General features: G+C 44.8%; 1 protein-coding gene across 1 annotated transcript; it reads right to left on the bottom strand.

Moving 5' to 3' along the window:
* Positions 1 to 32,947: 32,947 nt before the first annotated feature.
* On the bottom strand, positions 32,948 to 45,256 carry LOC138350539 (NALCN channel auxiliary factor 1-like). The gene is made up of 2 exons (XM_069301547.1): positions 44,839 to 45,256; positions 32,948 to 33,315 (listed from the first exon to the last, which is right to left on the bottom strand). Exons 1-2 carry the CDS (start codon positions 45,254 to 45,256, stop codon positions 32,948 to 32,950), a joined length of 786 nt encoding a protein of 261 aa, XP_069157648.1.
* Positions 45,257 to 65,745: the final 20,489 nt, after the last annotated feature.

The raw sequence follows: 65,745 nt of genomic DNA, 5'->3' as shown, positions 1-65,745 counted from the left end.
CTCCTCCTCCTCTGCACCACTACCCTCCTCCTCCTCCTCAGCACCACTACCCTCCTCCTCCTCCTCCTCCTCTGCGCCACTACCCTCCTCCTCCTCCTCCTCTGCACTACTACCCTCCTCCTCTGCACCACTATCCCTCCACCTCCTCCTCCTCTGCACCACAACCCTCCTCCTCCTCCTCAGCACCACTACCCTCCTCCTCTGCACAACTCCCCTCCTCCTCCTCCTCCTCTGCACTACGACCCTCCTCCTCCGCACCACTACCCTCCTCCTCCTCTGCACCACTACCCTCCTCCTCCTCTGCACCACTACCCTCCTCCTCTGCACCACTACCCTACTACTCCTCAGCACCACTACCCTCATCCTCCTCTGAACCACTACCCTCCTCCTCCTCCTCTGTACCACTACCCTCTTCCTCCTATGCACCACTACCCTCCTCCTCATCCTCTGCGCCACTACCCTCCTCTTCCTCCTCCTCTGCACTACTACCCTCCTCCTCTGCACCACTACCCTCCTCCTCCTCTGCACCACTACCCTCCTCCTCCTCTCCACCAAGACCCTCCTCCTTTGCACCACTACCCTCCTCCTCCTCTGCATCACTACCCTCCTCCTCCTCAGCACCACTACCCTCCTCTCCCTCTGCACCACTACCCTCCTCCTTCTCCTCCTCCTCTGCACTACTACCCTCATCCTCCATTGCACCACTATCCTCCTCTTCCTCTGCACCACTACCCTCCTTCTTCTCTGCACCACTACCCTTCTCTTCCTCTGCACCACTACCCTCTTCCTCCTCTGCACCACTACCCACCTCCTCCTCTGCACCACTACCCTCCTCCTCTGTACCACTACCCTCATCCTCCCCTGCACCACTACCCTCTTCCTCTTACCACTACCCTCCTCCTCCTCTGCACCTCTACCCTCCTCTTCCTCTGCACCACTACCCTCCTCCTCTGCATCACTATCCTCCTCTTCCTCTGCACTACGACCCTCCTCCTTTGCACCATTACCCTCCTCCTCCTCTGCACCACTACCCTCCTCTGCACCACTACCCTCATCCTCCTCTGCACCACTACCCTCTTCCTCTTCACCACTACCCTCCTACTCCTTTTTTGCAACACTCCCCTCCTCCTAATCTGCACCACTACCCTCGCCATCCTCTGCACCACTACCCTCCCCCTCCTCTGCACCACTCCCCTCCTCCTCTGGACCACTACCCTCCTCCTCCTCCTCTGCACCACAACCCTCCTCCTCTGCACCACTACCCTCCTCCTCCTCTGCGCCACTACCCTCCCCCTCCTCCTCTGCACCACTACCCTCCTCCTCTGCACCACTACCCTTCTCCACCTCTAAACCACTACCCTCCTCCTCTGCACCACTACCCTCCTCCTCTGCACCACTACCCTCCTCCTCCTCTGCACCACTACCCTCCTCCTCCTCTGCACCACTACCCTCCTCCTCCTCTGCACCACTACCCTCCTCCTCCTCTGCACCACTACCCTCCTCCTCTGCACCACTACCCTCCTCCTCTGCACCACTACCCTTCTCCACCTCTAAACCACTACCCTCCTCCTCTGCACCACTACCCTCCTCCTCTGCACCACTACCCTCCTCCTCCTCTGCACCACTACCCTCCTCCTCCTCTGCACCACTACCCTCCTCCTCCTCTGCACCACTACCCTCCTCCTCCTCTGCACCACTACCCTCCTCCTCTGCACCACTACCCTCCTCCTCTGCACCAATACCCTCCTCCTCTGCACCACTACCCTCCTCCTCCTCTGCACCACTACCCTCCTCCTCTGCACCACTACCCTCCTCCTCTGCACCACTACCCTCCTCCTCTGCACCGCTACCCTCCTCCTCAGCACCACTACCCTCCTCCTCTGCACCACTACCCTCCTCCTCCTCTGAACCAATACCCTCCTCCTCCTCCTCTGTACCACTACCCTCTTCCTCCTATGCACCACTACCCTCCTCCTCATCGTTCTCTGCACCACTACCCTCCTCCTCCTCCTCTGCGCCACTACCCTCCTCTTCCTCCTCCTCTGCACTACTACCCTCCTCCTCTGCACCACTACCCCTCCACCTCCTCCTCCTCCCGCACCACTACCCTCCTCCTCCTCCTCTGCACCACTACCCTCCTCCTCTGCACAACTACCCTCCTCCTCCTCCTCCTCCTCCGCACCACTACCCTCCTCCTCTGCATCACTACCCCCCTCCTCCTCTGCCCCTTCTTCCCTCTTCCTCCTCCTCCTCTGCACCACTGCCCTCCTCCTCTGCACCACTACACTCCTCCTCCTCTGCACCACTACCCTCCTCCTCCTCTGCACCATTACCCTCCTCCTCCTCCGCACCACTACCCTCCTCCTCCTCTGCACCACTACCCTCCTCCTCTGCACCAATACCCTCCTCCTCTGCACCACTATCCTCCTCCTCTGCACCACTATCCTCCTCCTCCTCCTCTGCACCACTATCCTCACCCTCTGCACCACTACCCTCCTCCTCCTCTGCACTACTACCCTCCTCCTCCTCTGCACCACTACCCTCCTCCTCTGCACCACTACCCTCCTCCTCCTCTGCACCACTACCCTCCTCCTCCTCTGCACCACTACCCACCTCCTCTGCACCACTACCCTCCTCCTCCTCTGCCCTACTACCCTCCTCCTCCTCTGCACCACTCTCCTCCTCCTCCTCTGCACCACTACCCTCCTCCTCCTCTGCACCACTACCCTCCTCCTCCTCTGCACAACTACCCTCCTCCTCCTCTGCACCACTACCCTCCTCCTCCTTTGCACCACTACCCTCTTCTTCCTCTGCACCACTACCCTCCTCCTCTGCACCACTACCTTCCTCCTGCTCTGCACCACTACCCCTCATCCTCCTCTGCACCACTACCCTCCTCCTGCTCTGCACCACTACCCTCATCCTCCTCTGCACCACTACCCTCCTCCTCCCCTGCACCACTACCCTCCTCCTCCTCTGCACCACTACCCTCCTCCTCTGCACCACTACCCTCCTCCTCCTCTGCACCACTACCCTCGTCCTCCTCTGCATTACTACCCTCCTCCTCTGCACCACTACCCTCCTCCTCCTCTGCACCACTACCCTCCTCCTCTGCACCACTACCCTCCTCCTCCTCTGCACCACTACCCTCCTCCTCCTCTGCACCACTACCCTCCTCCTCCTCTGCACCACTACCCTCCTACTCCTCTGCACCACAACCCTCCTCCTCTGCACCACTACCTTCCTTCTCCTCCTTTGCGCCACTACCCTCACCCTCTGCATCACATTACCCTCCTCCTCCTCCTCTGCGCCACTACCCTCCAACCCCTCTGCACCACTACCCTCCTCCTCCTCTGCACCACAACCCTCCTCCTCTGCACCACTACCCTCCTTCTCCGCCGCAGAACTTCTCTCCTCCTCCTCTGCACCACAACCCTCCTCCTCCTCTGCACCACTACCCTCCTCCTCATATGCACCACTACCCTCCTCCTCTTCCGCACCACTACCCACCTCCTACTCTGCACCACTTCCCTCCCCCTCCTCTGCACCACTACCCTCCTCCTCCTCCTCCTCTGCACCTCTACCCTCAACCTCCTCTACACCACTACCCTCTTCCTCTGCGCCACTACATTGCTCCTCGAACCTCTGCACCACTACTTTCCCCCTACTCTGCATCACTACCCTCCTCCTCCTCCCCAAAACTTCCCTCCTCCTCCTCTTCACTACTACCCTCCTCCTCTTCACTACTACCCTCCTCCTCCTCCTCCTCTGCACCACTACCCTCCTCCTCTGCACCACTACCCTCCTCCTCTGCACCACTACCCTCCTCTTCCTCTGCACCACTACCCTCCTCTGCACCACTACCCTCCTCTGCACCACTAGCCTCCTCCTCCTCTGCACCACTGCCCTCATCCTCCTCCGCACCACTACTCTCCTCCTCCTCTGCACCACTACCTTCCTCCTCCTCTGCACCACTACCCTCCTCTTCCTCTGCACCACTACCTTCCTCTGCACCACTACCCTCCTCCTCCTCTGCACCACTACCCTCCTCTGCACCACTAGCCTCCTCCTCCTCTGCACCACTGCCCTCATCCTCCTCCGCACCACTACTCTCCTCCTCCTCTGCACCACTACCCTCCTCCTCCTCTGTACCACTACCCTCCTCCTCCTCCTCCTTAACAGATTGGTGTGAGGAGTAACCAGGTGTGGGCTTCAGTGTTCCCTCTCATCTGCAGGTGTGGGCTTCAGTTTTCCCTCTCATCTACAGGTTTGGGTGTGGAGAGTTGCCAGGTGTGAGCTTCAATGTTCCCTCTCATCTACAGGTGTGGGTGTGGAGAGTTGCCAGGTGTGAGCTTCAATGTTCCCTCTCATCTACAGGTGTGGGTGGGGAGAGACTCCTGCGAGGACTTCACCGGAGGGGCGTCACTGGCCGTGACCTTGCGATTAGGATCGAGGACAGTGAGGAGAACAAGAAGTACCTCCGAGAGCTCGGTGCGTCGCTTAACAATTTTAATAATGTTCATATATGGCAGATTGATGAGACCAGCTTCTAGAGACCAATAATGTACAAGGACACATCTACGAGGAGCTGGTTGTTGAGACCAGCCTCACGAGACCAATAATGTACAAGGACACATCTACGAGGAGCTGATTGTTGAGACCAGCCTCACGAGACCAATAATGTACAAGGACACATCTACGAGGAGCTGGTTGTTGAGACCAGCCTCACGAGACCAATAATGTACAAGGACACATCTACGAGGAGCTGGTTGTTGCTGAGAGTTTTGGTATGCTGGTGGTATGAATGAGTTTTGGTATGCTGGTGGTATGAATGAGTTTTAGTATGCTGGTGGTATGAATGAGTTTTGGTATGCTGGTGGTATGAATGTGTTTTAGTATGCTGGTGGTATGAATGAGTTTTGGTATGCTGGTGGTATGAATGTGTTTTAGTATGCTGGAGGTATGAATGAGTTTTAGTATGCTGGTGGTATGAATGAGTTTTAGTATGCTGGTAGTATGAATGTGGAAAAATCTGGCTCCAGAATACTAATAATAATGATAATTAAATTTCGAAGGACCACTCCCTTAATGGGAGAAATAAATTAAATATTTAAATTGAATAAATTAGAGAAGCAGTGCCTATGGATCTCCAATAATGAATAATATAGGATGCTCTGAGATGCTGGATAATATAATGTGATTGATCATAAGAATATTAGGGCAATGGACTGTAGAATGATAATTAAAATTATAGAGCCAAATCCCTCTACACACTTTGGGGGCTATTCTCTAATGCTAGTAGGTAATTCACTACAAATTACTACAATATGAATATAAGTTATTAATTATAGTATATATGTGAAATATTTGTTAGTTAATGAAAAGTTGAAATATTAATGCATATCAATAATTAAATCAAGTATATAATTAATATGCAAATAAATGGAAATTCATTGACTCACAATAATGAAAAGACACTATCTATATATTAAGACTGGTAAATTCTGAGCTGTATCAGAGGAACGTAGACTGCGTCCAGCCTCTACAACACGTTGGGACCAGCAATGAGATAGTAATCCTTGGGACACGTGATCATGGAGACAGTCATACGCCTCCTCAGTTGAATTACACAACGCTGAAATAAGTAACTTCTATAATTTCCACTCCACTAGTATTCACTCATTTAAACGCAAGATATGAAATAATTGGAGGGGTAGACACATCACTTACATGGGTGTTTAATATCGCCTACAGCATCACGACATGGCACCTGCTTTAGTGAATATACCTGAGCTCAACAATAAAACGATGAGGTAAAATGCCCGCCGAAATTGGTGTCCGTGAATTGGGTAAGCTGCGCCCTTATTCTGAAGCCTCGAGATGCTTGCAGAATTGGAAGATTTGGTCGGGTTGCTTCGGAACACCTTGCTGCCTGTTGATCGAAAATGGCGAGAGTCCCTTTCCAGCATCTCGTTTTGACGCATGCGCAAAAGCTCCCAGTAGGGGCCCTGAGCATAAATTATATTATTTATTTAATTCTTAATGTGGAAGGAAGTGAGTATGACGAATATTTACATCATAAATAAATGTGTTATGCGTAATATATTTTCTCGTAATGCAAGTAAGTTAATATGAACCGCGCAAAATAAACGAGAAATGTTTAAATGGTAAGTAATTTGTATTATAGTATTATTCACTGAAACACCTATCTAGCTGAATAAATGAATTGCAGTACACTTTAGTATACTAATTAAAGTAAACTTATTAATAAACGATCATCGTTAATAAAGGAAAGTAAATAACTGGACTCTATTGAGTCTACAGATATGTAGAAAATTATTCCCTATGGCGGTCTTTGGAGCACGACGCCATAAATACTAGGAAAGATATGGCAGAATTGGGTCGCAATAGGATATGAATTGATATTAGTACACTACTGGTTAGTACAGTGTTAGTAAATTGTAATTGTTAGTACAAAGATGATTTATCGAAGTACTAAAATGAAAAAAAGTGTTGGATATTTCCAACAATGAATGAGTTTTAGTATGCTGGTGGTATGAATGAGTTTTAGTATGCAGGTAGTATGAATGAGTTTTAGTATGCTGGTGGTATATATGAGTTTTGGAACGCTGGTGGTATGAGTGAGTTTTAGTATACTGGTGGTATGAATTAGTATTAGAATGTTAGTAGGATGAATGAGTTTTGGTATGCTGATGGTATGATTGAGTTTATGTATGCATTGTATGAATGTATTTTAGTATGCTGGAGGTATAAATAAGCATTTGTATGCAGATTTTATAAATACGTTTAGAAATGCATATTGCATGAATAACTGATTTTGATATACTGATTTTATGAATAAGTTTTGGCATGTAATTTATATATTAGCATTTTCGACACTTTTTATCGATATGATTTTCTTTACTATTGTTTATTGGATCAATATTATTAGTTTTAGCTGTTTATTGTTTAAGAGATCTTAGTTATTTTGACATTTTAGGAATTTTAGGCATTGAGAATTTCTGTCTCACTTTTAGTCTGTCTTAACCTTATTATCCTCAAGATCAAGCAGGAGCATATATACACCTGTGTTATTGTAAGTTGCTTAATGTACAACTTAATACAGTAAGTTGCCGACTGTAACTTACTATAATGCATTAAGCAGTTTATTGTATATGTACTTTAATATTATCAGTATCCGATTGTAAACTTGTTCTACTACAGTAGCTAGCCTTTTTAGGAACTTTCTTTATAACAGTAAGTAGCGTACTGTGCAAGTACTTTAATATAGTATGCAGTATACTGTTTAAGTAGTTTAATACAGTAAGTGTCCTTCTGCTCACTTAAATGTACAATTTCTTTAGTAAAGAAACTACCAAGAATCTGCCTTTAAAGGAGAAATTGAGTATAACCTTGGATTGTCAATGAGAAGTCTGAGAGCAATAGTACACCAAGAACTTCAACAAAATCTTGTAGATCTGAATCAAAGTGAAATCGACACCAGTAATTCCATCTATCATCATACTATCATGCAAGAGGAGCCACACATCTATGGTTCATCCCATAAAATCAGCAGACTTCTAGATGTTACTACTGCTCGGCTTAGACTCGGTTATAAGTATCTCTAGGAATTCTCATTATCTGCTCATGTAGACCTGACCAAATGTAAACTGTGTTAACAAAATTATTCGCACACCCTCCGTCACTATGTGATAGAGTGCGAAAAGATACGTGAATTCAGAGACAATTCTATAAAAATGTTCTAAAGATGTGTAAATGTTTCATTCAAAATGATCTGCTACCAGAAATTTTAGCCAAATATCCCCAGTTTGCTAACTGTAGGTAGTAACTAAGAGTGATTGTAACCTATCCACCGCTGCCCACTGGATAGGGGGCGGTGTGCAGGACAAACATATCAATTGTGACACTAGCTCTCCACATATGTCAGTTGCTTAATTTAGAAACTGTATTTGAGGTCGATCTCGAACCCATTGTTGATGTGACGACTAATACTGAATCTTGTAACTAGCTCATCAAGATTGTAACTTGCTTAGCTAAATTAACTGTGGGGTTCAGTCCCCGAGCCCATTATGTGCCTCTGTAACCCTTTCCACTACGGCCCACAAGATGGGTATGGGGTGCATAATAAATGAACTAAACTGTACACCTCCTTTGATACTGTAAGTAGTACTGTACTATGCTTTTTATAGTTCAGTACTGCAAGTATTAAAGTAAATACATGCATTATCTGAAATAAAGCAACATATAAGTTTAAACATTAACACTTATTTTCGCTCATTCTCTGAAGTCTATTGTATTATTGTTTGTAACTTGCTAGTGGTGTATGATATGACTTTTTCAACAGAAACAGAGTAAGACAAATCCGAGTGGTAAACGTTGCCAATGGTCCTCAGGACTCTGGCCTGAGACCTGTCTTGTTTACCGTATATATAAACCATGTAGATACAACACTCAAGTGCAACATTACCATAGTTGTCAATGGTCCTCAGGACTCTGGCCTGAGACCTGTCTTGTTTACCGTATATATAAACCATGTTGATACAACACTCAAGTGCAACATTACCATAGTTGTCAATGGTCCTCAGGACTCTGGCCTGAGACCTGTCTTGTTTACCGTATATATAAACCATGTTGATACAACACTCAAGTGCAACATTACCATAGTTGCCAATGGTCCTCAGGACTCTGGCCTGAGACCTGTCTTGTTTACCGTATATATAAACCATGTTGATACAACACTCAAGTGCAACATTACCATAGTTGCCAATGGTCCTCAGGACTCTGGCCTGAGACCTGTCTTGTTTACCGTATATAAACCATGCACAAAAAAATAATTTAATTTTCCTAATAAATTAAGAAAACTTAAAATCGTTACAAGAAGACTTAGGATTTTAAAATTTAACAAAAGATTTGCATATGCTGGTCAATATTGGCTATACTCAGTTTAATATTATTTTGACTTTCCTTTAAGTGACTGGAGACCAAAGTCTCATTTTGATAATTTTCTCATTGATGATGACCTAACTGGTCACATCTGAGGGTATAAGACTCCGTGATTGTGACAACCTATCCTGACATTTTCCTGTCATAGTCACTTTCACTATACCTCACTGTACTGTGAGGTATAGTGTTGTTGTTGACAGTGTTGGCAACTGTTGCTGCTGACAGTGAGAACAGTAACCAACCTTAAAACACTTAAACTGGGAGAAAGTCACAATTGCTGACCTGGAAAAGCTTAAAGTGTCTGTTTAACAGAAAACTTAATAATATGCATTTATCAATTATTGCAACTGTCAACACAAATCTTCAGTGTAATATCTATCAAAGCAGTTTCAATTACTCATTTTCCATCTGTCATATCATAGTTAGTTAAGGAAGGGGAGAGAGAATCCTTCTAAAAAACAAATAGAAGAAGAATGCTTGGTTGGAATTGTCACGTTAAAGAATTCCAAATTATATCTATCATTGGGATACTCTGTGGCAAGATGCTGGGTGTCCCAGAGATGGCTGGGATACCCTGTGGCAAGATGCTGGGTGCCCAAGATATGGCTGGGATGCTCTGTGGCAAGATGCTGGGTGCCCCAGAGATGGCTGGGATACCCTGTGGCAAGATACTGGGTGTCCCAGAGATGGCTGGGATACTCTATGGCAAGATGCTGGGTGTCCCAGAGATGGCTGGGATACTCTGTGGCAAGATGCTGGGTGTCCCAGAGATGGCTGGGATACCCTGTGGCAAGATGCTGGGTGTCCCAGAGATGGCTGGGATACCCTGTGGCAAGATGCTGGGTGTCCCAGAGATAACTGGGATACTCTGTGGCAAGATGCTGGGTGCCCCAGAGATGGCTGGCATACCCTGTGGCAAGATGATGGGTGTCCCAGAGATGGCTGGGATACTCTGTGGCAAGATGCTGGGTGTCCCAGAGATGGCTGGGATACCCTGTGGCAAGATGCTGGGTGCCCCAGAGATAACTGGGATACTCTGTGGCAAGATGCTGGGTGCCCCAGAGATGGCTGGGATACTCTGTCGCAAGATGCTGGGTGCCCCAGAGATGGCTGCCTGTCCCAAAGGCAAGATGCTGGGTGCCCCAGAGATGGCTGGGATACCCTGAGGCAAGATGCTGGGTGTCCCAGAGATGGCTGCCTGTCCCAGACCAGACCAGGAACTAGTGCTCTAACCATCATACTATTAACAGGATTAAAGACAAAACAAATATTATACAATCAAAGGATTTTTGATTGCCTTTAAAGAAACAAGTTTTATGAGTTTTGGGATGAAATAATAAAGTTACGCGAGAGTAAGGAACGTCATGGAAGATTCCTCTGGGCCTGTATTACATGTAATACTTTCAGAGATAAGTATTCTACACTATACAGCAGAGCTGTATACAGGACACGAGACGGAATCTGACCTTACTACAGTTCTCTGTTAGATCTGTTTACATTTGATCACTAATGTTTTAAAATTGAATTCATTTTATTTCAAAATGTATTTCTTGTTTTGAAATTAAAATAAATTTATTGAGGTATAAATTACACACGTAGAGTTGAAGCAGCTCAAGCTATTCTCACACCGTCCAGTCCAACGTGTTAATATTTAATCGGCGGGTAGGCGGTTCCATGGGTTTATAATAAAAAAATCACCTTTCTTCTGTCCTAAATTGTGTCTTGTTAAGCTTAAAACCGTTGCTACTTGTTTATATTACATCTGACCTTCTAAAGAAGTGGTCTGGATCAACAAATTCTTCAATATTTTAAGTTTCGATGAGATCAGCCTTGTCATGTCTGGTTTGCTGTGTTGTTAACCCTGTAAACCCTCAACTATTCCACGTATGGAAGCCCACTTAGTTCAGGAATGATTTTTCTCGCCCGGTGTTGAACTTTTTCTTAAGCAGATGTGCCTCTCTGAAGCTGAGGTCTCCATGTTTGGACACAATAATACAAGCACCAGAGATTTATACTGTTGAATAGCTACTCTATTTTCCCTGAAATCAAAGTTACGTCTGACTATTCCTCGGATATGGTTGGCTTGTTTTACTGCAGCTTCCACTTGTTGAGCAACTTTTACTGCAGCTTCCACTTGTTGAGCAACTTTTACTGATTTGTGGATTCAGACTGCAAGGTCCTTCTTCATCAACCTCCTGCAAGGTAATATTTTTGATTTGATAGTTGTGCTGTGCAATGTTATGCCCCACATGCAAGATCTTGGCATTTTTCGATATTAAAGAGCATCTGCCAATCTTCTGTCACTTGTGGAGTTCATGAAGATCGCTTTGTAAGGCTTCAATATAATGTTCACTCCCTACTTTACCATAAATCTTAGCGTCATCTACAATTTTACTGATGTGCTTTGTAATATTCTATTTTATGTCAGTGATGTATATGACAAAATTGGTTGGCCCAAAATGGAACCTTGCGGTACTCCACTCATCACATTTCTCCAGTTAGAGTTATTTCCGTTTAGAACGACACTTTGCTTTCTTTGTTTTAATCATTGTGTTATCCATTCTAGTGAGACATACACCAACGGTCGCCTTCTGTGAGACATACACCAACGGTTCCCTTGGGTGAGACATACACCAACGGTCGCCTTCTGTGAGACATACACCAACGGTCACCTTGTGTGAGACATACACCAACGGTCCCCTTGTGTGAGACATACACCAACGGTCACCTTGTGTGAGACATACACCAACGGTCACCTTGTGTGAGACATACACCAACGGTCACCTTGTGTGAGACATACACCAACGGTCACCTTGTGTGAGACATACACCAACGGTCCCCTTGTGTGAGACATACACCAACGGTCACCTTGTGTGAGACATACACCAACGGTCACCTTGTGTGAGACATACACCAACGGTCACCTTGTGTGAGACATACACCAACGGTCACCTTGTGTGAGACATACACCAAAGGTCCCCTTGTGTGAGACATACACCAACGGTCACCTTGTGTGAGACATACACCAACGGTCCCCTTGTGTGAGACATACACCAACGGTCACCTTGTGTGAGACATACACCAACGGTGGCCTTGTGTGAGACATACACCAACGGTCCCCTTGTGTGAGACATACATAAACGGTCACCTTGTGTGAGACATACACCAACGGTCACCTTGTGTGAGACATACACCAACGGTCACCTTGTGTGAGACATACACCAACGGTCACCTTGTGTGAGACATACACCAACGGTCACGTTGTGTGAGACATACACCAACGGTCACCTTGTGTGAGACATACACCAACGGTCACCTTGTGTGAGACATACACCAACGGTCACCTTGTGTGAGACATACACCAACGGTCACCTTGTGTGAGACATACACCACCGGTCACCTTGTGTGAGACATACACCAACGCGGACACCGAGGGAAAGTGCCTCCTTCACTTTTACTGCAACACTTACAACGATAAACTCCCGATACTTAGAAGTAACTTCCATAATAATGCTGAAGCGATTGATAAGAAAGATAATGAAAAAGCTGATGAAAATAATGAGGAGGGAAGTTCTGTGAATAAAGAAGAATCTATTGAAGAGATTGTTGAGGAAATACTCAGTGTGAATAGTGACGCAATAATTAAGGTACAGACTGACGGCCACAAGGCATAGGAAGAGTTGCAGGAGGAACACAAGGTTTTGATATAGCAATTTGTAAATCTTAAACAAACATTATAAAATACACGTACAGGCTCCCCGCAGGTGCTCATGCAGGAGCTCATGGGAGGGATGCAGGTGCTCATGAGAGAGATGCAGGTGCTCATGGGAGGGATGCAGGTGCTCATGAGAAGGATGCTGGTGCTCATGAGAAGGATGCTGGTGCTCATGAGAGGGATGCTGGTGCTCATGAGAAGGATGCTGGTGCTCATGAGAAGGATGCTGGTGCTCATGAGAGGGATGCAGGTGCTCATGAGAGGGATGCAGGTGTTCATGAGAGGGATGCAGGTGCTCATGAGAGGGATGCAGGTGTTCATGAGAGGGATGCAGGTGTTCATGAGAGGGATGCAGGTGTTCATGAGAGGGATGCAGGTGCTCATGAGAGGGATGCAGGTGTTCATGAGAGGGATGCAGGTGTTCATGAGAGGGATGCAGGTGCTCATGAAAGGGATGCAGGTGTTCATGAGAGGGATGCAGGTGTTCATGAGAAGGATGCTGGTGCTCATGAGAGGGATGCAGGTGTTCATGAGAGGGATGCAGGTGCTCATGAGAGGGATGCAGGTGTTCATGAGAGGGATGCAGGTGCTCATGAGAAGGATGCTGGTGCTCATGAGAAGGATGCTGGTGCTCATGAGAAGGATGCTGGTGCTCATGAGAAGGATGCTGGTGCTCATGAGAGGGATGCAGGTGTTCATGTGAGGGATGCAGGTGTTCATGTGAGGGATGCAGGTGTTCATGTGAGGGATGCAGGTGCTCATGTGAGGGATGCAGGTGTTCATGTGAGGGATGCAGGTGTTCATGTGAGGGATGCAGGTGCTCATGTGAGGGATGCAGGTGTTCATGTGAGGGATGCAGGTGTTCATGTGAGGGATGCAGGTGCTCATGTGAGGGATGCAGGTGTTCATGTGAGGGATGCAGGTGTTCATGTGAGGGATGCAGGTGCTCATGTGAGGGATGCAGGTGTTCATGTGAGGGATGCAGGTGTTCATGTGAGGGATGCAGGTGTTCATGTGAGGGATGCAGGTGTTCATGTGAGGGATGCAGGTGTTCATGTGAGGGATGCAGGTGTTCATGTGAGGGATGCAGGTGCTCATGTGAGGGATGCAGGTTCTCATGAGAGTGATGCTGGTGCACATGAGATGGAAGCAGGTGCTCATGTGAGGGATGCAGGTGCTCATGTGAGGGATGCAGGAGCTCATGAGAGGGATGCTGGTGCTCATGAGAGGGATGCAGGAGCTCATGAGAGGAATGCTGGTGCTCATGAAAGTGATGCAGGAGCTCATGAGAGGGATGCAGGTGCTCATGAGAGGGATGCAGGTGCTCATGAGAGTGATGCAGGTGCTCATGAGAGGGATGCAGGTGCTCATGAGAGGGATGCAGGTGCTCATGAGAGGGATGCAGGTGCTCATGAGAGGGATGCAGGTGCTCATGAGAGGGATGCAGGTGCTCATGAGAGGGATGCAGGTGCTCATGAGAGGGATGCAGGTGCTCATGAGAGGGATGCAGGTGCTCATGAGAGTGATGCAGGTGCTCATGAGAGGGATGCTGGTGCTCATGAGAGGGATTTCTTAATCTGTGATAGACTCTGTGGTATGTAAATGTCTACATTTCTTCTCTTAGTTGCAAGTGTTGCAGCTTCGTCTGCAATGTCATTTCCTATTATTCCCACATGACTTGGCACCCAGTTGATAAGTACCCGTCGGCCTTGTCGTTTGAGTGTTTGCATTAATGATATGACATTTGCGATCAGATGTATGTTATCACATATGCGTTCTTGTTGCAAGGTTTCAATGGCGGTTCTCGAATATGTATGTGTGATAACATGTTGTCGGTGTTGATCAAGAGCATGTTCCAAAGCCTTTTGAATGGCTAGCATCTCTGTTTGTAAAGTCGAACACCCATTTGAGAGCCTCCAACTATTTACAGAGTTTCCTGCTTTAACTGCAGCTCCGGTTTCTTGTCCCTGCTGGTCTACTGATCCAACTGTGAAATATGTGAAGCTGTCGGATGCCTTGTTTGCTTCTATATGCATCTGTGCAATGTTACGTAGCAGATGAGGATTTGTCTGGTTCTTTTTCCTTCAATAACTATAATCTTAAAGTCTGCTGGCAGAGATTCCCAAGGGGCTTGCATTCCAAGGGGTGCAGGTGCTCATGAGAGGGATGCAGGTGCTCATGAGAGGGATGCAGGTGCTCATGGGAGGGATGCAGGTGCTCATGGAAGTGATGCAGGTGCTCATGAGAGGGATGCTGGTGCTCATGAGAGGGATGCTGATGCTCATGAGAGGGATGCAGGTGCTCATGAGAGAGATGCAGGTGCTCATGGGAGGGATGCAGGTGCTCATGGGAGGGATGCAGGTGCTCATGAGAGGGATGCTGGTGCTCATGAGAGGGATGCTGGTGCTCATGAGAGGGATGCTGGTGCTCATGAGAGGGATGCAGGTGCTCATGGGAGGGATGCAGGTGCTCATGAGAGGGATGCAGGTGCTCATGGGAGGGTTGCAGGTGCTCATGAGAGGGATGCAGGTGCTCATGAGAGGGATGCAGGTGATCATGAGAGGGATGCAGGTGCTCATGAGAGGGATGAGGTGAAGGACCACTCAGAATGGGGTAAAGAGGTTCATGATGATTATGAGCTCTGGGATCTTTTAAAGAAAAGGGTTGGCTGAGGTGTAAGGGTGATTGCGGTGGAAATGTATCTAGGTTGAATGGTATAAGAGGCGTGTTTCTGTCAATGTCAGTATATGATGAGGTGGTAAAGGGTGGGTGGATAGGAGAAGCAGGTGTAGATAGAACTGGTGATCTCGAGTAGTATAGTCCTGGGTGAGAATTGCCAGTTGTCAGAACGTTTTCTGTGGTGTGCAGAGAACCTCCGCGTAGGCAGGGGAACTATGGAAGATGTACCTGCTGAATGATATGGGAAAAGTGAGGAGTGTTCCATGGTACAAATACTGGGGGAACCCCTATGAGTGAAGGTGGAACATGGATGACAGAGAGCTTCTGGTGTTCAAGATACATTGGAACATTTTCAACAAATACACGGATGTTTCCTTGGCAATGGAACATGGAAGAGTTCTCAGAAACACTGTGCTTATTATGGCTTTACATCTTACATGTATAGAGTTCTTACCACTTTAGGCATATTATATAGTAGGTCTATCTAGATATCAAACATTCTGCTTGTAACTCATTTTGTATGTATGGACTTTTCCTAAAATAAACTATTATTATTATTATTATTATTATTATTATTATTATTATTATTATTATTATAATTATTATTATTATTATTATTATTATTATTATTAGTGTTATAACTAGCTGTACCCGGCCACGCGTTGCTGTGGCTCTGCAACACATGTGCATTGCTGAGCACAGCAACCTTCCCCTGTCTCCCTGTCCTCCCAACCATCCCCTCTCCCCCGTCCTCTCGTCCTCCCAACCATTCCCCGTCCCTTCATCCTCCCAACCATTCCCCATTACCCCACCCTCTCGTCCTCCCCACCCTTCCCCCTTTTCCCTGTCCCTTTGTCCTCCCCACCATCCCCCACTCCAGTGTCCCCACATCCTCCTAACCATTCCCCACTCCACCATCCCTTCGTCCTCCCCACCATCTCCCACTCCCCCGTCCCCTCATCCTCCTTTCCATTCCCCCCTCCCTCATCCTCCCCACCATCCCTCACTCCCCTTTCCTCTTGTCCTCCCCACCATTCTTCATTCCCCTGTCCCTTCGTCCCCACCATTTCCAACTCACCCCGTCCCCTCGTATTCCCCACTATTACCCCCTCCCCTGTCCCCTCGTCCTCCCCACCATCCCCCACTCCCGTCCCCTCATCCTCCCCACCATTCCCCACTCTCTCGTCCGATACAGCTCAATTCCAACGCAATGTCACACAAAATAATTAAATCAAAATTGAAATAAATGGAATTCTATGAAATTTCAATTTGTCAATGCAATTGGAAACATTGAAATGGAATAGTAACATATATAGTATAGCGGGTGTTGCTCTTACATGCAACAGATGGCGCTGTTTCTTAAAAAAAGAATGGTTTTATCTGTGACAGGTGTGGCATTTATACTTATACTTACAGAATGAATGGTATGGAAACAACACAGCTGAATTCCAACGCAATGTCACAGAAAATAATTAAATCAAAATAAAAATAAATAAAAATCTATGAAAATTCTATTTATCAATGCAGTCGGAAACATTGAAATGGAATCGTAACATATTTAGTATAGCTTCTGTTGCTATTATGAGCAACAGGTGGCGCTCTTAACCCAAAAAAAAAATGCTTTTATCTGTCACAAGTGTGGTATGTATATAGTAGGTATATAAAAACACTCATGTATTCGAATGGAACGTTGTGTCAAAATTTCAAAGCAATCTGGGAAGAACTTTTGGAGATTACATCGTGTGTTGCTCTTATATGCAACAGATGCGCTGTTTTTTAAAAAAAAAATGTTTTTTCCTGTCATAGGTGAAGCATGAATATAGTAGGTATATAAAAACGTGCGCCTATTCGAATGCAACTTTGTGTCAAAATTTCAAAGGAATCGGTAAAGAGGTTTCGATGATTTCCCTCACGTGAAAAACATGAAAAACGCAGTTTTTTTTTTTAAATATGTTTTTGTCCCATCACAGACGTGACATCTATATAGTATGTATATATAAACCCGCTCAGATGCGAAAAGAACGTTGTGTGATAATTTCAGAGCAATCAGTGAAGATGTTGGTGTATGGGGTGGTGGAGGGAGAGGGTAAGCAGTGATGGATGTTGGTGTATGCGGTGGTGGAGGGTGAGGGTAAGCAGTGATGGGATGTTGGTGTATGCGGTGGTGGAGAGTGAGGGTAAGCAGTGATGGGATGTTGGTGTATGGGGTTGTTAACGGAGAGGGTAAGCAGTGAGGGGATGTTGGAGTATGGGGGGGGGAGGAGGGTGAGGGTAAAGAGTGATGGATGTTGGTGTATGGGGTGGAGGAGAGTGAGGGTAAAGAGTGATGGATGTTGGTGTATGGGGTGGTGAAGAGAGGGGAAAAGTAGTGATGGGATGTAGGTAAGGAATATTAGGATGATTTTGAGCTGCACTGGAGTAGGACACAGAGGTATGATGGGTGCGCTGATTGAAAGGAAGTTGATGTGCAGCACTTGTGTTGTTAGTGGGAGATGGATGTTGATGCTGGTTAGATCCAAGTGCTTTCATGGCTTGTTTCCTACGTGGGCATTGTTTGTCTACAGCACTGTGAGGGCCTTGACAATTGGCGCAGTTGAGGGATCTGCAGGGGGACATTTTCACCACAAGTGTCTAGGAGCAGAGCATTTTGAACAGATTTATTGTAGTGCTTTACATCATGTACTTACCTATTTGTACTTACCTAATTGTGCTTACGGGGGTTGAGCTCTGGCTCTTTGGTTCCGCCTTTCAACTGTCAATCAACTAATGTACAGGTTCCCGAGCCTACTGGGCTCTATCATATCTACATTTGAAACTGTGTACGGAGTCAGCCTCCACCACATTACTGTCTAATGCATTCCATTTGTCTATTAATCTGACACTGAAAATATTCTTTCTAACGTCTCTATGGCCCATTTGGGCACTCAATTTCCACGTGTGTCCCTTAGTGCGTGTGCCCCTTGTGGTGAATAGTCTGTCTTTATCTACCCTATCAATTCCTCTGAGAATCTTATATGTGGTGATCATGTCCCCTCAATCTCTTCTGTCTCCCAGTGACGTGAGGTTTAATTCCCGTAGTATCTCCTCTTAGCTCATGCCCCTCAGTTCAGGTACTAGTCTGGTGGCAAACCTTTGAACCTTTTCCAGTTTAGTTTTAAGCTTTACTAGATATGGACTCCATGCTGGAGCCGCATACTCCAGGATTGGTCTGACATATGTGGTAAGTGGTGGTCCATATGTAGTACACAACGCCCGTGTTTCATGTGCGTTGTGATAGCACTTAAAGCACTGAATGAGGGTGAGTTATTTAGTTGGCTTGAGGGAAGAGGAACAGATGCTGGTGTTCAGAACTTTGATTCCTGTCTGTAACTCGCGCCTGTCTGTTAAGTACCTGCCGGAGGCTGCATGGGCACAACTTGCCAGATTTCACTTTCAATCTTGAAATTTCGTGTCTTCTGTAAGGCCATGATTGGTATATGTTTGTTTGTTTGTTTATTTGTGTAATTACCCATATGTAGTTAGAGGATAAGAGCTTCAATACTGGTGTCCTGTCTCACCTACTATCTTTCTCATATGACTTTGAAACTGCTGGTGATTTAGCAACCGCGCGCGTCTCTAATTTTTTCCGTTTACATTCTACAACTGTGTTCGTAAAAGAGAATTTCGGAAATTTTCCGGCCACGATGCTGTCTAAGCTCGAGTTTAAAGCTTCGTGATCAAGACTTTACAAGTTTTTAAAATTTCTCCTCGTGAACGTGTTCATTCCTATCGAGATTTTGTACATAATGATCATATCGCCTCTTTTCTTTGTATTAGAGTTTGCACTTTTAACACCTCAAGTTTTTATACAACTGTTATATACTCCACTTTTATATGGACGCCATACAACTGTTATATACTCCACTTTTATATGGACACCATACAACTGTTATATACTCCACTTTTATATGGACACCATACAACTGTTATATACTCCACTTTTATATGGACACCATACAACTGTTATATACTCCACTTTTATATGGTCACCATACAACTGTTATATACTCCACTTTCACTCACACGAATGTCGCGAATCATTTATTATTTCCCCATCAATGAATATGAAAACAATTTTGAACATTGTAAAAAGTGTAGTGTAGGCTCCTCTCACAATGCTTTTGATGTAATCCTCTGTTGACAGTTACTATCAAGAACCACCCTTAGATCTCTTTATCCAGTTCTTTAACTTTTTCACATAACATATAGATTGTTTGTTCTTCCCTTATTATACATTTCACTACGTGGCGTTTGTCTTCATTAAATTCCATCTGCCATTTGTTACTCCATTCATTTATTTTGCCTAGGTCATTTTCAAGATCATGGCAGTCATCTTGGAGCCTTAGAGCCTCTAACTAGTAAGTTAGTATCATCAACAAACATGTCCATGTAACCTGAATTCCTTCCCATAGAAGGTTTATATAGACAAAGAACATTACTGGCTCTTGAACTGAACCTTATGGTACTCCACTGGTAACATTTCGCCTGTCTGTTACACTGCATCTGATTAATGCCCTAATTTTTCTGACAGTTTCTTTTCATCCACGTGAATAGTCTATTTGTCGGGGTCCCTCTTATTGTTCCAGCTTCGTGTGTGTGTCTATTCTCTCCTAATTAAGGGTTGAGCTTCGGCTCTTTGGTCTCGCCTCTCACCTGTTAATCAACTGAAGTCATGAACCTATTGGGCTCTTATCATATCTACTTTTGAAAATATGTATGGAGTCTGCCTCTGGCATCACAGTCTAATTCATTGTGTGTGCACGTTCTCACCTAGTTGTGAGTACAAACACACACACAGAACCTATGGGGCCTCACGGCTTAGTGGACAGCACTCTGGGGTGGTAGTCCTAAGGGTCCGGGTTCGATCCCTGGCAGAGGCAGAAACAGGTGTGTGTGTTTGTTTTTAGAAACGTAAACAATGGAGGCAAGTGAGCTAAAATAGCATGGCGAGGCAGTAGAAATACTTTCTTCCCGTATCTGATGATATTACATTCAATCAGTTCTATTCAATCAATGTATTCAGTTAAGTTCATATATTGTTACCTCCGGTCCATCCATTTATGTTAGGCCTTAACGTTAGATTCAGTTCCTTCAAATATCATAATGCGTAATATTACTTTGGACGAGGTATCTGCCTTAGTCTATAGCTTTACATACAAATCTATATTATTGCAGTCAAAATATTTGAATCCCGTCATAACTTTAGTATATCATCAAGCGTGACACAGTTCGTGCCACACTTGAGACAATGGATGTGGAAACTTTTGCAATTATATTAACTTTAGATAGAACATCAGACGTTTTACGTACTTGAAAACGTATAATATTGTACGTATTATTGATTTATAATTTTGACAATGTGTAAAATACTGTAATTCAACTTATGCATAACTATATACAATCACCAACCATAGGAGCTAACTAGGCCTAACCAAGGCGAAACTAGGTTCTTAAAACATGTTTTAATAAATAAAGAATTGTTACGGCCCTTTCGGGACGCAACGGGGTTCTTACTCTGATGTTGTTAGAGGAAGTTGTATCCGGCCCCAAGCCAGTAGTGGCTATCAAGGGATGTGATCCGTGACGCAAGTAACTTAAATGGGGAAGGGAAAGAAAGTTAAGAACTTAAGACTATAATTATTACCATCACCAAATAAATAATATATAAAAGAGTGCACAGGGGGAGGGGTATTAACACTGTACAGGGGAAATACACAATCGTCTTCTCCTGAAGACTCTGGATCCAACTTCTCGGTGCTGAGTCCTCGGTGCTTTCGTGGTCTCTTGACGAATCCTTCGACCAAGCTGAGTCTACCCTGGCCACAGGTCAGCCAAAACACAGGTCCACTGGGGGCACCACCGTGGAGGCCATCAACCACAAGTCCAGCAGGTCTGCTGGCAGGTTCTGGATCAGCCACGCTGGTCAGGCCACTCCACGAACGATACTAGGGTAGCGCCCTAGTCAGGAGCCTCGTGTGATACCACAAATCACTCTCCTGTCCTCAATACCCCAGGGGATAATCGTCTCCAGCAGTCGGTCCCGGGTAATCCTTCTACTGCCACTCCACTGGCAGGGTAACACCACAGTGTTCTTCCGGGAGGCGACTCACAGCTACTACAGCAAAGCACAAGGTATGGGGACGGCTGCCTTGGGTAGACTGACTCAACTTCCATCACAGCAGTCCCAGGTCGACTCTGTAAGCAGACACGTCATCAATAACTGGGACACACTAAAACACCTCACTTACGGGCTCAGGCACAAACGCCTGACGTATCCACTCCATAGATGGCGCTGTCGTCGGAGCACCACCTCACCAGAGGTCAGCAGCGGCGGTGTTGAGCGCTGAACAGGACTGGAAACTGGCCCTTGTGGCCAGTACACTCCGTCCTCACCAGGTGTCGTCGTCCATTTGGCGGGGGTTTCGGGAGCTGACCCACAGATGGCGCGGTCGTCACTGCTCCGTGCTCGGACGCTGGATCCGGGTTCGTAACAAGAATGAACCTACTATGTACGTCCAAACGTCAATGTTCCTCAATGCATTGCTTGGTCAAGTTTAGTACATACTATACTTTGGATTATATATATATGTAATGGGTCAGAATGTGACCTCGACTATACTGATGCAAGAAGTATTTTTGATACTTACTGACAAGCAGGCAACCCGTGTTGCAGCCAAGACAACCACCTGCAAAAGTGCTCTCATAAAGATGTAAGTCTCCACATTGGTCAAAGACACGGTGAGGAAGCTTACTATTAAGGAGAGGACAGCGCTCATCAGCACACATTTCCTTCGACCGATCCTACACCTTTGTAAAATAGATAATAGGCTTTTGAATTGATGATTTACTTGTATTAAGATATTTTGTACATGACTTACTTCTATTAGGCTATTAAATTTATTATTAACTTGTACTAAGCTGCTGTATTTACGAATAATTTTAAATTCTAAAATAATAATGGGAACAACATTAATGAGATAAAGGGAACAACACTTACAATCTCTTTGCTGCAACACTACAAATATATTTTGTTAATTATATATGTGCTGACAGACATGTTTTAACAAAAGTTTTAAAATACAAATAATCTCTCAAAATAATTAATGATCCTGAATCTCGCATAATTGTTCAGAGTGCTTTGTGGTTTAAAATTTCCAGTCAATCCAACAAAACTGTCTTAAATATTTTAACGCACAGTATTAAAGCAAGAAAACTTACATCAGTAGAACAAAATGTGAACATTGTTGACTGAAACAGTTCATTTGTGTAAGTCTGATCAAACATACTTGCTATAAGTACTATCATTATTGGAGAATGGACTGTGAAATTATGAATTAGGAAAATTGATAATAAAGTTATTGTGTGTTTATTGGGACTAAGCATTTGCCTGCAGGTTGCATGAAAAAAATTACTGAACTAAATAAACCGATTTAAACAATGAAAACAGTATTGTTGACTTGCGGTAACAATTAATGTCTTTTGGATGTTGTGTGTCCTGTAAGAGACGAATCCTGTTTATGAATGTTCACAAAGTTACGTAACCCGTAAATTATGTTCCTGTAGGTAATGTTCCCTGAGTTATGTTTCCTATAAGGTATGTTACCTGAATGTTATATTCCTGTAAGTTATGTTCCCTGTAACTTATGTTACCTGTAACTTATATTACCTGTAAGTTTTGTTATCTGTAACTTATGTTAACTGTGTGTTATATTCAATACAAGTTAGGGTCCTTGTAAATTATGTTACCTGTACGTTATATTCCATGAAAATTATGTTCCCTGTATATTATGTTACCTGTAAGTTATGTTACCTGTACGTTATGTTTCCTATAAGGTTTGTTACCTGTATGTTATGTTACCTGTAAGTTATGTTACCTGTAACTTATATTACCTGTAAGTTTTGTTATCTGTAACTTATGTTAACTGTATATTATGTTACCTGTAAGTTATGTTACCTGTAAGTTATGTCCCTGTATATTATGTTACCTGTAAGTTATGTTACCTGTAAGTTATGTTACCTGTAAATTATGTTCCCTGTATATTATGTTACCTGTAAGTTATGCTACCTGTAAGTTATGTTACCTGTAAGTTATGTTACCTGTAAATTATGTTCCATGTATATTATGTTACCTGTAAGTTATGTTACCTGTAAGTTATGTCCCTGTATATTATGTTACCTGTAAGTTATGTTACCTGTAAGTTATGTTACCTGTAAATTATGTTCCCTGTATATTATGTTACCTGTAAGTTATGTTACCTGTAAGTTATGTTACCTGTAAGTTATGTTACATGTAAGTTATGTTACCTGGATCTTATGTTAGCTGTACGTTATATTCCACGTAAATTTTGTTCTCGGTATGTTATGTTCCCAATAAGTTATGTTCCCTATAAGTTATATTCCATGTAAGTTATGTTCCCTGTAAGTTATATTCCATGTAAGTTATGTTACCTGTAAGCTGTTCCCTATAAGTTGTATTCCATGTAAGTTATGTTCCCTGTAAGTTATATTCCATGCAAGTTATGTCACTTTTAAGTTATGCTCTCTATAAGTTATATTCCATGTAAGTTATGTTCCCTGTAAGTTATGCTCCCTATAAGTTATGTTCATTGTAAGTTATGTTCCCTGAAAGTTATGTCCCCTGAAAGTTATATTCCCTGTGAGTTATGTTACATGTAAGTTGAATTCCTTGTAAGTTATACTCCCTGTAAGTTATGTTACTGTAATTTATGTATCCTTTAAGTTATATTCCTGTAAGTTATGTATCCTGTAAGTTATGATCCCTGTAAGTTATGTACCAGGTAATTTATGTTCCTGATTTTTTATTGTTGCTGCCGAAGGCGGCTAGTTTATTGTGCACCCCATACTCATCCTGTGAGCGGTAGCGCAAAAGCATTACAGAGGGCACAAAAGGTCTTTATCAGACCTCATCTTAGATTATTACATAAACAATTTCTTCTATCCTTCACACCTTATAGTTACAATGTCAGCTAGTTACAGAGAAAGTGCTATTACAAGAGCTACATATTTATAGTAAGTCATCATACATTAATGGTAGGTCTTATCGCTAATACATAATAGTTTGGCCAATGGGGATATTACAGAGTCATAGGGGAACTTCTGTTTATTATTAGTCCTCACAATACACTATATCTCATATGTCGTTCATCTACTGGAAGCGAAATGTGGGTACAGTGCAAGGATTTCAGGTACTTTATCAATGGTAATAAGATAGGTTGCCATATCATACAGAGTGAGCTTAGATTTATCTCTAAATGGCTCAATTTTACTACAATCCAAGATATAGTGTTCGAGTGTGTCCCTGTCTATGTCCACACACTTTACACTTTACTTCATCTAGATCCCTATACAAGCCGAACTGCCAGAGATACTTGTAGCCAAGTCTTATACGAGCTGTGACAACATCTGTTAGTCTACTGACTTTTTTACTTGCCCCATACACATGTTTTACTTCACACATTTCATTGTGATGAACAATGGACCTGCTTGTTCCAGTTTGCACTGTTCTACTTTCTTCAAATCCATCCAGAAGTTCTCGTCTAATGACACTTTTAAGGGACCTATTTGATAACTCAAGATTCCGTTCAATACTGTCTTTATTTACTGCAGCCTTAGCAAGGGCGTCAACTTTGTCATGTTCCTGCATGCCAATGTGAGAAGGAATCCACAACATTTTTATATTTATCGTCTTGTTAATTATTCTTGTATATCTGCGTCTAGCTTCCAAGACAAGCACGTTATTACTTGATTGCAAACTGTTTATTGCTCGTTGTGAGGAAAGGGAGTCAGAAATAATTAAGCTGTCTACTTCAGTGTTGTCAATAATTTCGAGTGCTACCAGTATCGCTACCAACTCGGCTTGCATTGTGGACGCCCAGTTACTAATTCGGATATTTCTTTGAATTGTGCTGCCATCGGGCTGATGAGCAATAACAGCACTTCCTGCCCTCCCTGTACCTGTATTGAGTGATCCGTCAGTTTATGTTCCCGTAAGTTATGTTCTCTGTAAGGTATGTATCCAGCAGGTAATGCTCCTTGTAAGTTATGTTCCTGAAGGTTGTGTATCCTTTAAGTTACGTTCATGTAAGTTATGTTCCAGTAAGTTACGTTCCTGTAAGTTATGTTCCTGTAAGTTGGGAATCCTTTAAGTTACGTTCCTGTAAGTTACGTTCCAGTAAGTTATGTTCCTGTAAGTTATGTATACTGTAGGTAATACTCCTTGTAAGTTATGTTCCATGTAAGTTATCTTCCTGTAAGTTATGTATCCTGTAAGTTAAAGTAGCTGTGATAGATGATCTATCGCTATCCAGCAAAAACATCTGCAAATTGATCTGCTGCTATTTGATCTTCACTGAATTCTTGTTTTGAATAATTTGCCTCTCTGTATAGCTCCCTGACAACCTGTCATCCAAATATGATAGAATCTATAGCCGCTATAGATAGAGTGTACAAAATATTAACTGTTATACACACACAAAATCCACGTTTTGTAACATTTATTTTGTAGAGGGCACGAGAAATTTGGCCACAACCAAACCTAACTTTTTCTAGTAATGTACATATGTGTACTAAACTAGGCCTAAGATTGTGTTCAACCTAGTATTGCTTATCAAGGCCTAGGACAGTCTAGGCTGTTTCAGTTTTTGTTATGTCATTCAGGATTCCAATTTTACATAATGTGAACTTTTTCTGAGTACAACAGTTTATATTTTGTATATTCCATCCGCAGTAGCTATAGATACTATAATTTCTGGAGGATGGCGTTGTGAAACAGTAACCTAATGGACAGTGTAAAATTATTTTCCTCCTTCTATTAATTTTGTTTGTGACTATTAGTTTATTCGACTTTTGTTCACAATCTCAGGAATTTATTTAATGAAAGCAGAAAATCGGCCATTAGCCAAGGTATCAACAAGCGCTGAGCCATATGGCTGGAGCACCACCAGTTATTGGCTGGTGTCACGAGTACTGAGCCATATGGCTGGAGCACCACCAGTTACTGGCTGAAGTGTCACGAGCGCTGAGCCATATGGCTGGAGCACCACCAGTTGCTGGCTGAAGCATCACGAGCACTGAGCCATATGGCTGGAGCACCCACCAGTTATTGGCTAAAGTGTCACGAGCGCTGAGCCATATGGCTGGAGCACCACCAGTTACTGGCTGAAGTATCACGATGCGTCGCGTATACGTCAGCAGAAACTTGATGGACGCGACGCAGCCGAATATCAGCAGTAGCAATTGCATAAATATTTAAATAAATGTGTCTGGATCTTAACTATGATTTGAGAAATTCCTTTTCAAAGAGATGAGTTACCTACGTTGGTCTCACAGTAAAAGTATTATGCTGAATTTATATAAAAAAAGAAGAAGTAATTTTAGCATCAATGTTGGGCAAACAGTGCATTGTTCAAGTTACTTAGGAACAAAAAGATAAAAATGCCAAAGATGCAATGAGAGAACCATTGAAAGCTTTTCTCATACAAATTTAACAAATTACCATTAATTAGTCCTACTATCCAAAATCCTACACTTAAAAGATGTGTTATAGATCATAGTCAAATTAATTTCCTTTACCAAAAAACTTGGTTCAGATGTACAGCATACAGAAAGTTTAGTTTAGTCCAAGACTACAAGACTAACTATATTTGGTGGTGGGTCAGTAAGCTAGCTTGTGGCACGGTTTAAGAACAATCCAAAGGTTGAGAGGTGTAAAGCCCAACACCAAAAACTTGGTTAACTTACATATCAAACATATGACCATAGATGATACTGCCAAGAAGGGTGGCGAGTTGGCTTGCTGCTTGAGTGGTAGAGTACAGAGGTCTCCGATCACAAACCTGGTCCCACTGATATACAACTCGTTTAGTCTCGGTTATAATCCTTGTAATAAATGTTTTCCTAATATCCTTAACATTCTTATGTTGTCTCATTCAGACGCATGGGTCATCTTAGCCTCTAAATTAACAACAGTTCTTTATTCAACAACTTCAGTGATATATGTAAATAATATTTCAAGCTAACACCAAGTCAGCAAGCTGATGGGTTTACTACTATCAACCCGCTCATTCGAATGGAACACTGCATTTGGACGTCAAAATCCCAAACGGACAAATACAAGAGTGCTAAAAATCATAGCGACTCACAAACATTATCCAGAGACATTTCAGTAGCCATACACAGACTCAGACTTGGTTACAAGTGCTGCTGGGAGGTTTAATAAACCCAATTGTTAAAGAGTGTCATATCTGTGGTACAAATGCAGAGGCGCCTCTATTGCATTACTTACTGGAATGTAAAGCAACTCATCTACTCAGACCCTAACCCACACACATTAATTATGAAATTAAAAAATCCAATTTTGGATGTCAACCGACCAACTCACACTAAACATAGAAAAGACCTACTACATCATATTTGGAAGCAAATCAACAAATGCAATTCAGCTTCAGATAGACAATGTTAACATCAGCAATGAAAATGATGGAAAGTTCCTTGGCCTATACATAGACAAGATATTTAACTTCAGCACCCACATACAACACATAACCAAGAAAGTCTCAAAAAACGGTTGGAGTTTTCTTTAAAATCAGATATTATGTTCCAAACTCTGCTCTCCTCTCACTATACTATGCGCTAATCTAGCCCTATCTTACATATGGTATCTGCATGGGGTTCACCCACTGCAAACTACCTCAAGCCAATCATCACTCAGCAAAAATCTTCTATCAGAACAGTAACAAACTGTGCACTCAGACAACACTCAGCGCCCCCTTGTTTAAATCCCTAAACATGATAAACATAAAATCACTCCACACATTCTCTTGTGCCATTTACATTTACAAAACCCTGTTCTTAAATGCAAACCCTGTTCTGAAACTCTTCCTAGACAAATGTAATAAAACCCATAATCACCACACCTGAAATAAATATCTCTTTGATGTCCCTACAGTCAAACTTAATCTGTGTAAACATTATGCAAATAAAGGGACCTAGTCTATGGAACTCATTCATTAACGGACTGAAAAGCTGCCCAACTTTTGTTGGACAACTCCGCCTAGGGAGGTCCCGAGTTCCATATTCATTGTTCTTGAGACTGCTCCATTGAAGCAAACCTTGGCTTTCCTCCCTGTGAGGTAGTCTTCAACCCATTTCATGAGTCTCCCCTTGACACCCATGTATGCAAGCTTGTCCAGGATCGCAATCCCCTGCGCTTTGTCGAAGGTTCCTTTGATATCAACAAATACAGAGTACTTAGCTGTGGCATTAGCCAAGTAATAAACTATACGATTTGTTGTGCTCTGTCCTATAACAAATCCATTGACCCCCTCCCCTAGCCTGCCTATTTTGTGCAACAGTCGGTTTAGGATGATCCTTTCAAGCATCTTGCAAGTGCATGACATGAGACTGATAGGTCTGTAATTGCCAGGGTCATTGGGCTTCGGTACGGGAACAATTATTGTGTGTTTCCATTGTGTGGGCATCACACCACTTAGGAATGACTTGTTAAATAAGGTTGAGTAGTGGATTCCCAGTCACTTCACACAGTGCATTGAGTATGTCGTAGGTGACGCCGTCTTCACTAGGTGCAGTACTTTTACTCTTTTTCATAGCGCCCTTACTTCCTGGGCAGTGATTGGTTGCCCATACTCATCATCGCTAGCCTGTGCTCTTGTTATCCTAAATCTTCTGTCATCATGTCGCAGGAGCTGTTCCCTGCTGATTTCTGCAGTGAGGGAGGAGAAGGATGCTGTATCACTCCACTTGTGAATTAGTTCCTCAGCCTTACCCTTGTGGTCTTTGTGAGTCGCAAGCCGGGTTCTGCCCCCCTTACCTATCTGAATTTTTCCCCACACTCGTCTTGCAGATGTTTCTCGTTCAATGGAGCTAGTAAAGTGAAGCCACTGTCTTTCCCGCTCTTTAATCTTCTCTTCCATGGCTACTTGACACACAGTTTTAAACAGCTCTTGGTTGCTTTCAGTGGGATGTCTCCGTTACTCTCTACTCATGCTCTTACATTTGCATTGAGCATCTTTATGTAATTGTTCTCATACCATTGTATTTTCTTCCTCTGAAGGGTACTTTGCCCAGTCGTACGACACGGAACTCTGAGACAGCTCTCAACTAGGTTATAAAGGTTATCAACAATTGTATCAATATCTTCTGGGATTTGGTATTCCGTGAACCAGTCACTCATCCTGTTTATGAAGTGCGGCCTCATATCCGGTCCTAGTGATAACCTTTTTCTTTTATTTATCTCTTTCCTTCTCTTAATCATGTCGACGGTGGTAATCAGTGCCCAGTGGTCACTACATAGACTGTGTACTGGCATCCGTGTCCTGTGCATTCAGCAGAAGAGCATAGTCCAATCTTCCTCATCTGAAGTGGGTTGGCTGTTAATCTCTCAGGACCATAAGATTTTCATTTCTTCTAACATAGAGTAACAGTTTCCGTCCATTGACATTGGGCTGATGACAGTTGGCACCAAAGTGTGGATGCCTGGCATTAAGGTCACCGACCAGCAAGGTAGGTTCCTTGCTGGTCGGTTCAAGGTAGGTTCCTTCATTAACAAATTCAGGTAGTGTGTCAAGGTCAAGTTTATTCTTTGGCACATATAGGTTGATTATATGTAGGGCATTATTGTTTAAGTGTAGGGGTTACCCCCAGTGATTCATATTCATTCCTTATGTGGAGGTCATCAATAATCTGTGTGGGAATGTTGTTATTTACTAAAGTGATGAGGCCCCGTTTCCTTTCCCTTAAGGGCAGGGAGTACTTGCGTACTTGCGCCCCTTTCCCTTGTTCGCCTTCCCCTTCCTTGTTCATTCTCCCCCTCCCCTGTTGCCTCATCTCCCCTTCTTCCCCATGGAGCCTAAGGCGAGTCAAGTGTCCCTTCCCGTATCTTGGATAAGACAGGCTGGAACTTATTTCATCCAATTCTGTGAACACAGCTCGCTGTGGGCCAGGTCTGGTGTTTGTCGCCAACTACAAAGAGGCCTTGTTCCTTCGGGCTGCTGGGTACAGCTGACACGACTCTATGGGCATTTCATGTATCTTTCAAGCAGACCTGGAAGGTGATTGGCTGTAGATAGGTGCCAAGCCCTTACTGGCCCTTGAGAGACAGACCTCAGGTTTAGTTTTTAAATGATTGGCAGTAGCCAAAAATAATGGGAGAAGCCCAGGCGCTGTATTAGTTGTGGGAGGAGCTATCCTTCCAATGGTAACCTTGTGAACAAATTTTAAGGTAGTGTGTCTTGGGGACAGGTCCAAGGAACCTGAGGGAGAGATCCATTCAACATCTGTGGCCGGTAATTGCAGGATAAGGTAAGGTGCTCTTGAGAACTCATGTTCCATCAGTGATATACCATTGCCTCGTAGGACTTAATTACAGCATGGATATAAATACGTGTCTTTTGTTAAATATAGTGCTGAGTAATGTATTTTGGTGTTTAGATATTTTCACTCCCTTTTTTGTTTCTTATCTGAGTCGTTATATTTCTGGTTTACATGCTGTACTGGAAGTCCCCTATGTTCTCCTCCATTTAATGGCAATTAAAGTTGCTCTTGAATCTAAACAAGTAAAGTAAAGAATGTTCTATAAATTAATTCCCAAGCAGTATTGCCAAGATTCCTACGCCCTTCGAGTTCATAATTATTGATTTCTGTCCATCCTAGGAGATCAGTAATGCAGGCACATTCAGGTTTCAGGTTCAGGAAGGTGGTAGCAGCCGTAAGTTAAGTTTTTATTTAATTGAAATAAATAATATCTCTTTATTGTAGCTTCCACCATTTAATGTTTCAGTTTAACAGTTAGCTGGGAGTTCAGTGAGGATCACAGTGATCCTGACAGGATACTTAAACCAAAATGCTGGAGTACCCCAGGGCTCAGTTCTTTCAGTACAACGACCCTCTATATACGCTACATAAATGACATTCCGAACCCAAGATACTGGACCTCTATGACCCTCTGTTATGATAACGACGTAATCCAACTGATCACCTGATACTCGATTGACACCCTCACCCGCAAAGCACAGGAAGAAATACACAAATTAACCTTCTGGGAAAATGACTGGCGGATGAAAACAAACCCTAACAAATCCAAAATCATCCACTTCTTCTATAACAAACGACAAGAGCCAGCCCCACTAAACCTTTACTCACAATCAACTGACCCAGCCAACATCATGAGAGCAAACAGCATCAGTCTTGGGCCTAACATTAGACCACAACCGCCGCTTACACACACACATAACATCTAAAAAAGTCATATCCTCAAAAGCTCTAAAAACTCTTCCCCCTCAGACACGCCTCCCAAGCCACCCAACTCTACCTTTACAAGACACTCATTCTCCTACTCCTTACATACACACCCAGCCCACTATCACTCGCAAAACCAACAAATAACAGAAACTCCAAGGCACCCAGAACAGGGCCCCGAGATGGGTGTTCGACACTCACTGGCAGGACTTCACCACTAGTGAAGCTCTGCACGGATGGGCGAACACCCCGTCACTGAACATGGTCTGGGACAACATGGGGAAAAACAGATCACAAGAAGTCACACCTTTCACAACAACTACGACACTTTCCTCAGAAACACCCCTCAGTAGATCTAGAAATATCCACAACCTGTTTAACCTGATCTACGACCCACCCCCTGCTTCTATATTCCAATGACACTCGCCTCCTCCAAAACCACTCCTCAAAATATCTAGCTACTAACTACCCCAGACTCCTTAACTCTTCTCCCCCTCTTTAGTGGAGGGGGGGAAGGTGCTAGCTTCCGTTTAGCAGTGACTCTGAGGGGGGGGGGGCGGGAGGAGAAGGTGCTAACTCCCGTTTAGCAGTAACTCTGAGGGTGGGGGGGGGGGGAGGAGAAGGTGTTAACTCCCGTTTAGCAGTGACTCTGAGGGTGGGGGGAGCACGATGTTGACTAGTGGATCAAACCTCTGCTGGTGTGAGCCTCCAGGACTCACTCAGCTGAGGGCTGCTATCTCCGTGGGTGCGCTGAAAAGACGGAATGTTGTCACAAAATACCGACTCCTTGCTTCCATTGCTTAATACGGTCATAAAAACACGTAAACTCCATGCAGCTGGGTCTAGTCCTGGCACTTTATCTCAACCTAAAAACCCTTCCTCTCCCCCTCTCCCCCCCCACTAATTCTTCCCCAGGTCCCCATTTACCCGCTCACCCCATGGGGTACCTTGTCCTATATTTAATTCGTATCGATTAAGGTAGAAATTGTGGTGTGGGTGGGTTCCCGGGAAGGGGAAGTGGTTGGAAGCCCTCAGGGATGGGGAAGTGGTGGTGGCTGGCTACACTGCTCGTGACCATGGCCCATGCCTGATTGCCCTCCTGACCCTGGGTTCTCCTATTCACTGATTGATCACTACACCAGACGGTTGCCGGTCTATTGTCCTGGTCTGGACCCTGGCTTGCTGCGGTACTGTCCACGGAGCCATTCCTGTCTCTGTTCACTGGTCTACCTGCGGCTTGATTCGGTGTTCCTCTCGAGCCCCGTCAATCAGGCCTCAAGGTGCAATATCTGTTCCAGGTATGGTGGGGGGCTGCTTACAGTTGACACATTTAGGCATTACCCCGCCACCCTCACCCGGTGTAAGCTTAGCCAGACACTGCTTGGTGTCGTGAGAGCCACTGCAACACTCACACCTAGTTGGGCGATCACATTGCCACGTTCTGTGATCCCACCGTTGACAGTTGCCACATAAAGATGGGCTGCCAATATACCTCTCCACCTTGCACGCCATCATGCCTGATAATTTAATGACTGGGGGCAGGTCTCCCTTGCAAAGAGTTATTGTTTGATTTTTGGGCAGTCCCTCTGGTCCAGTGTTGCGCCTGACCCAGACAGTCTCTTCACAGTCCTCGAGATATTCCACTGCAACATGAATACTGTTGTCTTTGAGTATAATTTTAGTTGGTCTTGTTTGTGGGTTTGCTTCCAACAATTTAACATTCTTTCCTTGATACTTATGGCTGGTCTATATGAAGAGCTACACTGGTTAAGAGGCGGGATCAAAGAGCTGAAGCCCAACCCCAGCAATCACAATTAGGTGTGTACAGGGTCGTTACCGTCCCGTGGTTCTTGAGATGAAGTGCCTGTCTTCACACTGTACACCTGTCACCCGGCCTGACACACACACCGCGGTACACCTGTCACCCGGCCTGACACACACACACCCCGGTTCACCTGTCACCCGTGCTGACACACACACACCCCGGTACACCTGTCACCCGTTTTAACACACACACACACACATCAGTACATCTGCCAACAGTGCTCACACACACACACCCCGGTTCACCTGTCACCCGTGCTGACACACACACACCCCGGTACACTTGTCACCCGTTTTAACACACACACACACACCAGTACATCTGTCACCCGTACTGACACCCACACACCGGTACACATGTCTCTCGTCCTGACACACACACACACACACCCCGGTACACATGTCACCCGTTTAAATACACACACACACACCAGTACATCTGTCACCCGCGCTGACACACACACACCCCAGTACACTTGTCACCCATGCTGACACACACACACTCCGGTACACCTGTCTCCCGTGATGACACACACACACCCTGGTACACCTGTGTCCCGTGCTGACACACACACACCCTGGTACACCTGTCACCCGTGCTGACACACACACACCCTGGTACACCTGTGTCCCGTGCTGACACACACACACCCCGGTACACCTGTCACCCGTGCTGACACACACACACCCCGGTACACTTGTCATCGGTGCTGACACCCACACACTGGTACACCTGTCACCCGTACTGACACACACACACCCCGGTACACTTGTCATCCGTGCTGACACCCACACACTGGTACACCTGTGTCCCGTGCTGACACCCACACACTGGTACACCTGTCACCCGTGCTGACACACACACACCCCGGTACACTTGTCATCCGTGCTGACACCCACACACTGGTACACCTGTCTCCCGTGATGGGTAATCTTCCCCATATACAATATTATGTCTGTTAAGCAGACCTGACGGGAAATTACATGAATGACCTGTGAACAGCAAAAGGGGTTGGGTGTTAATGGATCGATGGATGGCAGTGTTCAGAGCCAACTGGACATAGGGGAGTTGTTCGTCCCACGAATTTGCATCATGCTCCGCAAGAATTGCAAGCATATCTTTAACTGACCATTTCGTCCGTTCTGTCATGCCGTTAGCCTGAGGGTGATAAGCCGTAGTGAATGCTGAAGTGGTTTCTACAATTTTACATACTTCTCTAAAAATATTCCCATTAAATTCCTGACCTCGGTCAGAAACTAGCACTTTAGGGGGACCAAATACCGTGACAAACCTATCTAAGAACGCCTTTGCAACAGTTCGTGAATCTTTCTGAGGCAATGCAATCAGTGTGGTGTACCTGGACAGGTGGTCTACCAACACCAATACGTAACGGTTTCCTGAATGACTGTGATGCAGATCAATCAGATCAGCCCCCACCCGATCTAAAGGTTCCAAAATTTCTGGGAATTCTTGCAATGGAGCTTGTACCTTAAGGGTACCTTTCCTCCTTTGACAATGACCACAGGACTTAACGAAGTTAATGACCTCTGTTAACATACCGGGGAAGAAAAAGAGTGACTTGGCTTTCATATGAGTTTTAAAAATCCCCAGATGACCTGCAATCTTAGACGCATGTGCGAGTTTCAACGCCGACTTCTTCAACACCTCTGGGATAACCAACTGAAAAACTGTACGATCCTGCTGTCCCTTTACATAAAATAAGACTCCATCCTTCATTTCAAAATCATGAATTGCTAAATTACGTTTCTTCGACGGATATTTTCCTCCCTCCAAAAGTTCAATAATTTCCTTCCACCTTGGTTCGTTCATCTGGAATTCTCGCATTTTCTCACTGGAAATATTTTCAATATTAAGATTTACGTTAATAGTAGCGATGTTTCTACTCAAAGTATCTGGTACAACATGTGATGGACCAGGCTTGTAAAGTATTTGGAATGAGTGAGCAGCTAGTTCATGAGACCAACGGGACATGCGAGGGCACTTAGTTCTTTTCTTAAAAATATGAGTCAACGCCCTGTGATCTGTATAAATGACAAAGTGACGTTGGAAAAGATACGGTTCAAAGTACCTGACACTTTCTACCACAGCCAAAGCTTCCCTATCCGTTGCAGAATAGCGGACCTCCGGACCCTTAACCTTCCTGCTGAAATATGCCACTGGGTGAGGAAGATTGTCATTATCACGTTGCATTAAGCACCCACTAATAGCTATGCCACTGGCGTCAGTGTGTACTTCCCACTCCTTATCAAAATCCGGTACTGCCAAGACTGGGGTAGTAATGAGTTGACTTTTTAATTTTGCATAAGCGGTATCATGCTCAGGTTTCCAAATGAATTTAACATTTTTCTTAGTGAGCTCAGTTAACGGTGCAGTTGTACTTGCAAAACCCTCAATGTGGCGACGGAAATATCCGGCTGCCCCCAGAAACCTTCGAACATCCTTTGCTGTCTTAGGTGTAGGCATGTCAGCAATGGCGCGACAGGAGTCGGGGTCAGGTCGGATACCGTCTGTGCTCACCTGGAATCCCAGAAACTTGAATTTCTGAGATGCCAGAGTGCACTTACTCACGTTAAGTTTGAACCCCGACTTATCTAACAATGCCAACGTCTCAGTCAAATCTCGTAAGTGCTCATCAAACGTCCGGGAGTAGATAACCACATCATCCAGATACGCTAACGAGTGCCTCCCCAAGACTGGACTGAGGATATAATTAATTGCCCTCTGAAATGATGAAGGCGCTGTCTTTAACCCGAAAGGCATCCGCTTGAATTGATAAGTATGAACCCCATCAGAGAAGGCGGTCTTTTCTCTATCTTTCTCAGCAACTGGGATGGCCCAGTATGCAGATTTCGCATCCAGAGTGGAAAAGTATTTGGCTGTCCCAAACTGATCTATTATTTCTTGTATCCGTGGCAAAGGATACACATCACCTTTAGTAATTTCGTTGATCTTTCGGTAGTCAACACAAAACCTATAGCTACCATCCGGTTTACGTACCAACACTACTGGCGACTACCATGGTGATGTACTAGGCTCTATCACATCCTGTCTCAACATTTTCTGACACTCATCCCTAATTACTTCCTTCGCCCGTTCCGGAAGTCTCCATTGACGAGTGTAAATAGGAGGATGGTCACCTGTAGGAATAACATGCTCGATCCTATCCAGAAGCCCGATCTGATCGTCTTCTGTTGCAAACAGTCTAGGGAATTTACGTAAAATCCCTCTCAAAAGTTTCCTATCTGACTGTTGCACATGTTGCCAATCCAGAGCCGAGATTAACTTATCAACTTCTTGAATATTACTACTTTTTCCTGTCTCGGTCTTGTGTTTACCCTGTGTACTACTTTCTGTAACATTAAGTGCACTACATTGTGCTGTGGTGGCTGGCATCTCCTCCTGGCTTTGATACTGAAAAATTCCTGTATTTTCTACAACTGTAGCCTGAGATACCCTATCACCTGCCCTGAAACGATAGGTTTTGTGCGAGAGATTGACAACTGGAATAAGGGCACCTTTATCAAGCACTGTGATCAAATGATGAGGGATCAACAACCTGTCACATCTCCCAGCCACCTGAAGGGTGGTACCTGGTGCAATGTGACGTCCCACTGATACTTTAATGAATTTAACTGAATGTGGTGGGCAACATTGTTTCTTCAAGGCATGTAACCCACATGATTTCTTCTCTGTGTCTGGAAGAGACTTAAACAACAACTTAGGGTAGTGAATGTTGTACTTCTGTTTCTTACTAATGGAAGCAATTACTGGAGGATGATCTACCATTTTAATGGGATACACTACCTGGCCCAACTTCAATCTGCACTTCCTTGCTCCCTCTTGAGCCGACAAAGAAAAGTTAACTCGTCCCAGAAAATCCATTCCCAATAAAATCTGACCAGGGAATGCAAGATTTTCGACAACCGTGCAATTATGTGGGTAAGCTTCTTCCTTACCCACTTCAAAGTTCAGAGTAGCCTGGCCCAAGATATTAATATGTTGACCATTTACTGCTGTTAAATGCTTCCCACAACGCTTAAGGCGTGTCTCTTTAAGTGTGCTGAAGGCTGACATTTAATGAGAGTTGCTTGACTTCCGGTGTCCACAAAAACTGTCAATCTCACACCTTCAACCGTCATCTCAACCGTAGGTCTGCCAGCCAACGTGCTGACCTGTTCTGGGTCACCCTTGACCCGTGTGCTCGTGCACACATACCTGTAATGGCCTCGGCCATGACACTTCCAACAAATTTCATCACCAATTTTTCGCGTCCCAGAAGCCCGCTGGCTACATTCTCCAGCAATTTCTGTAGAGGCGACACTAGGAATGGGGGGAGGGGGGAGGAGGGGTGGAGGGGAGGTGAGGAGCAAGGTGTAGGATTAGTGGAGGGGGTAGGGTGGGTAATCGGTGGGGTTGGTTGGATGGGTTGGGGGGATAAGAGGGAGGGTGAAGGCAGGCCGAGGGTGGGTTGTGGAGGGGGGTTGTAACCATGGGGTTGTAAGGGTGGGAGTTGAGCGGGAAATGTAGTTTTCCACAATTCCAATAACGCGTCGACAAGGGGTTGGGTGGTATTTGGCTGGGGTTGGTATGGGTCTGCCAGGAATTGGGGTGGACATGGGTTGGCCTGGAGGTAAGGTTGGGGATGGTAAGCAGGGAGGGGTGCTTGGGTAGGGAGGGGATGTTGTTGTGCGCCATGTCCCTCCATGAAGGACAAACATTTCTACAACTTAACTTCAGAACCCGTCGTCGGATCAGGGTAAAATTTTAACACACCATTTGGTTCCATAAATAACCACTAGTGGAAACACAAAACGTTTCCTAACCTCAATTCCTGGAAAAATGTTCCGTGTGCCCAAACCGGAAGTACCATTTATCGCCACCCTTCCTAATCGATTTCTCGAGCCCCAGTGAGGACCGTCGCCCGTTGACTAGGCGATGACAGATGACGGCGGCAGAGTCTCGCTGACAACGCTCCACTAATGAATGAATTTCTTTAGTCATATTATCCTCTTCTCTCATTCGTAAAATTTATATGCGGACAGATGGAAATACGCAACCGGCATCGACTACTAATCATCACTTGTGAAACAAACACTGTATACGATGTTGAACAAACTATATATGCGCACTTATATTCTACATAAAAAGGTTACGTTAATTATTAAATGAACGGACTACTAGAATAAACTTGAAAAAATGAAATTAATTTCCACCATATTTATTTGACACTCGAAGATGACTGGTAACGCAAATATAAAAAGAATTACAGTACGACTTTCTTGTCTGTAAATGCAAATCCAATATAAATCTTAGAAAATTGATAATTACCGAATTCTTGGACCAGATATACTGAATTTATACAATTAATATATACGTGAAAGGAATTACACTGAATTTACAGTAAATAATTTAGTTTCAACTCTGTTTTTATTTGTCGAAAATAATCAGTCTAGTTTACCAACGCACAATAAATACAACACTTTACGTTAACTGAATTTCTTAAATTTTTCTTGAAAATCTTAGGCGCACTAGGAATGAACGACGGTAACGTTAATTTAAGACTGGCGCGATGTTTATATCTTCAACAATTATTTTTAATTCCGGAACGCCCGACGCTAACAACGGCGTTCGGATATACTTATAAGTATTATTAGTTAAACCAAATTAATGTTAAATTAATTATTTACGTTACTGTAAGAACTCGATGTTTACATAGCATACACTTGTTCACCGCCGGTCGCGTTGTACAATACTGAGAAATATACACTGATATCTGCGACGCTCACAGCTACAGAGTCGCGCTGAACCTTAAGTAAAAATTAGTAATTAATTTCCCAAAATTATAATTTAAATACTGGCGCGTAGTTGACGTGTTACTTTAACGGAATATAACACTCGCTAACCACTTGGACACGTTGATAAGTATACAAAAATTGAAAGTGCGCTCACTGTCACGAAGCCTAATCCTCAGAAAGTTGTCTCCGCACTAATTCTTAATTAACCAAGTATTTGTTTTCTCAAAATTATAAATTAAATACCGACGTGTAGTTCGCTTATCACTTGAACTAAATATACCACTTGCGAGACACTTAAACACTTGGTTGAGCGCAAACAATTACTGAGCGCTGTCACACTGGGCGCTGAGTAAAACCGCTAGAAAATTCAGAGTCCCAACGCTAATTCGCTTAAATGACCAAAATTCGACTTTTGGTCTCTCAAAGTTCGCACTCGGATCACTTTAATCGCACACTTGAATTAACACTGACGACCCGATGATCGTATGGCCCGGCACAAAACTAGAATTTATTCCGAAACTGAGATTTTCCAAGCGACTTTGAAAAATGTCATCACAAAAATTTTCCACGATTTCACTGATTTTTTTTTTTTTTAAATTTTGCCCCGAGGGGCGAGTTTATTGGGCAGCGCCACTCATCTTGTGAGTGAACATACCGCCATAGCAGAATGTACAACACTCCCCAATAGGAAGAAAACTCGCTGGGTTGTTCATCCTGTCACTTGTACCCAGACATAGCTGGGACTTGCTTAACTGTCTCAAGTGAACAGCTCCTCAAACAAGAAGATTAACATTTATCAACCCTTAAAAGCTTACGTTATCTTGCGGGTGCAAAATGGGGAAATCTTTTAAGAACAGTATCAATATTTGACAAATAGTGTTTTCCTAACTCAAACAATGAGGGGTTTATTATTCTACAGTTATTCCTAATGTCTCTCAGGTGTTCACATTCACGTAGATAGTGGTCAAGGCGGTGTCCATCACTCTCACCACAGATTCTGCAACTTCGCTGATCAACTGTTGTTTCCATTCCAAATCTCCATGGATATTTGTATCCAAGACGGATTCTCGCTATTACAGATTCTCTCCCTCGTCGTCCTCCTCTTCGGCCATACTGATTGGGATTGCCAGCTGCAACCATGTTGTACCATCGTACAGATTCACTGGTTTGTGCTTCTATCCTTCTTTCCTCAGTTACCTTGTCACGGTTGCCTGATAATACCTCTAATTTGTAGTTGAGTCTTGGGTATGAAGTATTCAATATGGTCTCCTTCAGCGCCTTCAGGAGCCAGCACATCTGCTCGTTCATTCCCACATATTCCAACATGGGAGGGGATCCACAGAAACTTGATGACTCTTCCCTGATTGGTAAGTACTCTCACAGCTCTCTTGATTTCAGCGACTATTGCAAGATTTTCTGCCTGATTTTTACTTAGGCTTTGCAGTGCTGCTTTTGAATCGGTGCAAATCACTGCACCATTAGTGTTCCGTTCAAGAAACCTTAACGCCATAACAATGGCAGTTAGCTCTGCTTGCGTTGAAGAGGCATAGTTCTCAATACGTGCTTTTTCTTCATTTCTGCGTAGGAAGGTATTATCCTTGATTACCGTGTATGCTGCACCAGCCCTGCCATTGATAGGATTAGATGACCCGTCAGTGAAGATTTGATCTAGTTCATCTCCGGCTTCTTTATAAATGTCCTCGAGATACTTGTGCCTCATTTCTTGTGGTATCATGTTGGATTTTTTCATTGCCATTTCATTGATGATGATCTTGCATGAGTCATCCTTCCAGGGAGGTAACCTCTCTACAGGCAGGAGCTCACGGGCTTGCTCAAGCAGGTGAAGCTCTTCAAGGTAGCAGACTGCTCTGTGATGCCATTTTTTGCTTCTCCTGTTTCCCCCTGAAAGTAGCACAGAGCTCAGTTTTTTCTTGGCAATATCATTGTAATGGGGATCTCTGGCTATCCTAATTGCAAGCTTAGCATTCAGCTCCTGAATTCTGCTTTTAATACTGGGAAGGGACAACTCCTCTCGTAGATTAGACGTTTTGGCAGTTCTTGGGACTCCAAGAATGATTGTCATGGCTTCATTTTGAATGCTTTCAAGCCTTTTCATATCGCTTTGGGAGTAGGTGCACAGTACTGGTGCGGCATAGTCTATGACGGAGCGCACATAGGCTGTGTACATCATTTTAAGCACAGCAATAGAGGCTCCATGTCCATTCCAGGTCATAGCTTTCAGTGCCCTGAGTCGACTTTTGCATGTTCCTATGAGTTGATTGAGCTCCTCTTTCTTTCCCTTGTTAGAGCCGACAGTGACGCCAAGGTACCGGTAGTGGTCAACCCATTCAAGTGTTACACCATTAATTTGCAGTTCTTCATTTGCTCTCCGCTTGTGATGGGAGTATGCCTTCGTCTTGTTTGTGGAGAGAGTGAAACCGAGCTCAATACATTTCCTTCCGAGGAGTTCAATGGACTGTTCAATTTTTCCCAAGGTGGGAGCTTGTATTAGGACATCATCTGCATATCCCACTTGTTGTGTTCCTTCCGGAAAATCAATATTTGCAATGGCGTTCATAAGTATATTGAATAGTGTAGGGCTTAAGACTCCGCCTTGGGGGGTCCCGAGTTCCATATTCATTAGGCTTCGGTATGGGAATAATTATTGCGTGTTTCCATTGTGTGGGCAACACTCCGCTTAGGAATGACTTGTTAAACAGGTGGAGTAGTGGATTCCCAGACACTTCACACAGTGCATTGAGTATGTCGTAGGTGACGCCATCTTCACCAGGTGCTGTACTTTTACCCTTTTTCATAGCGCCCCTTACTTCTTGGGCTGTGATTGGTTCCCCATATTCGTCATCACTAGACAGTGCTCTTGTTATCCTAATTCTTCTGTCATCATGTCGCAGGAGCTGTTCCCTGCTGATTTCTGCAGGGAGGGAGGAGGAGGATGCTGCATCACTCCACTTGTGAATTAGTTCCTCAGCCTTACCCTGGGGGTCTTTGTGAGCCGCAGGCCGGGCTCTGCCACCCTTAGCTATCTGAATTTTTGCCCACACTTGTCTTGCAGATGTTTCCCGTCCAATAGAGCTAGTGAACTCAAGCCATTGTCTTTCCCGCTCTTTAATTTTCTCTTCCCTGGCTACTTGACACACAGTTTTAAACAGCTCTTGGTTACTTTCAGTGGGATGTCTCCGGTACTCTCTACTCATGTCTCGCACATTTGCGTTAAGCATCTTTATGTAATCATTCTCATACCATTTTATTTTCTTCCTCTGAGGGTTACTTCGCCCAGGCGTACAGCGCGGAACTCTTAGACAGCTCTCAATTTGGTGGTTAAGGTCATCAACAAATGTGTTAATGTCTTCTGGGATTTGGTATTCCGTGAACCAGTCACTCATCCTGTTTATGAAGTGCAGCCTCATATCTGGTCCGAGTGATAACCTTTTTCTTTTATTTGTCTCTTTCCTTCTCTTGCTCATGTCGACGGTGGTAATCAGTGCCCAATGGTCACTACATAAACTGTGCATAATTTGTGTACTGGCATCCGTGTCCTGTGCATTCAGCAGGAGAGCATAGTCTAATCTTCCTCCTCTGAGGTGAGTTGGCTGTTCATCACCCAGGACCCTAAGGTTTTCACTTCCCCTGACAAAGAGTGACAGTTTCCGTCCATTGATATTGGGCTGATGACAGTTGGCACCAAAGTGTGGGTGTCTGGCATTAAGGTCACCAACCAGCAGGGTAGGTTCTTCATTAACAAACTCAGGCAGTGCGTCAAGGTCAAGTTTACTCTGTGGCACATATAGGTTGATTATATGTAGGGCATTATTGTTTAAGTAAAGGGTTACTCCCAGTGATTCAAACTCTTCCCCCATGTGCAGGTCATCAATAATCTGTGCGGGAATGTTGTTATTTACAAAAGTGATGAGACCCCGTTTTCTTTCCCCATGTGGCAGGGAGAACTTGCGATAACCGCTGAACCTTGGGTTGAAGTCATCACGTACCATTGTCTCCTGTAGCACTATGACGTCAGTTTGGTGTTCACGAGCGTATTGTATGATGTCATTAATTCTATTGCGAACGTCATTGCAGTTCCATTGTAGGATAGTGAGACTTTCTTCAGCGTGGTTATCCATTGTGGAGGTGTTGGTCATCAGATGTACTGTGTGCGGTGTTGTTGCTGGTGAGAGTGTGTTCACTGGTGGTGTTGTATGTGGTGTTGCACCACCGTCATGTGCTGGTGGTACTGTTTGTATGGGTGCCAGTGGTCAATGGTGTTGTGTACACTAGTGTCGTTGTGTTCACTGGTGGTGCTGTTGGTGGTGTTGTGTTCACTGGTGGTGATGTTGTGTTCACTGGTGGTGTTGTGTTTACTGGTGGTGGTGTGTTCACTGGGTCGCACTGAGTTCACTTGGGTAGCACTGAGTTTGCTGTTATGTGCCGTGGCTCGTGTTGCATCCCCATGCACCAAGTTGCAACCTGCTGAACTCGCCTGAGGCAACTTCAGGCCCTGCAGAATGTGAAGTATGTCCTCTTGGGTCTTCTGGATTGTACATAGGGTATTCTCAAGTTTATTTTGCTTGCTTATTAGTTCTTGCATGAGTGGGTGATTTTTTATAATGTGGGTAATCATTGCTTCCATATCGGGCGGCATTGTTTTATCTGGACCCAGTGAGGTGTTGACTGGTGAGTGGGGAGGGGGAGTGGTAGGGTGGGGGAAGGGAGGGTCGCCTGAGAGGCGGAAGGGCTGGTTGACTGGGAGGCGTTAGGGGGTATGGGTGATGAGGCAGGAATGGTGTTGTTGGGTGGGGTAGGGTTGGGGTTAGTGAGGGAGATAAGGTTGGGGTTAGTGAGTGGGGTTGAGGTAAGTTGGTTTGTGAGAGAAATGGGGTCTGGTTGGGCCTGTGCGGGGTGGTGGTGGGTCACTCTACCACTACCCCAGGCTGTTGTCTGCCTACTGGAGGCTGGACCCTGGCTTGCTGTGGTACTGTTCACGGAGCCATTCCCGCCCCTGTTCACTGGTCCACCTGCTGTCTGCGTCGGCGTCCTTCTCAAGCCCTGCCAGTCAGGCCTCCTGCTGCAATATCTGTTCCAGGCATGGTGGGCCTGCTTGCAGTTGACACATCTAGGTATTACCCCGCCACCCCGACCCGGTGTAAGCTTGGCCAGACACTGCTTGGTGTCATGGGAGCCACTGCAACACCCACACCTAATTGGGCGATCACATTGCCACGTTCTGTGATCCCACCGTTGACAGTTGCCACACAAGGACGGGCTGCCAATATACCTCTCCACTTTGCACGCCCTCATGCCTGGTATTTTAATGACTTGGGGCAGCTCTCCCTTCCACATAGCAATTGCTTGATTTTTGAGCAGTCCCCCTGGTCCAGTGTTGCGCTCCACCCAAACAATCTCGTTATAGTCCTTGAGATATTCCACGTCAACATGAATGCTATAGTTCTTAATTATAATTTTAGTTTGTCTTGTCTGCTTGTTTGCTTCTAACAATTTGACATTCTTACCTTGATACTCGAGACTGTTCTCTGTGAAGAACTTCAGGGCTCTGTGCCCCTGCACTCGTGCACTAACATTGCCACCTACACACCTGCTGTCGATACGATAAACTTCTCTGTGGGCGCGGGCGGCCTCAATAATCCATCTGAACTTCTCTGATGCTGTCATTACCCCTGCAGGAAAGATTAGGGTGTGCCACTCACTGTCTTCGTCTTGTCGTCGTCGTTGTTGTTGTTGTTGTTGTTGTTGCTGAGGTTGCTGTTGCTGCTCATCCTGTCGCCGTAACTTATCCCGTTTCCTGCTACTTCTACCTCGGACTAGGTGGAAGCCTTCATCGTCTGTTGTAGAGTCTCCTGTATCAGTACTGTTGGAGGGCCCAGGGCTGGGATCCCGACCGGAGGGCCCCGGGTGTGGACCATCACCCATGGGCCGCCGGCGGGGATGGGGGCTGTTATGGTTCCCGGGTACACCAGACATGTTGTTGTTGTCTCAAAGTCTTACTTCTCGTGTCAACAACCATCTATTTGCTGCGGCTCACTTCATGTGTTGTTGGGTGGTATGTCTTCAACACTGCACTCTGCCCTACGTACACACACATGTACATATAGACACCTACAAGGCACAAGGTTTACACTCACACGTAGCGTAGGGGCACTCTATGGTGTGCCCTGGCAGTCTCTTGTGTAAACACACTAGTCGCGCACACAGACCACGACCTTGGGTAGGGAGGGCACAGTTGTCCTCAAGCTAGAGGAGGAGCAGGCAGGATGTATCCATCCTCCTGTTTGACATAGGCCTAGGCCTAAGGTCTAGTCTTCAGTGAGCCAAGTAGGTCAGCTACAGAGGCACTAAGTGTGCACCGCCCCTCCTACCAACTGTGGCAGGCCCTAGACGTGTGGATTGGCCAGAAATTAAGGCAGCAATGTTAATGTGGCAATATCGAGGCCTGCTGAGGGGGGAGTTGTGAGGTAGTTTGGACCGCCTCGCGGTACCTGAAGCCTGGGGCTCCACGCGCGTGAAAAATAGCCTTTGTACACTTATATTCTCTGTGGATTTGTTATCTCCTATCGTTTGGGAGAAAAAAATGACTAATACGTTCAGCGAATGACTTTGACTTCAACTTCACTTTGACTTCGTTCATGTCATCGTATTTTCCGTAATATATAAAGGTTATGACAATGCAATTATATTATTGTGTGCAAATCAGTTGGAAATTTCATGTACCCTAAAAATAGTAAAATAAAGAATAAGAATAATTAAATAATTGTTGTAGTAAATTGTCACACGTTCATCATACGCAAACGAACACACACTTTGGAGCGTCAGTACAACAAGACCGCCGCCATTTTAAAACACGGCTTCGAATGTAAGTAATGTTTTTCTCGTACTAACACTGTGTTATACAATAGATTAAGTCTTGAATTCACAAATTTAGTTGTTACATCTGACAGAGTATGTTAGACGGTGTAATGCTGGTCCATGTTGACGTATTTGTGGGCTTGGTTGGTTTAAATGTGATGGCACACAATATGGGCACCCCACAACATGCTGCTGAAGTTGGAATGCATGGCATAGGCTCCTCACACAATGTTCTTTATGTGGTCCTCAGGTGATAGTTTTCTATTTAGAACCACCCCTAGATCTCTTTCTTTATCAGAATTCTTTAAAGATTTCTCACATGGTTTTCCTATGATAGATTGTGGGCTGTAAGGGACAGGTGGGATGTATGGATTAGTTGATAGAAGTTCCAGTCCACCTGTAGACAGGGATCTCACATCAGCTTGTATATTATACAAGGATAAGATTTGATAAATTCAGTTATTTGACTGAACACTGGCTCTGTTTAAATCAGAGATTTAAACATACATAGTCTAACCTAGCTCCATAACTAACAGCCATTAGCCGGCTCTGTTTAAATCAGAGATTTAAACATACATAGTCTAACCGAAGCTCCATAACTAACAGCCATTAGCCGGCTCTGTTTAAATCAGAGATTTAAACATACATAGTCTAACCTAGCTCCATAACTAACAGCCATTAGCCGGCTCTGTTTAAATCAGAGATTTAAACATACATAGTCTAACCTAGCTCCATAACTAACAGCCATTAGCCGGCTCTGTTTAAATCAGAGATTTAAACATACATAGTCTAACCTAGCTCCATCATAACTAACTGCCATTAGCCGGCTCTGTTTAAATCAGAGATTTAAACATACATAGTCTAACCTAGCTCCATAACTAACAGCCATTAACCATTAGCCATTAGCCATCCATGCACAGCCATCAGCCGGGCCATAGACCGGCTATTTTGCTTTTTTCCCAAGCCGGTCTATGGCCCGTGTTTTTTTCGATACCTCAGTGGCCCATGCATAGGTCCGTTCAAGGGGATTAAATAGCCAGTCTATGGCCCCTGGGTTTTACAAACTTTTTTTCCCAAGCCGGTCTATGGCCCGTGTTTTTTTTTCGATGCCTCAGTGGTCCATGCACATGTCCGTTCAAGGGGATTAAATAGCCAGTCTATGGCCCCTGGGTTTTACAAACTTTTTTTTCCCAAGCCGGTCTATGGCCCGTTTTTTTTTTCAATGCCTCAGTGGTCCATGCACATGTCCGTTCAAGGGGATTAAATAGCCGGTCTATGGCCCCTGGGTTTTACGAACTTTTTTTTCCCAAGCCGGTCTATGGCCTGTGTTTTTTTTCGATGCCTCAGTGGTCCATGCACAGAGCCGTTCTATGGCCCCAGGGTTTTCTCAAATTTTCTTTCATAGCCGGTCTATGGCCCCTGGGTTTTACAAACTTTTTTTTCCCAAGCCGGTCTATGGCCCCTGGATTTACGAACTTTTTTTTCCCAAGCCGGTCTATGGCCCGTGTTTTTTTTCGATGCCTCAGTGGTCCATGCTCATGTCCGTTCAAGGAGATTAAATAGCCGGTCTATGGCCCCTGGGTTTTACAAACTTTTTTTTCCCAAGCCGGTCTATGGCGTGTATGTTAAATAAACCAAATTTTTCACTTTTGACAATTGAGCACCTGCTACATCCAGATTCTAGGGAGGAAAGGAATATAATATAATATCTAATACAGTGGTACCTCCCATAACGAATTTAATCCGTTCCATGTTCGTCATGTGAAACGGACGTCATACAAAACGAGTGTCCCCCATGTAACCAGTGTGATGCACTGTGTTTATTGTGAAATTTCCCTAGTGTGCATGACATCAAATGTTCCCCAAAATATAATTTTTCTTTGTAAAATGATAAATTACCGTCCCTGAACATGTCTATGTAAAATAATTACCAAATTCCACTTACTTTGCTGTGAGGGCGTGGACAAGGTGCGCTGTGACGTCATCAGGGGCTGGTCGCCCGTGTGTGAAGCTCCCAGACACGGTCGCGCAGGCCATTCAAGCACCCCGTGTTGCCACAAATATATTTTCAAATATTTTTCCTATGCATTTCCAATGCGGTTTTATTTGTTTCATTTATCGTATATGATGCATATTTGTGACCTTTACAATATGTATACAGTAGAATGTTCATAATTTTCCATGAAACTGTGATACATGTGTCAGTAATGTGTCCACAATAAATGTTTATTGTCACAATATTACGTGGTAAAAATTCACTAATATTACAATATGTACAGTTTCACATACTATTTACACAGTAACACACTGTATTACACACTCAGTACTTTGGAGGTGCATAATAGTCAACGAAGTAGTCCATGGTACACAGCGCGACTTTGCTCTCCTTGCACCAGCTACAGATAGATTTTTGTTTCCTGTTTCATCGTTCTGTGTGCTTGCAAATAATGCACTCGCGTGCACCCTTGGCTTTAGTACTTGTAGGTAGTATGTAGCCAAGCTTGTAAAGCATAAAGTAGTATTGAAACGATTATAGGAAAAGCTCAATTTGTAAGGTAGTCTTGAAAAGATCGCTTTGTAAGGTCCCACACAGGAAGAGATTCAGCTAGCCTCAAAGAGTGTCCATCAGTCAGGAAGAGATTCAGCTAGCCTCAAAGAGTGTCCATCAGTCAGGAAAAGATTCAGGCATTCTAAAAATATCAATGAACACCACCACCATGGAAGCCGCTAACACTGTTCATCTATGCTACTTGTATCAGATGCATCATCACTGAACGCAGAAAACGATTCATCTATGTATCATCTATATACATTAGAGATGGCAAGGGTGGGGCTCAGAGCTACACCTGGATACGCTCGCTGTATCATCCTCATAGGTGCTGTATCACAGGCATCCGACCGTTGTGTTAAGCCCTTATTGCGCCTAGCTTCACCAATGTTATGACCCTTATGTTCTTCAAACAATAGGGTCTGAATTGCACTGACTGAGTACAGTCTTTCAACACCGTGTGGGACAGGTGTTTGAGAGCCAGAGGCATGTGTGCTACAAACGGTTGCTCACGCACTACTAACCCAGCCAGCAGCCCTTGTCTTTCATATTCGTTATAGCAAAAGGTTCGTTCAGTGTTTGTTGGGTAGGCTGCTCCATTATGACAATCTTTCTTTGTTTCAAATGTGTTCCATTTGTTTTGTATTTATCACTTACGTCTCAATAATGGAGCAGCCTACCCGACAAACACTGAACGAACCCTTTTTGACATTTTGTCCATTTTTCAAATTGTTTCAACAGTTCTTTTATTTTTCGTTTTTTTTTTTTTTAAGAAACATGGAGCAGTCGACCTGTAGACCACCGAACGAACCTTTTTGACATTTGTACTGGTTTTCAAAATTCTTCATTTTTTTTATTATTTACGTTTTTTGTATGTAAGAAACATGGAGCAGCCTACCTGCCGACCACCGAACGAACCTTTTGCTATAAGACAAATGAAAAATAAATATTGAACACATTTGAAGAAAGGAAAATGTCATAATGGTTTATTCAGTGTATGTAAGGTAGGCTTCTCCATTATTGAGACGTAAATGACAAATAAAAAACAAATGGAACACATTTGAAACAAAGAAAGATTGTTATAATGGAGCAGCCTACCTGCCGAACACCGAACGAACTTTTTTGACATTTGTTGTATATCAGATATTTCATTTCTTTTTTCCTACAAAAACGTCAATGCTTTGCAACATCTCAGCAGTCACCCTTTTATATCCCAGCATCATTAGCATCTTTAAACAAGAACAACATAATTTATGTGCATCGTCGGAGGCGTCTAAGAATGTGCAAGCAGCAGCGCGACCCCACCATGTTGTGTTGACGTTACTCAAACCAGCGTTCGTCATACGGGACGATTTGACGCCGATCGGGCCGTTCGTTACCCAAAATATTCGTCTTTTGGGGCAATCGTTATGCGAGGTACCACTGTATATCTATCTGTGTGAAAAAGATTAAATCCATTTATTTGATATTCAGCTAATAGTTCTGTATTTTCTACATTCATCCATGTTTTGGTAAGTGCAATAATATGTATTGTTTCATTGCAGATTAGAGATCCTAGATAGTTCTAGATTTCCGAAGTACTGAAACGCGCGCCATACAGGCTTGGTGGATCTAGGTGCAAGGTAAAATTATTTTCATTTACTTGTTTTTTATTTATATGCATATATGCATTTATATGCATTATTCTATAGAATAATAGATCTCGTAATAATTTTGCAAAAATAGTGGCATTTACTATTTTTAAAAGATTATTACAAAATTTACCGATATGGTGCATTCGGAAGACAAACCCAATTTTTCACTTTTGACAATTGAGCTCGGGTGCAGGGGGGGGGTTGTGTAAAAGCCTGGTTTGTGCCTCGTAGAGGCTATGGGATCCAGTAAGATCGTCCTTCCTTTCCTCCCTAGAATCTGGATGTAGCAGGTGCTCAATTGTCAAAAGTGAAAAATTGGGTTGTCTTCCGAATGCACCCGGTTGATACCTGGTTGATTGGGTTCTGGGAGTTCGTCTACTCCCCAAGCCCGGCCCGAGGCCAGGCTCGACTTGTGAGAGTTTGGTCCACCAGGCTGTTGCTTGGAGCAGCCCGCAGGCCCACATACCCACCACAGCCCGGTTGGTCTGGCACTCCTTGGAGGAATAAATCTAGTTTCCTCTTGAAAATGTCCACGGTTGTTCCGGCAATATTTCTTATGCTTGCTGGGAGGACGTTGAACATCCGCGGACCTCTGATGTTTATACAGTGTTCTCTGATTGTGCCTATGGCACCTCTGCTCTTCATTGGTTCTATTCTACATTTTCTTCCATGTCGTTCACTCCAGTACGTTGTTATTTTACTGTGTAGATTTGGTACTTTATATTATTACATATCAGTAAATTTTTAATAATCTTTTAAAAATAGTAAATGCCACTATTTTTGCAAGATTATTACGAGATCTATTATTCTAATGAGAGTTTGATAAAATACAGTAGACTGCCTACTGGTTTTACCTGTAATAAGGTTTGATACAGATGATTATCCGTTCAAGGGGATTAAATAGCCGTTCTATGGCCCCAGGGTTTTCTCAAATTTTCTTTCATAGCCGGTCTATGGCCCCTGGGTTTTACGAACTTTTTTTCCCAAGCCGGTCTATGGCGTGTATGTTAAATAAACCAAATTTTTCACTTTTGACAATTGAGCACCTGCTACATCCAGATTCTAGGGAGGAAAGGAATATAATATAATATCTAATATATCTATCTATGTGAAATAGATTAAATCCATTTATTTGATATTCAGCTAATAGTTCTGTATTTTCTACATTCATCCATGTTTTGGTAAGTGCAATAATATGTATTGTTTCATTGCAGATTAGAGATTCTAGACAGTTCTAGATTTCCGAAGTACTGAAATGCGCGCCATATAGGCTTGGTGGATCTAGATGCAAGGTAAAATTATTTACATTTACTTGTTTTTTTATTTATATGCATATATATATATATATATATATATATATATATATATATATATATATATATATATATTATATATTATATATGTGTGTATATGTATTTGTATGTATATAAATTTGTGTGTAAATCACGGAAATTAACTTGAGGAAACTGGCAACCAAAAACCAGTAGGCAGTCTACTGTATTTTATCAAACCCTTATTAGAATAATAGATCTTGTAGTAATTTTGCAAAAATAGTGGCATTTACTATTTTTAAAAGATTATTAAAAAATTTACCGATATGGTGCATTCGGAAGACAAACCCAATTTTTTCACTTTTGACAATTGAGCACCTCCTACATCCAGATTCTAGGGAGGAAAGGAAGGACGATCTTACTGGATCCCATAGCCTCTCCGAGGCACAAACCAGGCTTGTACACAACCCTCCCCCTGCACCCGAGCTATGTCAACAGGCCGTTCTCCCTCTTCGCCCTTACATAATCACACACACAGATCACAATAACGTGATGCATCAAATGAACAAATCCACAAGGGCCGTGATGAGGATTCAAACCTGTGTCCGGGAGCATCCCAGACATTGCCTTAATTATCTGTAATCAACTGATTTTCAGAGCTGCTCATTACAAAATACTCTTTAAAAAATTGCTTCTTAACAATAAGAGCATTTCAATATATCCATAATCATCTGTATCAAACCTTATTACAGGTAAAACCAGTAGGCAGTCTACTGTATTTTATCAAACCCTTATTAGAATAATAGATCTTTTAATAATTTTGCAAAAATAGTGGCATTTACTATTTTTAAAAGATTATTAAAAAATTTACCGATATGGTGCATTCGGAAGACAAACCAAATTTTTTCACTTTTGACAATTGAGCACCTACTACATCCAGATTCTATGGATGAAAGGAAGGACGATCTTACTGGATCCCATAGCCTCTCCGAGGCACAAACCAGGCTTTTACACAACCCTCCCCTGCACCCGAGCTATGTCAACAGGCCGTTCTCCCTCTTCGCCCTTACATCATCACACACACAGATCACAATAACGTGATGCATCAAATGAACAAATCCACAAGGGCCATGACGAGGATTTGAACCTGCGTCCGGGAGCATCCCAGACACTGCCTAAATCGACTGAGCTACAACAGGGTAAAAGGATCCAGGAAGTTCAGTAGAAGTTTGGTTTCAACCCTTTTACCCTGTCGTAGCTCAGTAGATTAAGGCAGTGTCTGGGATGCTCCCGGACACAGGTTTGAATCCTCATCACAGCTCTTGTGGATTTGTTCATTTGATGCATCACGTTATTGTGATCTGTGTGTGATGATGTAAGGGCGAAGAGGGAGAACGGCCTGTTGACATAGCTCGGGTGCAGGGGGGGGGGTTGTGTAAAAGCCTGGTTTTGTGCCTCGGAGAGGCTATGGGATCCAGTAAGTTCAGTAGAACTTCGGTTTCAACCCTTTTACCCTGTTGTAGCTCAGTCGATTAAGGCAGTGTCTGGGATGCTCCCGGACGCAGGTTCGAATCCTCGTCACGGCCCTTGTGGATTTGTTCATTTGATGCATCACGTTATTGTGATCTGTGTGTGTAATTCTTCACCTGCTACAGCAACAGGAATGTGTGTGTGTGTATTTGTGTTGTTGAATATGACCGAAAGTATAAGATTAATGATTCTAACACAAATCATCTGAATATTTGTTTTTCTTCACTGTCGAGAGTAGTTAAAAAATTTACTCGAGTTTATTTTCACACTTTATTTATGGTCCTTCACTCCCTCTCCTTACTGCTGCTGCTGTTTCTCGCATCTTTGCATCGCTTGTATGTTTGGGGGTTTGGCCTCTTGCTATATATTGATTCCATTTGTGTGTGTTTCGGTCTCAGGCCCTCTCGCAATTTCTGTTGAACAAACCCTTTTCCTAGTTCTGCATCTCTCCTTTGGTACAAATTTTGTTGTGCTTTTATCATATATTTCACAAAACGTGACATACATTTCATTTACTTCATGTCCTATCAGCAAGTGTTTGTCAAATTCTTTAAGGAAAGTTTATCATCTTGATTGCAGATCTCTAGCGCTATTATGTCAACTTCTTGTGGATTCGCAATCATTATTTAATTTACCTTTAGGTGTTCTTTCACCAGCACAGCAACACTGTACCTCTCCCAACCAGTTTAACATAAAAACTAAGTACTAACTAATTAACTCAATGTAACCTACCTTACCCCCAAAATGTCAACCCATGTCTTCTATTTTAAACAATGCTGTTTTGTTGACCAAATTGTATTTTTGTTTTTTCTGCAATGTTTCCCCCCCCACCACTCTACCACCACATTGAGTTTAGTAGCTCTGTGCACGTCAGGTGCTGTTTAATATACAGACCTACTCCTCCATTTGACCTAGTTTCTCTATCACATCTATATAAATTGTAGTTGGGAATCCAGATTTTACTATCCATGTAATCTTTTTTATTTCTTTTTATATATCTAATTGATTTTTTCTAACAGTTAAACAGAAATAAGTTTAATGGTATTTATTTATTACATTAGAAAGTTATAAAAATCTAATGTTGAGATTGAAAGACATACATTATACTCTATTGCCTTAAAGTTTATGCATTATTGTAACAGGTACAAATGCTGTCCTAGTTGGGAGGTGCATATTGTAATGACACAGTGAGATATATTTACATATCAAGTATTGCTGATATGTTGAAGCATGTACTGAACAAGATTGGTGGAAACAGATACAAGGTTAAGATTGCTGTAGTCTAGTCTAATTCAATCATTTTTAGTAAGCTTTGAGAACATTTATGGTTGAAGTTGCCGGTGCCAGTGGACCACTTTATGCTTTAGGCCTGTGGGAGCTTGGTCCACCAGGCTGTTGTTTGGAGTGGCCCGCAGATCCACATACAGTCTGCATATGATATACAGTCTGTTGATCAATTGAACTACAGTAGTTAGTTTTTATCATCCGAATGCACCAATATGTGTTCATTCTTTCCAGATGAAGGAACTAGGTAATATTCATCATCTGAATGCACCATCTGAAGCTTTTCCACACTCATGATACACGAGAGGTTTAAAAAACTTTTAAAACTTTTAAAACTTTTGACCTATGTATTTAAAAGTAATTCTAAAGTTAAAAAGTGTAGCATAGGCCCCTCGCAGAATGTTCTTAATATGATCCTCAGGTTATAGTTTTCTATCTAAAACCACCCCTAGATCTCTTTCTTGATCAGAATTCTTTATAGATCTCTGTGGCTCGATCATAGAAACTGAGTAAATTCGTTACACTGGACCTTCCAGATCGAATACCATGCTGACAGTCTGATATATCATTCAGTACGTCTGCATCTGAAATTGAGCAATACCGGATTTATTATTTGGTTTTATAAATTTTATACTTATAATCTTAACTTATTTCAGAGACCACGAGTAATCTGGGCTTCGAACTCAACAGAAAAGCCTTCCGTAGACCTGCTTCTTTGCTACATAATAGACAAAATTTAGTAAGTATTGATTTATTATGTGTTTGTTTATTTATTTATTTTTTCTTTATATACAAGAAGGTACATTGGGGGAGAGTACAGTGACTTGAAGTTATACATTCTTGTAAAGCAACTAGCACTCATAGCGTTTCGGGCAGATCTAAGTATAGACCAAGGAACTTACCATCTTTTTTATTTCTGATGTTAACATTGTGTAACTGTTGATGAATTGCATTTGTTGATTTGCTCCCAAGTAAGATGTTGTAGGTCCTTTCTATGTTTAGTGTGAGTTTGTTGGTTGACATTAATAAGTGGATTTTTTTTTAATTTATTGTTTACATCATTATTTAATATGAGTGGGTTGGAGTCTGAGTAGATGAGGTTAGTGTCATCATTATCTCATATCTCAGTGATTTTGTCGTAATGGTCAAGTAGCTGTACTGTACAAGTAGAGGACATGAGAGAAAGCTGTAAGTGGTATTTCAATATTATCCTGCTCTAAATCCATGTTGGCCTGGATTGTGGAGGTCATTGGTCTCTATAAAACTAGTAACCTGACTCCTGATCACTCTCAAATAATTTTATTATGTGGGATGTTAGTGCAACTGGTCTATAATTCTTTGCCAATGCTTGTGTTGTTTTGGTAGTGATGTGCAATGTGTTGTTTTGGTAGTGATTCGTCCAGTTCTGGTAGTAGTGCGGTTGTTGTGTGTGTAGTACTTGTGTGCTTGTTAATGACTTGTATTCCAGTCTTGTGGGTATCTCCTTTCCCCTACGGGCCACCTGCTTTGTTCTTACCTAGCATTTTGCTTTGTTTGGGTATGAATGTTTGTGTGCCGTATATTTTGCAAAATTTGCCATATATCTCATTATTTACTCCTCTGCCTTGCAACAAGTCTGTCTAATTATACTCATTAACTGTTTTTCAAAGTTCCCCATAGTGTCCTTTATTGAAATCGAGTTCATGAACCGTTTCAATGTTCATATTTTCTTCTAGATTATATCTTAAAGTATATTTAAATGTTATTGTTATTATTGTTATTAAATGTTATTGTGACATTGCATTGCAATTGAGCTATGTTGTTTACCATACCGTTCATTTCGTGAGTATAAGTATAGATGCCACACTTGTGACAGGTAAAACCATGCCTTTTTGAAAAACAGCACCGTCTGTTGCACGTAAGAGCAACCCACACTATATTATGTTGCGATATTATTTCAATATTTCCGATTGCATTGATAATTTGAATTTTCATAGATTTCAATTTATTTTCATTTCGATTTAATAGTTTTGTGTGTCATTGCATTGAAATTGAGCTGTGTTGTTTACCATACTGTTCATTTCATAAGTATAGTTTATTATTTTATTTTTTTCATTTCATTTTTTTACCTGTTCTTATTTTCAGTGATGGGAATATCAGATCATTTGATGTTCCCAATTTTCTGTCGGAAGCATCAGACCATTATAGAATGCATCGGATGAGGTAGTTTGGAATGGTGGGGAGGACAAGAGGGGGGATGGTGGGGAAGACGAGGGGACAGAGGAGAGGGTAATGGTGGGGAGGGCGAGGGGACTGGGGAGTTGGGGATGGTGGGGACAGGGGAATGCTGGGGAGGACAAAGGGACAGGTGAATGGGAGATGGTGGGGGAGGAAGAAGGGACAGGGGAGGGGAAAATGGTAAGGAGGACGATGGGACAGGGAAGTGGGAATAGTGGGGAGGATGTGGGGACGGGGAAGTGGGAAGGACGAGAGGACTGTGGAATGGGGAATGGCAAAGTGAATTATAATTATATATATTAATTAATTCTTATAAATTTCCAGAAGCCTGTATCAACACCCACACTAATGCAACTGAAAGAGATGTTGAGACAAGTATTGCTGATATGTTGAAGACCGCCCCAAACTCGGTGGAAACAGATACAAGGTAATGTTTGCCAATTTGCTGTAGTCTAATTCAATTTCTTTTAGTAATCTTTGAGAACATTTATGCTATGAATAAGATAAAATAATGTAACTGATTTTGACTAAATATGTAGATATATTTAATTTTCTGAGCACTAATAATGAAAGAAAACCAAAATAAGAGGTGGCTACTATCTCTAATAATGGGCTGGAATAATGCAGGATATAATAATATATATATATAAATATATATATATTTATATATATATATTTATTTATATAAATATATATATGATATATAGATTCTATATAGATTCTATTCTATTATTCTATTCTATTCTATAGTTTTATATAGATTCTTGTTTTAGTTTTTTTTTTCAATAATATGGAAAGGGTTTTTAATTAATAAATTAAATATTATATAATAAAATAATGTATTATTGAAAACAATTAGTAACAAACAATATTTCATTACAGGGTGGTGAAGCAAGAAGACATGTGCATCACACAGCAGACTTGGATATGACGAAACCCTCACACTAGCACGGGGCCACATACCCACTCTTCACAACCCTCCCACTGACATGGGACCACATACCCACTCATCACAACCCTCCCACTTGCACGGGGCCACATACCCACTCTTTACAACCCTCACACTAGCACGGGGCCACATACCCACTCTTCACAACCCTCCCACTTGCACGGAGCCAAATACCCACTCTTCACAACCCTCCCACTGACACTTCGCCACATACCCACTCTTCACAACCCTCACACTAGCACAGGGCCTCATACCCACTCTTCAAAACTCTTCCACTAGCACGAGACCACATACCCACTCTTCACAACCCTCCCACTAATACAGGGCCAAATACACACTCTTCACAACCCCTAACACAAGAACGTTGTCACATACCCACTCTTCACAACCCTTCCATTAGCACGGAGCTACATACCCACTCTTCACAACCCTCCCACTGACACGGGGCCATATACCGACTCTTCACAACCCTCCCAATGAAACGGGGCCACATACCCACTCTTCACATCCCCTCACACAAGAACCGCGCCACATACCCACTTTTAACAACCCGCACACTAGCACGGGGCCACATACCCACTCTTCACAACCCTCCTACAAGAACGCTGCCACATACCCACTCTTCAAAAACTACCTACTATCACATACACAAGCACAGGGCCACATACCCACTCTTCACAGCCCTGACACTAACACGGGGCCACATACCCACTCTTCACAACCCTCACACTAGCACGGGGCCACATACGCACTCATCACAACCCTCTCACTAGCACGGGCCACATACCCATTCTTCACAACCCTTCCACTGACACAGGGCCACATACCCACTCTTCACAACCGTTACACTTGCACGGGGCCACATACCCACTCTTAACAACACTCTCACTAGCACGGGGCCACATACCCACTCTTCACAACCCTGACACTAGCACGGGGCCACATACCCACTCTTCACAACCCTCACACTTGCTCGGGACCACATACCCACTCTTCACAACCCTTACACTAGCACGGGGCCACATTCCCACTCTTCACAACCCTCACACTAGCACAGGGCCTCATACCCACTCTTCACAACTTTTCCACTAGCACGGGACCACATACCCACTCTTCACAACCCTCCCACTTACGGGGGGCCACATACCCACTCTTCACAACCTTCACACAAGCACGTGGTCACATACCTACACCTTACAACCCTCCCACTAACACGTTGCCACATACCCACTATTCAGAACCCTCCAACTAGCACGGGGCCACATACCCACTCATAACAACCCTCCCACTGACATGGGGACACATACCAACTCTTCACAATCTTCAAACTAGCATGGGGCCACATACCCACTCTACACAAACCTCCCACTAGCACGGGGCCACATACCCACTCGTCACAACCCTGACAGAAGCACTGGGACACATAACCACTCTTCACAACCTTCACACTAGCACGGGGCCACATACCTACTCTTCACAACCCTCACACTTGCACCGGGCCACATACCCACTCTTCACAACCCTTCCACTAGCACGGGACCACATACCGACTCTTCACAACCCTGACACTAGCACGGGGTCACATACCCACTCTTCACAACCCTCCCACTGACACGGGGCCACATACCGACTCTTCACAAACCCCTCACACAAGAACGGGGCCACATACCCACTCTTCACATCCCGCACACTAGCACGGGGCCACCTACCCACTGTTCACAACCCTCTCAATGACACGGGCCAAATACCCACTCTTCACAACCCCTCACACAAGAACGGGGCCACATAAACACTCTTCACAACCCGCACACTAGCACGGGGCCACCTACCCACTCTTCACAACCCTGACACTGGCACGGGCCACATACCTACTCTTCACAACCCTCCTACTAGCACGGGGCCACATACCCACTCTTCAAAAACGTCACACAAGCACAGGGCCACATACCCACTCTTCACAACCCTCACACTAGCATGGGGCCACATACCCACTCTTCACAACCCTCACACTAGCACGGGGCCACATACCTACTCAATACAACCCTCCCACTGACACGGGGCCACATACCCACTCTTTACAACCCTCGCACTAGCACGAGGCCACATACCCACTCTTCACAATCCTGACACTAGCATGGGGCCACATACCCACTCTTTACAATCCTCACACTAGCACGGGGCCACATACCCATTATTCACAACCCTCTCACTAGCACGGGGCCACATAACCACTCTTCACAACCCTCCCACTGACACGGGGCTACATACCCACTCTTCACAACTTTGACACTAGCACGGGGCCACATGCCCACTCTTCACAACCCTCCCACTTGCACGGGGACACATACCTGCTCTTCACAACCCTCACACTAGCACTGGGCAACATACCTACTCTTCACAACCCTGAAACTAGCACAGGGCCATATACCCACTCTTCACAACCCTCACACTGACACGGCGCCACATACATACTCTTCACAATCCTCACACAAGCACACGGCCACATACCCACTCTTCGCAACCCTCACACTAGCACGGGGCCACATACCCACTCTTCACAACCCTCACACTAACACGGGGCCACATACCCATTCTTTACAACCCTCGCACTAGCACGGGGCCACATACCCACTCTTCACAACCCTGACACTAGCACGGGACCACATGCCGACTCTTCACAACCCTCACACTACCACAGGGCCATATACCCACTCTTCACAACCCTCACATTAGCACGGGGCCACATACCTACTATTCACAATTCTCGCACTGACACGGGGCCATATACCTATTCTTCACAACCCTCACACTAGCACGGGACCACATACCCACTCTTCACAACCCTCCCACTTACACGGGGCCAAATACCCACTCTTCACAACCCTCCCACAGGCACCGGGCTACATACCCACTCTTCACAACCCTCACACAAGCAAGGGGCCTCATACCCACTCTTCACACCCCTCGCAATGACACGAGGCCACATACCCACTCTTCACAACCCTCCAACTAGCGCGGGGCCACATACCCACTCATTACAACCCTCCCACTGACACGGGGCAACATACCTACTCTTCACAACCATCACACAAGCACGGGGCCACATGCCCACTCTAACAACCCGTCCACAAGCACAGGGCCACATACCCACTCTTCACAACCTTCCCACAAGCACGGGGCCACATACCCACTTCTGACAACCCTCCCACTAGCACGGGGCCACATACCCACTTTTCACAACCTCACACTAGCACGGAGCCACATACCCACTCTTCACAACCCTCCCACAAGCACAGGGCCACAAACCCACTCTTGACAACCCTGACACTAGCACGGGGCCACATACCGACTCATCACAACCCTCACACGACCAGGGAGCCACATACCCACTCTTCACAACACTAACACTAGCACGGAGCCACATACCCACTCTTCAAAAAGTCACACAAGCACAGGGCCACTTACCCACTCTTCACAACCCTCCCACTAGCACGGCGCCACACACCCACACTTCACAACGCTCACACTAGCACGGGGCCACATACACACTCTTCACAACCCTCCCACAGGCACGGGGCCACATACCCACTCTTCACAACCCTCACACTAGCACTTGGCCTCATACCCACTCCTCACAACTCTTCCACTAGCACGAGACCCCATACCCAATCTTCACAACCCTCCCACTAATACAGGGCCAAATACTTACTCTTCACAACCCCTAACACAAGAACGTTGTCACATACCCACTCTTCACAACCCTCACACTAACACGGGGCCACATACCCATTCTTTACAACCCTCGCACTAGCACGGGGCCACATACCCACTCTTCACAACCCTGACACTAGCACGGGACCACATGCCGACTCTTCACAACCCTCACACTACCACAGGGCCATATACCCACTCTTCACAACCCTCACACTAGCACGGGGCCACATACCTACTATTCACAATTCTCGCACTGACACGGGGCCATATACCTATTCTTCACAACCCTCACACTAGCACGGGACCACATACCCACTCTTCACAACCCTCCCACTTACACGGGGCCAAATACCCACTCTTCACAACCCTCCCACAGGCATCGGGCTACATACCCACTCTTCACAACCCTCACACAAGCAAGGGGCCTCATACCCACTCTTCACACCCCTCGCAATGACACGAGGCCACATACCCACTCTTCACAACCCTCCAACTAGCGCGGGGCCACATACCCACTCATTACAACCCTCCCACTGACACGGGGCAACATACCTACTCTTCACAACCATCACACAAGCACGGGGCCACATGCCCACTCTAACAACCCGCCCACAAGCACAGGGCCACATACCCACTCTTCACAACCTTCCCACAAGCACGGGGCCACATACCCACTTCTGACAACCCTCCCACTAGCACGGGGCCACATACCCACTTTTCACAACCTCACACTAGCACGGAGCCACATACCCACTCTTCACAACCCTCCCACAAGCACAGGGCCACAAACCCACTCTTGACAATCCTGACACTAGCACGGGGCCACATACCGACTCATCACAACCCTCACACGACCAGGGAGCCACATACCCACTCTTCACAACACTAACAGTAGCACGGAGCCACATACCCACTCTTCAAAAACGTCACACAAGCACAGGGCCACATACCCACTCTTCACAACCCTCCCACTAGCACGGCGCCACACACCCACACTTCACAACGCTCACACTAGCACGGGGCCACATACCCACTCTTCACAACCCTCCCACAGGCACGGGGCCACATACCCACTCTTCACAACCCTCCCACTAGCACGAGGCCACGTACCCACTCTTCACAACCTCACACTAGCATGGAGCCACATACCCACTTTTCACACCCCTCCCACTGACACGGGACAACAAACTCACTCTTCACATCCCTACCAGTAGCACGAGGCCACAAACCCACTCTTCACAACCCTCCCACTTGCATGGGGCCACATACCCACTCTTCACAACCCTCACACTAGCACGGGGCCACATACCCGCTCTTCACAACCCTCACACTAGCACGTGGCCACATACTCACTTTTGACAACCCTCAAACTAGCACGGGGCCACATACCCACTCGTCACAACCCTCCCACAGGCACGGGGCCACATACCCACTTTTCACAACCCTCACACTAGCACGAAGCCACATACCCACTCTTCACAACCCTCCCACTGACACGGGACCACATACTCACTCATCACAACCCTCGCACTTGCACGGGGCCACATACCCACTCTTTACAACCCTCACACTAGCACGGGGCCCCATACCCACTCTTCACAACCCTCCCACTTGCACGGAGCCACATACCCACTCTTCACAACCCTCCCACTGACACGGGACCACATACCCACTCATCACAACCCTCCCACTTGCACGGGGCCACATACCCACTCTTTAGAACCCTCACACTAGCACGGGGCCCCATACCCACTCGTCACAACCCTCCCACAGGCACGGGGCCACATACCCACTCTTCACAACCCTCACACTAGCAAGAAGCCACATACCCACTCTTCACAACCCTCCCACTGACACGGGACCACATACCCACTCATCACAACCCTCCCACTTGCACGGAGCCACATACCCAACTCTTCACAACCCTCACACTAGCACGGGGTCACATACCCGCTCTTCACAACCCTCACACTAGCACGTGGCCACATACTCACTTTTGACAACCCTCAAACTAGCACAGGGCCACATACCCACTCGTCACAACCCTCCCACAGGCACGGGGCCACATACCCACTCTTCACAACCCTCACACTAGCACGAAGCCACATACCCACTCTTCACAACCCTCCCACTGACACGGGACCACATACCCACTCATCACAACCCTCCCACTTGCACGGGGCCACATACCCACTCTTTACAACCCTCACACTAGCACGGGGCCCCATACCCACTCTTCACAACCTCCCACTGACACGGCGCCACATACCCACTCTTCACAACCCTTAAACTAGCACGGGGCCACATACCCACTCGTCACAACCCTCCCACTTGCACGGAGCCACATACCCACTCTTCACAACCCTCCCACTGACACGGGACCACATACCCACTCATCACAACCCTCCCACTTGCACGGAGCCACATACCCACTCTTCACAACACTCCCACTGACACGGGACCACATACCCACTCATCACAACCCTCCCACTTGCACGGGGCCACATACCCACTCTTTAGAACCCTCACACTAGCACGGGGCCCCATACCCACTCTTCACAACCCTCCCACTTGCACGGAGCCACATACCCACTCTTCACAACCCTCCCACAAGCACAGGGCCACAAAACCAATCTTGATAACCCGGACACTAGCACGGGGCCACATACCGACTCATCACAACCCTCACACGACCAGGGAGCCACATACCCACTCTTCACAACACTAACACTAGCACGGAGCCACATACCCACTCTTCAAAAAGTCACACAAGCACAGGGCCACTTACCCACTCTTCACAACCCTCCCACTAGCACGGCGCCACACACCCACACTTCACAACGCTCACACTAGCACGGGGCCACATACACACTCTTCACAACCCTCCCACAGGTACGGGGCCACATACCCACTCTTCACAACCCTCACACTAGCACAAGGCCTCATACCCACTCCTCACATCTCTTCCACTAGCACGAGACCCCATACCCAATCTTCACAACCCTCCCACTAATACAGGGCCAAATACTTACTCTTCACAACCCCTAAGACAAGAACGTTGTCACATACCCACTCTTCACAACCCTTCCATTAGCACGGAGCTACATACCCACTCTTCACAACCCTCCAACTGACACGGTGCCATATACCGACTCTTCACAACCCTCCCAATGACACGGGGCCACATACCCACTCTTCACATCCCCTCACACAAGAACCGGGCCACATACCCACTTTTCACAACCCGCACACTAGCACGGGGCCACATACCCACTCTTCACAACCCTCCTACAAGAACGCTGCCACATACCCACTCTTCAAAAACTTCACACAAGCACAGGGCCACATACCCACTCTTTACAACCTCCCACTAGCACGGGGTCACATACCCACTCTTCACAACTCTCACACTAGCACGGGGCCACATACCCACTCTTCACAACCCTCACACTAGCACGAGGCCACATACCCACTCTTCACAACCCTGACACTAGCACGGGGCCACATACCCATTCTTTACAACCCTCGCACTAGCACAGGGCCACATACCCACTCTTCACAAACCCTCCCACTAGCACGGGGTCACATACCCACTCTTCACAACTCTCACACTAGCACGGGGCCACATACCCACTCTTCACAACCCTCACACTAGTACGAGGCCACATACCCACTCTTCACAACCCTGACACTAGCACGGGGCCACATACCCATTCTTTACAACCCTCGCACTAGCACGGGGCCACATACCCACTCTTCACAACCCTCACACTACACGGGGCCACATACCCACTCTTCAAAACCCTCACACTAGCACGGGGCCACATACCTACTATTCACAATTCTCGCACTGACACGGGTCCATATACCTATTCTTCACAACCCTTACACTTGCACGGGCCATATACCCACTATTCACAATCGTACAACTAACACGGGGCTGAATACCCACTCTTCACAACCTTGACACTAGCACGGGGCCACATACCCACTCTTCACAACCCTCCCACTGGACACAGGGCCACATACCCACTCTTCACAACCCTCACACTAGCACGGACATCATACCCACTCTTCACAACCCTTACACTCGCACGGGGTCACATACCCACTCTTCACTACCCTCCCACTTACACGGGGCCAAATACCCACTCTTCACAACCCTTCCACAGGCACCGGGCTACATACCCCCTCTTCACAACCCTCACACTAGCAAGGGGCCTCATACCCACTCTTCACAACCCTCGCAATGACACGAGGCCACATACCCACTCTTCACAACCCTCCAACTAGCGCGGGGCCACATACCCACTCATTACAACCCTCCTACTGACACGGGGCAACATACCTACTCTTCACAACCCTCACACCAGCACGGGGCCACATACCCACTCTTCACAACCCTCCCC

Source organism: Procambarus clarkii, chromosome 46 (genome assembly GCF_040958095.1).
Source record: "Procambarus clarkii isolate CNS0578487 chromosome 46, FALCON_Pclarkii_2.0, whole genome shotgun sequence".
In the NCBI taxonomy this organism is placed as follows: Eukaryota; Metazoa; Arthropoda; class Malacostraca; order Decapoda; family Cambaridae; genus Procambarus; species Procambarus clarkii.
Note: the sequence above shows the minus strand (reverse complement) of the source record. Positions and strands in the feature narration are given on the sequence as shown.

What these genes read in the sequence shown, in the direction of transcription:
- LOC138350539 (XM_069301547.1), bottom strand. Translation starts at nt 45,256, where the DNA reads ATGGGTGATGGTCCACACCCGGGGCCCTCCGGTCGGGATCCCAGCCCT. An exon ending in GAACAGTCTCGAGTATCAAG is followed by an intron (nt 33,316 to 44,838) that starts GTAAGAATGTCA and finishes TTCATGTTGCAG; the next exon opens with TGGAATATCTCGAGGACTGT.